A 66,395-nucleotide genomic window follows, 5' to 3' on the forward strand; every position below is an offset into this window, starting at 1 on the left:
AGAAAATGCAGGGGGAAAAAAAAAAAAAAGATGTAATGTGAGGAATTCTAGAAAGAAAACTACTGGCCCCAAAGATCTCCCCCAAAAGCCTGTCCACGTGCCTGAAGTGACCCCATTATAAATCAGGCAATTGTATCCGGTTCTTACAAATGTAAGTCTCCTAGAGGAAGGCCACATTTAGTCTGTCACCTTTTGGCTTGAATATGATTAGCATCCTTTGAAGGTAGGAAAGAAGCCATAAAAAGAGAAGAAGGATGAGTCCCTGCCAGGAAAGTGGGGGACAAAGAAACAGCTCTGGCCAAAAGAAAAAAGCCTCCTGTCCTGAGGCTGCAGAGCCAGGACCAATTCCTTGGCTTCTGCCAGACGTGCAGTAAGCGCGAAGACAGCGCGGTGGAGCCCCAGGCGCCCAGCCCTGAGACGTGCCGAGCCTCAGGCCTCGGGCCACACTGGAGGGGGAACACGTGGGCAGGCGGCTGGCCGCGGGGATCTGCGGTGGCAGTGGATGCATTGCTGTAAAGTCTTTGGAAATGCGAAGGGGCTGCCCAGGCGCTGCAGCTTGGCCTGAAGGAACTGGCATCCACTCGGGATATTGCTCACGGCGGCTCAGGCAAAGGCTTCCGCGTGGGCGGGGCACAGGATGCTGCGCCTGCCCTCCCTGCAGCCGCCCTGTGCTGCAGGTTTCCCAGGTCCACAAAGCCTGCTCGTGGGGAGTTTCAAGTTCATCTCGATTCAAGTTCAAGGATTTAAATGAGATTTAATGATTTAAATGGCAGGTTTTATCAGGAATCAGAGTTCATGGATCTTATTTCTGTATCCAACCCGGTTCTCATCTTCTGTTTCGTTATCCCTCGTGACTCTCGTGCTGCCACCTGCAGGTGAAAAGGGGAATTGAGCGCACTGTAGTTGGGTGGCCAGTGACTGGAAGGCGGCTTTCAGCACAGAGTAGAGTGTAATTCCAGATTACTAGAACTACTGGAATCATTGACATTTAAAGATATACATTCCAAAGAGCACAACAATTGACAAAAAGCTTTATCTAGCCTCCACAGTCCTCTGGAGGTTTCCCTTCCGTTTATTTTTCCACTTTGCAAACTTGGAAAGGGGAGGATGGTATATGTTTGCACAAATGCAATGTAGTGCTGTAAAACAGTGTTCACCACCAAAGCATGTTCACCACCACACCATGGCTCAGAGCTGGTGTGTTACCATTGCCACCTCCATGATGTCACTGGGATTTCCATCACAATTAGTGTGCCCTGCCTATATTGCTTAGGGTGGCCCCTGTGACACACCAGTGGCCATCATCTAGGTCACCCACCAGATTACCTCATGGCCCTTATTCTGTGTCACAGTGACTCTTTCTTTAAGCATTCTAGTACTACGACTTTGGAAGTGAATAAGACTTCCCGTCATGGCTCAGCGGAAATGAATCTGACTGGTATCCATGAGGATGCAGCTTCGATCCCTGGCATCAATCAGTGGGTTAAGGATCTGGCATTGCCGTGGTTGTGGTGTAGGTCGCAGACGCAGCTTGGATCCTGCATTGCTATGGCTGTGGTGTAGGCCAGCAGAAACAGCTCCAATTCAACCCCTAGCCTGGGAAATTCCATATGCCACAGGTGAGGCCCTAAAAAGAGAAAAAAAAAAAAAAGTGAATGCTTATTTTTAAAATAATTTTAAAACAATTCCATTAGAGTGATAGTTAAGAATATAGACCCTAAACATCAAGGTCCTACTGTATAGCACAGGGAACTATATTCAGTATCCTGTGATAAACCATAATAAAAAGAATATATATATATGTATAACTGAGTCCCCTTGCTGTACAGCCAAAATTAACACAATATTATAAGTCAACTATACTACAATAACTTTTTTTAGAAAAAATATTGATCCGGAGGTCAGGCTGCCTAGGTTAAATTCTAACTCAAGTTTTTTAACTTTGTGGCCTTGAGGAAATCACTTGTTCTCCCTATGCCTTACTTTCTTCTATTAAATGGAAGTGACAATACAGTTCTCATAGGACAGTAGTGCATTTTAGGTGTGATAAAGCTCATAAGTGCCTGTAGTACAGTCTACAAGAAGATATGCTCTGAGCTCAAAGCACCCATGGATGGGTTCAGGCTTTGACACTTGCTCGTTTGGGGAATGTGAGGTGAGTTACTTCACTTCTCTGTGCCTTGAGTTTATCACCTATAAAATGGAGGTGATAAGAGTACCTAGCTCGTAGGTTATTGATGAGAATTAAATGAAGTAGGACTGCTATGCCTAGATATAACCAAGTCCTCAAATGTTAGTCTTTGAAACCTGAACTCGATTTTGCTGTATTCAGTGTCCTGCTGCTTGAAAGATTCTGGTTTTTAAACTCCCAGGTAAACAATTTCCCTTATGTGTTCATCATTTTATTATTGTCTTGAGTACAATTGTATGTAATCCTTCCGTTGCCTTGGGAGGTACATGTCCTCATCCCCATTTTATAGATGCATAAACTAAGGCTCAGAGTGGCTTAGTGACTTGCCTTATGTCATGCAGCAAGTAGACCAGAATACATACCCACCTCCTCTCTCCCCCAGACCAGGGCTCTTCTTACTATAGCACTGCTGTTGCTGTTATAATTCTTCTAAATGTTATGAGTACACATTTTATTTTACAGCCTTTTGCCGGATTCTTAGGCAGTGCCTGCAATGTTTCAAGTTTTACCAACTTCCTAAAAGGAGACTTTCAAATTTCAAGGGAGCTAAATACACTGAGAGCCTTTTCCTCTTCGTAACAAAACTTTTCTTCATGACTTAGTAGGAATTGAGCCTGAGCCCCTCACAGTCCCCTTTTCAATTGCTCCCCCACAGAACTGAAATTACTTTCTTCTTCCTCTTTCTTCCCTGACAGGCTGAGAACTCGGTGAAGCTCCACACTGTATCTGACATATCCATTCTGTAGAAGAGAAATGCTGAGAACAAACACTGTTCCCTGAAAGAAGTCAGGGAACAAGATGACCTCTCTTGAAATCCTTGATAAAGGGTCCATCCTAGTTTACAGGGAAAGAGATTAAGGATACATCTGATAATGTAGGGCCAAATCTCTCATTGAAGAGCTCTCTTGATTAGTAATAATAATAATAATAACTTACATTTATCAAACACCAGCCATGAGCAGGCACAAAACTAAGTATGTTACAGGCATGAGCTCCATTCAGGTTCCTCGGTAGCCCTACATACTAGGTATTTTAGTCGTCCTTGTTTTGCTGATAAAGGAGCAGTCTGACATGGAAGCAACCTAAATATCCATCAACAGAGGAATGGATTAAGAAGATATGGTACCTGTATACAATGGCACACCACTCAGCCATAAAAAGAATAAAATAATACCATTGGCAAAAACATGGATGCAAATAGAGATTCTCATGTTAAATGAAGTAAGTCAAGAAGAGAAAGGCAAATACCATATGATATCACTTACATGCAGAATCTAAAGTATGGCACAAATGATCCAATCTACAAAACAGAAACAGACTCACAGATATGGAGAACAGCAGACTTGTGATTACCGAGGGATGGGGCCAGAGAGTGGAATGGACTAGGACTTTGGGTTTGGTGAAAGCAAACATTTAGAATAGATAAGCAATGAGGTCCTACCGTATAGCACAGGGAACTATATCCAGTCCCCTGGGATAGACCATGATGGAAAATAATATTTTAAAAAAGAGAGAGTTACCATCATGGCGCAGCAGAAGTGAATCCAACTAGGAACCATGAGGTTGCAGGTTCGATCCCTGGTCTCACTCAGTGGGTTAAGGATCTGGCGTTGCCATGAGCTGTGGTGTAGGTCACAGACAAAGCTCAGATCTGGTGTTGCTGTGGCTATGGCGTAGGCCAGCAGCAACAACTCCAATTCGACCCCTAGCCTGGGAACCTCCATATGCCGTGGGTGCAGCCCTAAACAACAAAAGACAAAAAAATATTTTTTTTTTTAAAAAAAGAGGAGTTCCTGTTGTGGTTCAGTGGGTTAAGAACCTGACTAGCATTCATGAGGACGCAGGTTCAATCCCTGGCCTCAATCAGTGGGTTAAGGATCTAGTGTTACCTAAAGCTGGAACACGGGTCACAGGAGCAGCTTTGATCCTGAGTTGCTGTGGCTCTGGTGTAGGCCCGCAGCTGCAGCTCCAGTTTGACCCCTAGCCCAGGAACTTCCTCATGCTTCAGGTGTGGCCCTAAAAAAAGCAAACAAAAAAAGAATGTGTGTATGTGTATATATGTATATGACGGAGTTATTTTGCTGTATAATAGAAATTGGCACAACACTGTAAATCAACTATACTTTAATTTTAAAAATTAAAATTAAAAAAAATAAAGCAGTCTGAGAGAGAGCTTGGGTTTGCCAGCCTGGCACAGCTAGTAAGTAAAGTAGCAGAAATGGGACTTGAAGCCAGGTGGGTCTCTGGCAGCGGGAGGAGGCTCTATGCTCTTCTGGGCCTTTCCAGGGAACATGCCTGGAGTGGGGTCACAGATGGGGGTGAGTGAGTGGGAGTGTGCCCACTTCCTACCCCAACCATCTTGATTCCTCCCCTTTGATTTATTTTCCACCCCAGGCGGCCAGGGTTTATACCAGAGTCATCTTCTTTGGCTCCTTCCCGGACTGTGCCTGGCATTCCTGGCCCCGACTCAAGCCCCAGAGCGCTCTCTTGCCTCGTTCCTGGCCCCAGGGCAAGGATGGCTCTCGACTGTCAGAGACCAGCAAAGCCCTTCATGTGACAGACCCTTCCTGTGACAGAGGGCCACTGGCCTTCCCAGTGAACTGCACCCATGCCTCCAGCGAGTGGTTTCGATGACCTCAGCCAGCCGAGACCTTGTCTGTCTCTCATCAAGCCCCAAGTGCCCAGCTCACAGGGAGCAGCTGCTCCTCGCGTGCTCGCCAAACATTCCTACTCGGCTCCCACGGTCCTGAGCCTCCCCGCTCTCTTCCCATGTCCCTGTTTGTCCCTACCCATCAGATCCTTATGACTGATGGCAAAGCTGGTTTGTTTCTGGGGGTTCCTTTCAAAATACTCAAGAGCTCCAGTAATGTCAGCAATAAATGCACAGGTCACCTCAGGCCATTTGTGGCTTCTGTTTCAAAGACGTATTTTTTTTTTAATTTTTTATTTATGTATGTTTTTGCCACATCTGCAGCATGCAGAAGTTCTTGGGGTCAGGAGAGCCACAGCGGTGACAATGCTGGATCCTCAACCCACTGCCCCACCAGGGAACTCCCCCAAGATTTTTTTAAAACTTTTTTCAAAAGTTCTATAGAATGCCAAGCTCGTTTGCCTGTCATATCAGGTTCTAATCATTAAGGCCTGTAACAGATTCTGGAAACTAACTCTCACGTGCTGACCCTCTGTAACGGAAAAGTGAACCACCTCTAAGCCAACGTGGGGCTTGAGGAAAAGCAAGTACAACCAAAGAAGGAGGAAAAGTAGGTGGAGAATCGGCTCTGGTTTGGAGGAGGGGGGGTTGTTTGTTTTCGTCTGGCTTTTTGTTTGTTTTGCTTTGTCTTGTTTTGCTTTGATTTGTTTTTAGCCAAGCCTGCAGCATGTGGAAGTTCCCAGGCCAGGGATCAAATCCAAGCCACAGCAGTGACGGCCACAATGACAATGCCTGATCCTTAACCTGCTGAGCCACAAGAGAACTCCAACAGCTGGAGGTTTTGAAAGGACGGTCTGAGCAACCTCAGACACCATGGGACAAGAGAGTCCCAACTCCCAGATGCAGAGGGACACCGGGACACCCTTTGTTAAAAGGCAGATTCCAGGGCCCCTCTCCCAGACGTTCTGATTCCTCCAGTCTGACATGGGGCCCAGAACTTTCAGGGTAACGGGGCTCTTCCAAGGCAGGAGGTCCAAAGGTCACACTCAGAGAAAGGCTGGCTGAGGGACCTGGGAGACGGAGCCTGTGGGCCCCCAGGGAGGACGACTCAGGGAGCAAGAAGACAGAGGAAGCTTTCCTGAGCAAAGTGTTCAGAGGGAGGACGAGCAGGAGGAAGGAGAGGGAGGGAATGTGCTACAGATGAGAAGGAGGGTCAGAGAACCCAGAGGCCGCATCCTAAAGGGCCCTAAAAGTGAGGTCTTTATTTTTATTTACTTTTTTATTTATTTTAGAACCGCACCTGCAGCATGTGGAGGCTAGGGGTCTACTCGAAGCTGTTGCTGCCGACCTACACCAGAGCCACAGCAATGCCAGATCCGAGCCACATCTGCGACCCACACCACAGCTCACGGCAACACCGGATCCTTAATCCACTGAGTGAGGCCAGGGATCGAACCCACAACCTCATGATTCCTAGTCGGATTCATTTCCAATGCACCACAACAGGAACTCCAAAAGTGAGGTTCTTTACACAACTCATAAATCCCACATTTCCAGAAACCCTCCCTTAAACATGCACAGTATGGGAAATGCAATGGTAGTTCCTCCCACTTTTAATGCTTCTTAGAATTCTTTTTATTCTATTGGATCAAAAATCTATTTCAGTTCTAACTTTTCATTTGGTTCTTTCTTTCTTTCTTTCTTTCTTTCTTTTTTTGAAGGGAGGGAGGCAGCAAAGGACTTTGCATTAAGTGATCACCAGAGAAGTGCTGTAGGGGCAATAATAATTCTCATTACTGCAGTCTTCCTGGTAACCCAACAAATCAGGAGGTAGGTATTAGTAGCTCCAATTTGTTGATGTGGAAAATGGGGTTGGTATGGGGGGGGGACTTTTCTGAGATTTCAAGGGAAGAATGAAGTGACTCCCACCCCCCAGAAAATGACCCTCCAATGGGAGAAAGTGTCAGATTGTTCATTTTTATTTAATTATTTATTAGGGCCGCCCTTGTGGCATATGGAAGTTCCTGGGCCAGGGGTCAAATCGGATCTGCAGCTGCAGGCCTACATCACAGCCATGGCAACACCAGATCTTCATTTCTTTCTTTTTTATATCTTTTGTTTCTTTGCAGAGACATTGTATTTTTCATTTGTCTTAAGCACGTTCATAACTGCTCATCGGAGCATTTTTAGAACAGCTTCTTTAAAATCCATGTCATCGTAGGGCGTTCCCATCGTGCCTCAGTGGTTAACCAAACCAACTAGTATCCATGAGAACTTGGGTTCGATCCCTGGCCTTGCTCAGTGGGTTAAGGATCCAGCATGGCCATGAACTATGGTAGGTGTCAGTCACAGCTCAGATCCCACATTGCCAATGGCTGTGGCCTAGGCTGGCAGCTGCAGATCCCTAGCCTGGGAACCTCCTTGTGCCTCGGGAGTGGCCCTAAAAAGACCAACAAAATAAAAAATTAAAAAATACAATCCATGCCATCTCCATGTTGGCATCCTCAGCTTGTCATTTCTCATTCAAGTTGAGATTTTTCTGGTCTCTTGACATGGTGAGTGATTTTCTATTACATTTTGTACATGTGGGGATTTATAAGACATTAGATCTCATGTAAGCTTTCGGTTTTGGCAGGCCCCTTCTGACACCATGCCACCAGGGAGAGAGTTGTTGCCTCGCTGCTGGGAGGTGGGGAGGAGTCCCTGTTTCCACGTGGCCTCCCCTGACCCTCCAGTGTGGGAGGGGCATCTCATTACCTTCGGGGGTGGGAGTGATGGGAGTTCCAGCTACCTACACCACCCTCACAGCTATCATGAGCCTCCTTATGGGCGACACTCTAGGGAAGGAACTGGGTTCCTCACTGCAGCTAGTTTAGGTTCCCCTGTGTGGCCTTTGCCGACAGGGATGGGGCTACTATAGTGGAAAAGAATATAAAAAGAATGTGTACGAGAACAAAGACATTTTCTTATATACCGCAATGCAATTGATAACAAACACTGATAACAAATTGTTATAAAATATGTACTCTGCATTCAGATTTGGCCAGTCCTTTGGAGCCGTTATTTCGCAATCCAGAACCCAATCTAGGAGAATGAATTGCATGTATCTTTCTTTCTTTTCTTTGGCTGCATCCACAGCATATGGAAGTTCCCAGGTCAGGGACAGAATCCAAGCTGCAACTGCAGCCTATGACACAGCTGTGACAACGCAGGATCCTTAACCCACTGTGCCGGGCAGGGGGGTCAAACCTGAGCCACTGCAGAAACAACACTGGATACTAACCTGATGCACCAGAGTGGGAACTCCAAAAATTGGATTTTCTTTTTTTGGGAGGCACAGGCTGCCTGCACTGGCTTAACCTGCTGCACTGCAAAGGAACTCCTCAAAGACCTTTTTTCTTATTTTTTTGAGGATTGGGTTTTTCTGGTTTGTTAGTTTGTTTTTTACTTTATGACTGTACCTGCAGCATATGGAAGTTCCCAGGCCAGGGATTGATCTGTGCAATGCCAGATCCTTTAACCCACTGCACCACACCAGGGATCAAACCTGCACCTTCCCAGCAACCCGAGCCACTGCAGTCAAATTCTTAACCCACTGCACTATGGCAGAAACTCCAAAAGATGTATTTTAAATGTAATTCAAGCAGAGTTCCCTGGTAGTGTAGCAGGTTACAGATCTGACATTGTCACTGCTGTGGCTCTGGTCGAAGCTGTGGCATGGGTTCTGTCCTTGGCCCAGGGACTTCCACATGCCACAGGCAGCCCCCTCCCCCAATTTTGTTAAAACATTAAAATTAAAAAAGTAATAATAAAATAAAATAAAAATAACTCAAGTGAATTCTTAGTTGATCAAATGCCAAGTAGTAGAAAAGGTAAGATGCCAGCCTGGCCTAGGATTCTGCCCCCATAGTCCAGCCCCTTCCTTAGTTTGTTCAAGTGTGTCCCCAGTCTCTCTCTCTGCCCTCTGCTTCTCTCCTCTCTTTCTCTCTAGTGTTTCCAATCCAGTGTCCTGGCAGCTTCCAGGTGGTGGAAAAGAGGGAGTGATCCACCAGGGACCCTTCCTGGTCACTGCCTCTGGGGACCTCTACCTGGTCCCTGCAGACAGGATGTCTTCCCTCCTCATTTGGCTCTTTGATGAATGTGAAGTAGAAACTCTCAAAGTGCTCAAGACATAAAAGCGAATCAAAAGGAAATGAAGAGATTTCAAACAAATGGACAAACCCAGGAGTGAAAAAGCAATGAGATAAAAGCTGCCCTTCTAGAAAATAAATGAGGTGCAAAGGATCAGCCGTGAAATATGAGTCATCAAACCTCACCCAGGCAACCTTAGACCAGTGCTGCTTGTGTCCGAAGCCTCCCGGTGTCTACTCCAGACCCCCCATCTGCTCCCACCTGCCCCTCCCTGCCTTTGCACCCATATGCCTTGGACTTCTGGAAAAGTACTAACGCCAGTCACTCATTAGTGAAATCTGACAGCAAGTCTGTACCAGATCTCCCTCCCTGATTATGGCAGCCAGAAGGGCTCCCCTCTCTGCATGTGCTCAGCCCTCTGTTGTGTCACTCTTGTGCCACTGAGTTGGTCCGCCTATACCCAAAAGCTTTGGGTATTTGGGTTCTAAATCTCTCCCAAGTTCCTGTGGTGTCAAGGAAAAGTTTTTACTGTGTACATATGACGGTATATGCTCTGTAGTCAGACCTGTTTCAAATTGCATGTGACCTTCGGCTAGTTTCTGATTTTCCTTTTTTCTTTTTTTTTTTCTTTTGCTTTTTAGGGCCGCACCTGCAGCATGTGGAGGTTCCGAGGCTAGGGGTCAAATCGGAGCTACAGCTCTTGGCCTTCGCCACGGCCGCAGCGATGCTGGATCCAAGCCACATCTGCGATCTACACCACAGCTCACAGCAATGCAGGATCCTCAACCCACTGAGTAAAGCCAGGGATCACACCCTCATCCCCGTGGATCCTAGTCAGATTCGTTTCCGCTGCTCCACAATGGGAATTCCCGGTTTCTGATTTTTTACGAACCTCAGTTTCCTTATCCTTAAACTGACATCATAATATTTCATGCAATTATGCTGGAAATTAAATGAGATAGATTATGCAAAGGTCTCCGTCCAGTGCCTGGCACATTTAAGTTTTTCAGCAAATGTGAGTTTCTTCCTCTTACTCACTTTTGAATCTCCAAAGCTTCAAATATGTTGCCAGTGAATTTTATGCAAATTATAATGGTTTATAATTACATGACCCCTGCTGTATAACACAGAGAACTCTACCCAGTATTCTGTGATAATCTATGTGGGAAAAGAATCTGAAAGAGAATGAACGTACATGTATAACTGAATCACTTTGTTGTACAAAAAAATTATCACGTCATAGCAAATCAACTATACTTCAGTAAAAATTAATTACATTACAAATTCACGTTCATTCAGAAAATATAGAACAATCAGAAAATATGAAGGAGCAAAAAGAAAATAGAAAATCCTCAATTTTCAAACCCAAAGATACTGGTGTATTAGAGTGGTATATGTCTTTTGAAATTTTAAATGGATGTAAATAGTCATTATAACACACTATACATGGTGCTTTCTAGTCTGCTTTTTATTTGCTTTTTTTAATTTTATTTTATTTTATTTTTTGCTATTTTAGGGCCCCTTCCGTGGCATATGGAGCTACCCAGGCTAGGGGTCCAAATGGAGCTGTAGCTGCTCACCTACACCACAGCCACAGCATTGCAGGGTCCAAGCCTCATCTCCGACCACAACCACAGCCAGCTCATTAACCCAATGAGCAAGGCCAGGGATTGAACCTGCATCCTCATGGATCCTAGTCGGGTTTGTTAACCACTGAACCATGAAGGAAACTCCTCTAGTCTGCTTTTTATTTTTATTTTTATTTCTATTTTTTTGCTTTTTAGGGCCACACCTGCACATGGAGGTTCCCAGGCTAGGGGTCAAACTGGAGCTGCAGCTGCTGGCCTACGCCACAGCCACAGCAACACCCAATCTGAGCCACGTCTGCAACCTACACCACAGCTCATGGCAATGCTGGATCCCCGACCCACTGATCAAGGCCAAGGATCAAACCTCATGGATGCTAGTTGGATTCGTGTCCACTGCACCACAACGGGAACTCCTCTGGTCTGCTTTTTAATACAATATGGGACAAACATTTGTCATTGCCCATAAATAGATTTACACAACATTATCCATAGTGACTACAGAGTGATGTCTGTGGAGTACAGGGATGCCTCAATTTAGCTAATCCTCTACTCTTGTACATTTAGGTCGGGGTTTTTTTGCATTTTTTTCACTGTATCTAAGCAACTACTGTGATGAACAAACTTGTAAATATTTGTTCTCATTCTCAATTAAATTCCTAAGAGTAGGGAGTTCCCGTCGTGGCACAGTAGTTAACGAATCCGACTAGGAACCATGAGATTTCGGGTTCGATCCCTGGCCTTGCTCAGTGGGTTAAGGATCCGGCGTTGCCATAAGCTGTGGTGTAGGTCGCAGATGCGGCTCAGATCTGGCGTTGCTGTGGCTCTGGAATAGGCCAGTAGCTACAGCTCCCATTAGATCCCTAGCTTGGGAACCTCCACATGCCGTGGAAGTGGCCCTAGGAAAGGCAAAAAGACAAAAAAAAAAGGAAGGAAGGAAGGAAGGAAGAAGAAAGAAAGAAAGAAAGAAAGAAAGAAAGAAAGAAAGAAAGAAAGAAAGAAAGAAAGAAAGAAAGAAAGAAAAGAAAAGAAAGAGTGAAGGCTGCCATTAGATCACAGTTGACATTTATAAAAAAAATAAAATAAAAATAAATAAATAAATAAAATTTCTAAGAGTAGAATTGCTAAGACGAAGAGTGTGTAAAAATGTTAATGCTTCCAATGCACATTGCCAAATTACCCTCCAAGAAAGATTGTATCAAATTATATTCCTCTCCCACTCCAGGTATATGTCATTTTTTCTTGTCTTTACCAAAGAGAAAATGGTATCTGATTGCTGTTTTAATTTCCTTTAAAAATATTGCAGTTAAATGCTGGACTGAATGAACATGTTTCCTTCATTCTGACCCTCGAACCACATTCATCCACCTATTTGCAAACTTTGCTCACCTAGGATGAGTGGTTATGAAGAGAAAATGATCGTCATTTGGATGAAGCTCACTGAAGAACCACAGTATAGAATAAGAAGGACATCTGCAGTGTTGGGGGGAAATGAAGAGAATTGGGGCAAATCATGGACTCCACGGAGGGTGGGAAGGAAGGTCACGATGGTAGGACTGTGTTTGGAGAAGGAGAGAGGATGGCATGGGATGCAGCTGGTGACCATTGTAAAGGCAGCTGAGGTTCTGCTAGTTGGGAGCCTTTTTGGAGATGTCTGGTTAAGTGTGAATCCAGCCCACATTGGTGGACAAGTCACAGTTTTTATTCTCTTACATCTGCTCATCGTACAATATGTGTCCCTTAAAAATCATTTTCCTGGAGTTCCCCCTGTGGCTCAGCTGGTTAAGAATCTGGCTAGTATCCATGAGGATATGGGTTCAACCCATGGTCTCGCTCAGTGGGTTAAGGAACCGGCATTGCCATGAGCTGCAGTTCAGATCCAGCACTATGTTGTGGCGTAGGTCAGCAGCTGCAGGTCCGATTCAATATGCCACAGGTATGGCCCTAAAAAGAAAAAATCATTTTCCTTCATTCTCAACTTGCTAAATAATCATTATTATTATCCCTATTATCATAACTAACATTTGTTGAACATTTTCCACACACCAGGTGCTATACTCTACTTGCATTATCTAATCTGACCCTTACAATGATCTCATGAGGTTGTATTTTCATTGATGCTCATTTTACAGATGAGAAATCTGAGGCTTAGAGAGAGGGAGAGACTTTCTCAAGGCCACACAGCTAGTAATAGAGGGAGCCAGGATGAGAACCCAGGCCTGTCTTTCTTCAAAGCCTAAGTTTTGGGGGGTTTGTTTTTTGTTTTCTTCAGGGCTGCACCTGTGGCACATGGAAGTTCCCAGGCTAGGAACTGAATCAGAGCTACAGCTGCCAGCCTACACCACAGCCACAGCAATACCAGATCCAAGCTGTCTCTGTGACCCACTCCAAAGCTTGCAGCATCACCAGATCCTAAACCCACTGAGTGGGGGCAGGGATTGAACCTGCATCCTCATGGATACTAATTAGGTTCGTTTCTGCTGAGCCACGACAGGAATTCCCCAAAGCCTAAGTTTTTAACCACAACATTTTATAAGAGCCACCTAGCAGATGAGTTGTACTAGATAATAGCTCAAAGTAAGGTCAAACAGCCATGAGAAAGAAAAGGTTAAGACGCCAATGGCAATTCTACACGGAGAAAGGGGAGAAAGAGATCTAGAATCCTCCCTCCCATCCTCAGTCCATTCTGATGACTCATGTAAGGCCCCAATTATCCAAGTGTTCGATTTGCTTTTTTCCCCCTGTCTACTCTGTTAGAGCAACTCAGTGTCTGCCTCACCAAGCAGGGGTGGATTTAATGTACTTGACTCCTTGGAGACTTGACACTCGTTTCAGCCTAGAGAACCAATCCCATGCAAACTCAAAGACAGAAAGAGGTTGCAGAAGGACCCTTCTGCTAGCAGGTCCTGGTGGTTAACTCAGGACCTGTGGCTCCCTTGGGTTTTTAATGCTACAAAGATTTGGAATCAGGAGTTCCCGTCGTGGTGCAGTGGTTAACGAATCCGACTAGGAACCATGAGGTTGCGGGTTCCGTCCCTGCCCATGCTCAATGGGTTAACGATCCAGCGTTGCCGTGAGCTGTGGTGTAGGTTGCAGACACGGCTCGGATCCTGTGTTGCTGTGGCTCTGGCATAGGCTGGCAGCTACAGTTCCGATTCGACCCCTAGCCTGGGAACCTCCTTATGCCTCGGGAGCGGCCCAAGAAATGGCAAAAAGCCAAAAAAAAAAAAAAAGATTTGGAATCATTGGGAGACAGAGGAGTTTGTTTCCTACTGAGTTTAAAGCCTGGCCTTGATATGAAAGCTGTGTTCTCCCTTCAGCCCATTCTGACCAGCCACGTGGAGGACAGCTGAAGCCACGGTGATGGCTTTCTATTCCTGTTACAGTGTCTCCTCATCGGAAAAGGCCAAGATTAGTATTTCATTTCAGCCCATTGCAACACAAGCTGCTTCCCAGTCACTAATGGGAGGGCTGAGAGGGTGAGAGGAAAACTTGCTTCACTATTTCCCAGCTGAATGCCACTTCTTTCATGAGACTTTTCCAGATGGCTCCTGCCAACAAATCCTTGGGCTTCATCCCTGCCCTGCTCTCCAGCTACTCTGACCTTGGAGAACTTTTTGCTTGTCTCTATTAGTCATTTACAGAATGCCTTGTTTATTTCACCATCTATTGACATGTGAATGCCATCTTGTATCCTTAACTAGATTGTGCATTTCTGGAAGGCTTGAACTAAATTTTAAGATATTTTGATATCTTCCCCAGCTCAGAACATGATGTCACATGCCTTTCCTGATCGCCCTATTTAAAACTCCAAAGCTTTCACACACACACCCCCCCCAACCTGTAATATAATGTTTATTTAATATCTGACCCCGGGAGTTCCTGTCGTGGCTCAGAGGTTAACGAACCCGACTAGTATCCATGAGGGTGTGGGTTCGATCCCTGGCCTTGCTCAGTGGGGTAAGGATCCAGCCTTGCCATGAGCTGTGATGAGGTCACAGACGCCACTCGGATCTGGGATTGCTGTGGCTATGGCGTAGGCCGGCAACTGCAGCTCCAATTGGACCCCTAGCCTGGGAACCTCCACATGCCAATGCCAGAGGTGCAGCCCTAAAAAGATATAGGTAGGTAGGTAGGTAGATAGATAGATAGATAGATAGATAGATAGATAGATAGATAGATAGATAGATAGATAAAATCTGACCCCTGTTAGAAGGTTAGCTCCACAAAGACAGGGATTTCTGTTTGCTTTGTTCAATGATTATTTTCCCCTTAGCGTTTACAACAGTGCCTGACACATAGTGATCATTCAATAAATGCATGTTGAATTAATAGATGAAAAAAGGGATGAATAATGCAAAAAATGAAGTGAAGCACCAATACTTATGGGCAGATGGTCTTTTTCCATTTCAGCTCTTCAATGAGTATTTTATGTGTTGCTCTTTATGAATTTCAAGAGAATTTCTTTAGACTCTCCAATAAATTTCATTTCTTTCTAACTCAGGTAATCTTAAGATAAAGGATAACCACCAGGGGAGTTCCCGTTGTGGCTCAGCAGCTTAAGAACCTGATGCTGTCTCTGCGAGGATGAGGACTGGATCCCTGTCCACATTCAGTGGATTAAGGATCCAGCGTTGCCTCAAGCTGCAGCGTAGATTGCAGATGCAGCTCAGATCTCGTGTTGCGTGGTTGTGGTATAGGCTGGCAGCTGCAGTTCCAATTCAGCTCCTAGCCTGGGAACTTCCATATGCCATAGGTATGTCGGTAAAAAGGGGAAAAAAAGAAAAAAGGACTTTCTTTCTTCTCTCTTGAACCTGAAGCCTAGAACCCACTCTCTGCTCCCTCTGCATGACCTGCATCTCCTCAGCAGGAGACAGCCCCCACTCAAAATGCCCCAACTCAGAGTCCTTTCATGGCACAACAGAAATGAATCCAACTAGGAACCATAAGGATGTGGGTTCGATTCCTGGACTCGCTCAGTGGGTTAAGGATCTGGCATTGCCGTGACCTGTGGTGTAGTTTGCAGACGCAGCTCGGATACCCCGTCACTGTGGCTGTGGTGCAGGCCAGCAGCTGTAGCTCTGATTTGACCCCTAGCCTGGGAATCTCCATATGCTCCGGGTGCGGCCCTTAAAAAAAATAATGCCCCAACTAAAACTGAACTCAGGCTTCCATCTGAATCCCAGCCTGGCAGGAGCAGGCAGTAAGAAGGTGATCTCTCACCCACGTGTGCGTCAGTTTCTTCATCTGTTGAGTGGAAATCATACTAACTCCTCACATCCCACAAGTTCACTTCGAGGATAAAATTAGAATTGCCCACCTGATTGCCCAACATCCGAGGCTATTCTGGGCAGAAGCCTCTCAAAGGAAGTGCAGGGAAGAGCTAATCTGGGGCAGGAGACGCTGACACTCAAGACTACATGTTACAAACTAACTGTGCCAAGGTTCCGTGTCTGAGCTGGTTCCCCATGTGGCCCGTCCTGCCTTGGGACTCGTGCCCTGCAATCAATGTCAACCGGCACTTAACTTACTCCAAAGATGAAACAAAATTAGTTCAACCAGAATATAACCTGAGAAGACAGATCTCTAGCAAGGACTGACTCTGGCTGTGGGGTAACAGACACACTTCTGCTTTGCTCTTTGGAATGCAAGATGATACAGGCCCCGTGGAAGGCAATCTGGCCATATCTATCAAAATAGATATAGTATACAGGCAGTGATCCTTTGACCTCATAAACCCAATTCCAGGAGTTTATCTGATGGATTCCTACAAGATGACACATGTACAAGAATATTTATGGGAGCACAGGTTGTGAAAGTAAACGATTACGCATCACCCAAGGGAAAATAAATAGGGACCAGGTAAATAGGCTATGGTACCTCTTTACAGCGCAGTCATCTTAAACAAGGAAGGTGTCTATGCATTGATGTGGTACACGTCTCCTTGATACATTGTGTTAGAAAGTGTGGGAATTAAGAACGCATTTGGATATGTTTATTTGTTTGGTTTGTTTTTGTTTTTTGTTTTTTGTCTTTTTGTCTTTTCTAGGGCTGCTCCTGCGGCATATGGAGGTTCCCAGGCTAGGGGTCTACTCAGAGCTGCCACCGGCCTACGCCACTGCCACAGCAACGTGGGATCCGAGCCGCATCTGGAAACTACACCACAGCTCACAGCAATGCTAGATCCTTAACCCACTGAGCAAGGCCAGGGATCAAACCTGCAACCTCATGGTTCCTAGTCGGATTCATTAACCACTGAGCCATGATGGGAAATTTTTAGATTTGCTCGTATTTTCACGAAGAGACACTAGAAGGATATAGGAGAAATTAATAAAAAGGTGGGAGGGAGGCTTTTCAATGTACATCTTTTTATACTGTTTGTATTTCTAAATCATGCAGATATTTTACCTTTGCAAAACAGAAATTAATAAAGGAAAAGAAAACACCCCCTAGAATGCATTCCAAAAGGACAAAGAGTACTAGACTGAGTAGCAGAAAGTCCGATTTGATTCTGGCTGGGCCTCGGCTGGCCTGAATTTCCTTGGCTGAAAGACGAGAGGGCACGGCCCTGTCTGCTCTCAGTCCTCCCAGCCCCCCTCTTCTATAAATACGATCCTTTCCCGGATGGTGCCCTGTTTTACATGATTGCTACATTCTCGGCCCTTTCGCTGTACAGACAATTGCAAGTTAAATGAGCAGGATTACAATCCAGAGAATTCCCAAACTGACAATCCATATTTGGCTACTTTGCATTCTTGGATTACATTTGTCAGTGGTCCATGCCCCTCTGCTTCTCTACTTTATTCAGGGGGTTTTAAATTTGCCCTCCACCTTGGATTAATCCTTCTAGAAAGCAATTTGGTTACATGAAAGATAAATCATAAAAGTTTAATACAGCCTCCTCTTTCTTGGGTAATTACCCTCTGTATGACCAAGTCCAGTTCGGTTCTGTTTGTTCATTTAGGGTTACTTCTGTTAAGGGTTATGGGAATGAAGGGGCAGGAGCTGGACAGGGAGTGTGCTGTGTCTGGGGGCTTTCAGAGCTGTGTGCAGTACAGAAGCACTGCTGTGAGCTGAGGGCTGTGCTGGGGAGATGCCCTGCATCATGTGGGTGGCACCAGCCCCCAGGCGGACAGAGGAGCAGCGCTCAGTGAATATAAAGCAGTGGCTCACAGGTGGGGTCTGGGCCCAGCTCCCCAGGAGGCAGCACCACTGTCCCATCTGGCCAAGTGCCAAGTGCTGGTGTAGACAGTGCTGATGTAACCAGATAGATCTCAACATTGGGTTGAGATGCCCAGAGATCCCAGCACTACAAAGGTATTCATTCTTGGCAAGACACTTTAAATGTTTAAATTTTAAAAATCCTAATTACCCCCTCCAAACGTAGCTCTTTTCATTTCTCCATGTTTACTTCCAGCCCCTGATCATAAAAACTTACTTTTCCAAAAGTGGAATCGCCGAGTAGGTACATTTCTGCTGTTTTCATTTAACATAATAAGCCTACGGTCTCAAAGTCTTCACAATGATTATTGTAATGACTACATAATATCCTATTGCATAGATATACTAGGGTTTAATTAACAGCTTCTCTACTATGTGGAAGCTCCTTCTACATTCAGGTTCCCCATCCTTAGAAAATTTTCCTTAGAATAAATTCTTAGGAGGAGGAATTAGGTTAAAGGATATGAACATGTGGGACATTTTCACAACTTTCTTGCCTTTTTTTCCTTTTTTTTTTTAAATGATTTTTATTTCTCCGTTATAGTTGGCTTACAGTGTTCTGTCAATTTCTACTGTGCAGCAAAGTGACCCAATCATACACATATATATACATTCTTTTTTTCACATTATCCTCCATCATGTTTCATCATAAGCGACTATAGTTCCCCGTGCTATACAGCAGGACCTCATTGCTTACTCACTCCAAATGCAATAGTTTGCATCTACTAACCCCAGACTCCCAGTCCATCCCACTCCCTCCCCCTCCCCCTTGGCAACCACATGTCTGTTCTCCAGGTCCATGAGTTTATTTTCTGCAGAAAGTTTCATTTGTGGCATATATTATATTCCAGATATGTGATATTTCCAGATGTAAGTGATGTATTTCAGATATAAGCGATATTTTTTCTTTCTTGACTTTATCCTTTCTCTAGCCATGGAGTTTACTATAATACAATAAGCCAGATTATCTGTTTATATTTGTTTCCAGTAATTGAATTTGAGGTATTATTTTCTTAGGTATTTGAATACGTTTTTTAAACCTGTTTTAAAAACTGTAACCATTACTTTTATTTTTAAAAGTAATGATTGTTCATTTTATTTTATTTATTTTTTGTCTTTTTGCCTTTTCTAGGGCCGCTCCAGCAGCATATGGAGGTTCCTAGGCTAGGGGTCTAATTGGAGCTGTAGCTGCCGGCCTACACCAGAGCCACAGCAATGCGGGATCCGAGCTGTGTCTGTGACCTACACCACAGCTCAGGGCAATGCTGGATCCTTAACCCACTGAGCAAGGCCAGGGATCGAACCTGCAACCTCATGGTTCCCAGTCGGATTCGTTAACCACTGCGCCACAATGGGAACTCCTGATTGCTCATTTTAAAACTGTAAGCGTCTTATAAGTTTTTGTATAACCTATCATATCGAGCCACACAATCTTATTGTATTCTTCTCCGCAATAGAAATGAATACTCTCATTTTGCTGGTTTTTCCATGATGTGATTTAGATTTTTAATAAGTTTATAGACCTGGAGTTTACATTGGTGTGTGGTGTGAGGGCCCCAGAAAGGAGCAGAAGCCAGTCTGATTGTATATACTTTGTAACATACACAGTCCCACCCCTGGGAAGTCAGTTTGACAACATCCAGTGGAGTAGTTTTTTGTTTGTTTGTTTGTTTTATGTGTTTTGGGGGCTGCACCTGAGGCGTATGGAGGTTCCCAGTCTAGGGGTCCAATCAGAGCTATAGCCGCCAGCCTACACCACAACCACAGCAACACAGGATCTAAGCCACGTCTGGAACCTACACCACAGCTCATGGCAGTGCCAGATCCTTAACCACTTAGTGAGACCAGGAATCGAACCCACGTCCTCACAGATGCTAGTCAGGTTCGTTAACTGCTGAGCCACAATGGGAATTCCTGGAGTAGTTATTTTTAATGTTGTCAACTAAAACATGACTTTGCAAGACTGGGCTTCAATTTGTCCAGGTATGAGCCTTGATTTACACTTCAATATTTCCTATATCAACTAGCCTCATGCCTTCCACATGGTAGATGGTCATAAGTATTTGTTAATTTGACTTGATTCAACATAAAAATAGAGCTAGCAACACAGAGCTATTATTCAAAAGAATAATCCAGAAGCTGAAGGGTACTGGTTTTTGGTTTTTGTCTTTTTGCCTTTTCTACGGTCGCTCCCACGCCATACGGAGATTCCCAGGCTAGGGGTCTAATCGGAGCTGTAGCCGCTGGCCTACACCAGAGCCACAGCAACGCGGGATCCGAGCCGCACATCTGCAAACTACACCACAGCTCAGGGCAACGCTGGCTCCTCAACCCACTGAGCGAGGCCAGGGATCGAACCCGAAACCTCATGGTTCCTTGTCGGATTCGTTAACCACTGCGCCACGACAGGAACTCCAGAAGGGTACTGTTTTTAACGACTAGGACTTATCCCCACCATCAGTCTTTCTCAGCTCATTGACAGAACGGGATCCTGGCAAAGCGTGGCCATGGAGCAGACACACTTGGCTCCAATCCTGCCTCTGAACAAGCTACAGGCCCTGAACAAACTGAGCTCTGGCCTTTTCATCTGTAAAAAAAGACACAAAAGAGCTCCTGGTGTGGTTGAAAGAAAGGTTAGAAATAAAATCCTCAAAGCACCCAGTACAGTGCCTGGCTCACAGTGCCTTGTTCAATGCATAACAATTACCGTCTTCCTGGCCTCCCTCATATCCTAGAAAATCCAAATGCAGAGGATGTGCTGTGGGAAAGCTTGAGTATCAAGAAGGAAATGGGAGAGGTATCCAGCAACCACTCCCACAACCCCCAAACACCCCCCACACACCGCCACAGTTCTAGCCCCAACTGTCTTTGCTGGGAATGTTTTATCAAATGTAAGAATGAATAGATCATTGCCAACTTAACGAAATTCAAAGAGTTAGCGTTTATTGGTCTTGTTATCTATCACTAAGAGGCTGAATGCCTCCCAATTCATTCTAACACACACAGCAGTCCATGAAAAGAGCCGGGTTTGCACGGGGCTTGAAGCATGCTGCCTTTCCATGAGATCTCCAAGAGCAGCCACTTCCCCTTCCCAGGTTGCAAAATCACTACCACGGGATTCACCCAAAGAAGCCAAGGCAGACTCAGCACCAGGACTTCAGCAGGCTAAAGGAGAAAATCTACACCATCATCTATTTTCTTTTTTTCCAGTTTGCTGGGTTTTTTTTTTTTTTTACTGAAATATAATTGATTTACAACATTGTGTTATTTTCAGGTGTTCAGGTGTACAGATGTACCACAAAGTGATTCAGTTTTATATATATGTATATATATATGCACATACATAATATACATATATAATTATATATTCAGTGATATACATAACTATATAATATATATTCTTATATACATTCTTTTTCAGATTCTTTCTTCATATAGGTTATTATAAGATATTGTGTATACTTCCCTGTGCTATACAGTAGGTCCTTGTTGATTATCTAGTTTAGATATTATGTCTCTGTTAATTCCAAGCTCCCAATTTATCCCTCCCCCGTCTCTTTCCCCCTAGTAACCGTAAGTTTGTTTTCTAGGCCTGTGAGTCTATTTCTGTTTTGTAAACAAGTTCATTTGTATCATTTTTTTTTAGATTCCATATATAAGCATTATCATATGATATTTATCTTTCTCTGGCTGACTTACTTCACTTAGTATGAGAATCTCTATATGCATCCATGTTGCTGCAAATGGCATCATTTCATTCTTTGTATGCCTGAGTGATATTCCCTTGTATCTATACATCACATCTTTGTCATCCATTCCTCTATCATTGGACATTTGGGTTGCTTTCATGTCTTAACTATTGTCAGTAGTGCTGCGATGAACATTGAGGTGCATGTATCTTTTCAAATGATGGTTTTGTCCAGATATATGCCCAGAAGTGGGATTGCTGGTAACTCTATTTTCAGTTTTTTAAGGAACATCCATGCTGTTCTCCACAGTGGCTGTACCAGTTTACATTCCCACCAAGAGTGTAGGAGTGTTCCCTTTTCTCCACACTCCCTCCAGCCTTTATTATTTGTCGACTTTTTAGTGATGGGCATTCTAACTGGTGTGACATGATACCTCATTACAGTTTTGATTTGCATTTCTCTAATGATAGCAATGTTGAGCATCTTTTCATGTGCCTGTTTTCCCTCTGTATATCTCCTCTGGAGATATGTCTATTTAGGTCCTCTGCTCATTTTTTTGATTGGATTTTTTTTTATTACAAGATATTAAATATAGTTCTCTATGCTATGCATTAGTCTTTATTGTTTATCTATTTTTTCCTTTTTAAAATTGAAGTATAGTTGATTTAGGAGGTCCTGTTGTGGCTCAGCGGAAACAAATCTGACTCACACCCATGAGGACACAGGTTCAATCCCTTGCCTCACTCACTCAGTGGGTTAAGAATCCAGCATTGCCATGAGCTGTGGTGTAGGTCACAGACTTGGATCCCACATGGCTGTGGCTATGGTGTAGGCCAGCAGCTACAGCTCCAATTCAGCCCCTAGCCTGAGACCCTCCATATGCTGTGGGTGCAGCCCTAGAAAGACCAAAAATAATAAAATAAAATTATAGTTGATTTACTATGTTGTGCCAATATCTATTTTTTAATGCTCTATTTTATTTAGTTTCTTTCATAGACAACATCCTTTGAAGACTAAATAGAAAGCTTCCCAATGGGTTGTTTGTTTTTCTGATATTGAGCTATACGTGCTGTTGGTATATTTTGGAAATTAGTCCCTTATCGGTCGCATAGTTGGCAAATATTTTCTCCCATTCCATAAGTTGTCTTTTCATTGTGTTTATGGTTTTCTTTGCTATGAAAAAGCATATAAGGAGTTCCCCTCATGGCGCACTGGTTAACGAATCTGACTAGGAACTATGAAGTTGTGGGTTCGATCCCTGGCCTTGCTCAGTGGGTTAAGGATCCAGCATTGCCGTGAGCTGTGGTGTAGGTCACAGACACAGCTCGGATCCCGCGTTGCTGTGGCTGTGGTGTAGTCCAGTGGCTACAGCTCCAATTCGACCCCTAGCCTGGGAAGTTCCATATGCCGCGAGAGCAGCCCTAGAAAAGGCAAAAAGACAAAAACAAACAAACAAACAAAAAAACAAAAACAAAAAAAAAGCATATAAGTTTAATTCTGTCCTATTTGTTTATTTTTGTTTCCATTACTCTAGTACATAGGTGCAAAAAATATTGATCTATCTCAGAGTATTCTGCCTATGTTTTCCTCTAGGAATTTTACTGTATCCAGTCTTAAATTTAGGTCTTTAATCCACTTTGAGTTTTTTTGGGGTTTTTTTTGTGTGTGTGTCTTTTTTTTGCCTTTTCTAGGGCCACTCCCGCAGCATGTGGAGGTTCCCAGGCTAGGGGTCGAATCAGAGCTGTAGCCAATGGCCTACGCCACAGCCACAGCAGCATGGGATCTGAGCCGCGTCTGTGACCTACACTGAGCAATGCCAGATCCTTAACCCACTGAACAAGGCCAGGGATCGAACCTGCAACCTCATGGTTCCTAGTCAGATTCGTTAACCAATGTGCCACAATGGGAACTCCAAAGTTTTTTTTTAATGGTGTTGGAGAATGTTCTGATTTCATATAGCTGTCCAGTTTTCCCAGCACCACTTTTGGAAGAGATTGTCTTTTTCTCCATTGCATATTCTTGCCTCCTTTGTCATAGATTAATTGACTTTAAGTGCATGGTTTATTTCTGAGCTTTCTATCCTGTTCCTCCTGTTCCATTTTACCAGTACCATATGGCTTTTTTTTGCGGGGGGGGGGGGGCACACCTGCAGCATATGGATGTTCTCAGGTTAGGGGTCGATTCAGAGCTGTAGCCACCAGCCTATGCCACAGCAACTCGGGATCCGAGCCATGTCTGCGACCTACACCACAACTCGTGGCAACTCCAGATCCTTAACCCACTGAGCGAGGCCAGGGATGGAACCTGCAACCTCATGGTTACTAGTCAGATTCATTTCCGCTGCACCACAATGGGAACTGCAGTATCACACTGTTTTGATATGCTTTTTAATAGAGTCTGGATCCTTCAGCTCCATTTTTCTTTCTCAAGATTGTTTCAGCTATTCAGAGTCTTTCACATCTTCATACATATTTTTAAAAAATTTTGCTCTAGTTCTATGAAAATTGTCATTGGTAATTTCATAGGGGTTGCACTGAATCTATAGATTGCCTTGGGTAATATGGTCACTTTAACAATATTGATTCTTCCAGTCCAAGAATACAGCATATCTCTCCATCTGTGTGTGTCTTCTTCAATTTCTCTCATCAGTGTCTCTGAGTTTTCAGAGCGCAGGTCTTTTGCTTCCTTAGGTAAGTTTATTCTTTTTGATGTTTGGGAATTGTTTCCTTAATTTTGGTTTCTGCTATTTCATTGTTAGTATGCAGAAATGCAATGAATTTCTGTGTATTAATTTTATATCCTGCCACTTTACCAAATTCATTGATGAGCTCTAGTAGTTTTCTGTGTATCATTATCTTAATAGATGCCAGAAAGGTGTTTGACCGAATTCAACATCCATCCTGATTCTCTTAAAAGAAAATTATAAAACCCTGTAAGTGTGTGAGAAATAGAAGGAGACTCCTTTAATACTATATACGTATTAGAAACCAACAGGAAATATGAAAAGCAATGGTGAAATCTCAATGTCGTTACTATTAAAATCAAGTTCAAGTCAAGAATGAGCTGTATCCGGGCTTGTTCCAGAAGTTCCAGCAAATGTGCTGAAATAAGCAAAAGAAGAAAGAAACAAATTTATCATTATTCTCAGATGATACGATGTTAATCAATAGAGGATTTATTAAAATTAGAAATATAAGGCAAAAGAATCCTATGCAGCTACCAAAGATAATGGTATAGAACTACGTATATTATTGTGGAAGAGTATCCAAGATACAATATCAAGTGGAAGAAACAAGCTACAAAAGAGTATTTTGTAATTTAAATATATATTTTATATATTATATATAATATACACACACAAGATATTTAGATATTTAAAATCACCAAGATATATTTAAAGATTATACTCTGGCCTATGGGGTTCCAGGTGATTTTTTTTTTTTCTTTTTAGGGTCACACCCACAACATATGGAGATTCCCAGGCTAGGGGTCTAATCGGAGCTACATTTGCCAGCCTGTGCCACAGCCGAAGCAACACCAGATCTGAACTGTGTCTGCGACCTACACCATAGCTCACAGCAATGCCCGATCCTTAACCTACTGATCAAGGCCAGGGATCACCCAAAACCTCATGGCTCCTAGTTGGATTTGATTCCGCTGTGCCATGATGGGAACTCCCCAGGTGATTCTTATTTTCTGTACTTTTCCATGTTTTCTGAATGTTTTATAATAAGCATATTTATGTAATTTTTTTTAAAATGAGGGAGCTCTCATTGTGGCTCAGCGGAAATGAACCAGACTAGTATCCTTGAGGATGCGGGTTCGACCCCTGGCCTCACTCAATGGGTTACAGATCCAGTGTTGCCGTTATCTGTGGTGTAGTTTGAGGACTCAGCTAGGATCCCGCATTGCTGTGGCTGTGGCAGCTGCAGCCCCGATTCGATCCCTAGCCTGGGAACCTCCATGTGCTGCATGTGTGGCCCTAAAAGACAAAAAAATACTGGTGTTGATTATCTTGGGACTTTATTTTATTTTTGCCTTTTTGGGGGAGAGGGGGTGGCACCCGTGGCATATGGAAGTTCCCAGGCTAGGCACCTAATTGGAGCTCTAGCTGCCAGCCTACACCACAGCCATATTAGGACTTTAAAAAAGATTGGTGGGGTTCCTGTCATAGCTTAAGGGTAACAAATCCAACTAGAATCTGTGAAGACGCAGGTTCATTCCCCGGCCTTGCTCAGTGGTTTAAGGATTGGGCATTGCTGTGAGCTGTGGTATAGGTCGCAGACTCGACTCAGATCTGGCACTGCTGTGGCTGTGGTGTAGGCCAGCAGCTGCAGCTCCAATTTGACCCTAGCCTGGGAACTTCCATACGCCATGTGTGCAGCCCTAAATGGACAAAAAAAAAAAAAAAATTGGCATAGTCAACCCTGTTCTCTCCAAAACCAGTTCCCTATCACTCTGAACCAGAAGTAACATATAAATACAAGTGCCTTCAAACAGATTTGCTTTGAACCTGGTTAACTTTATACTCATTTCTACCTAACTTGGTTATTTGATTTTTAACTCTATAACGGGAGCAGCTACAAAGCAGGCATCAGGAAATGATAATCCAAGAATGATCACATATAAAGGGTTGGGGAAATGTGAGACCTCAAGGGAAGAAGCAAAAAGCCCTATGCATCTGATAACATCACAGAGCACGGTAACAGATGTTTATAACATAACCCCTAGACATGCAGAAACCTGGATCATAAGCAGCATGCTCTTCAAAGATGCCTCGATGTTTACAAAGAACTCCCGGACTCCAGAAATCTGCCCCCCTTGCCCAAATTGAGAGGGCTCCTCTTTGCTACGCAGCCGCTAGGAATTTTTCACAAACACACTGCACAAGCAGCATGGGTCAGTTCTCATCATTTGGATGACCATTCTCAGAAACAGACCCAAATGTATTTTTACTGTTAATACATTTAAAGCACACTGTTGTTTTGCTCTATATGTGCTAGTTTCTAGAACTAGCCAATGGAGGGGAAAGAAAGCTGGACCAATGAACTGTTAATGCCTTAAGTTTCCTGGTTACTTTCACTTTCTTCATCTATACAATAGAGTATTTATATAAGTACTGCTTGATGTACTTCAAAAGATTATGGTGAAAATAGGATGGCTATGTGTAAATTCTGTCTAAAGAGAGGAATAAGGAGTGTGTTTTACTGTAGTAATTTCTCTTATCAAGATTGAGTAATGGATTAAAATGACTAGAGGAAGAAAAATTATAAGAACATAGTACTCAAGTTTAGCGATTAGGTACATCTGGCAGACAGGTAATTGATTTAGGATTGAGCGTGGCTCCAAGGACCTCATTAGCAATACGCCGTTCTCTGGGTAATAGCGACACCTACCGACTACAGCTGGTACTGCAACGGACCTGGAAAACTGGAAGCCTTCAAACTTCAGCCATGACTTGCGGGTAACTATAGTCAAGCACAAGGAACCACTGCAAATTTTTTTTTAATGGTCATATACTATTTTACCTGGAAAATCATAATTTTATAATTTTCTTCTATTTAAAAGTAACTTTTCATTCGAATGTTAAATGCATATTAATTGTAGAACATTTAAAGGTGAAAATACAGTCCAATAACATCATCACTTCACACACTGAGAGCCACTGCCACCGCCATCCTCATCATTCTCTCTTCATTCTTCTCCTTCTTTCCTTTCGTCTCCCTCTTCCCCTCCACCCCACAAAAAAAATAATAAATCAAAAGTAAAATCCCTCATCAGGGATAACCATTGCCAACAGCTTGGTGTGTTTATTTTGTGATAATGGAAATAGACGTCTATTACGAACAATAAAAGATTGAACTCATTGTCATTGCTCTCCAGCCAAAGACCACCAAGAACACAGCTGTAGTTGCTCTGCAGCAAAGGCAAACACAGAGATTGGGGAACTGTGGGGTGTGCTCAGCAAGAGGCAATTAGAAGGATCTTACAGCACTCATGCTTTTGCTAGGTGGCTTGAAGGAGGCTTTAAGGAAGCCAGCCTTTGCTCTAGATTGGGGGTTGCCAGAAAGCAGAGTAATTCTACACTTGCTTACCTTAAATCTCACTCAGAAAAGAGAGGACGAGTGCCAGGCGAAAGCCAGTGAATAGCCGGTAGAGAAGTAGCAGTCACTTCTATTAGCAGGTGCAGGAGGATGCTTGGTCATTTTTGTGGTGTGGACAGCATTCCAGTTTTGACTGTGCGCAGACGTAATTATGGAGTGAGCTTGTTTTTGTCTCCATCCATCACATCACTGAGTGAACTTTCCTGGTGTTCTAAGAAACTGGAGAAGTCCAAGTCCCCAGTGTGATGCCAGGCCAGCTCCTGGCTGTCAGGGACTGCTCTTTCTTATGGTTTTTCCTTTTCTTTTTCTTTTTTTAGAGCCCCACCCGTGGCATATGGAGGTTCCCAGGCTAGGGGTCGAATCAGAGCTGTTGCTGCCGGCCTACACCGCAGTCACAGCAACGACAGATCCAAGCCGCATCTTCGACCTACACCACAGCTCACGGCAACGCTGGATCCTTAACCCACTGAGCAAGGCCAGAGAGCGAACCTGCAACCTCATGGTTTCTAGTCAGATTCATTTCTGCTGTACCATGATGGGAACTCCTGGTTTTTCTTTTTTTTTTTTTGAAATTCATAATTATTATTTTTTTCTTTTTCTTTTTCTTTTTTCTACAAAATAAAATACATATATTTAAACACAATTACATTCACACAGATTATTATATCATAGGTCTTAAGAAACAGATTAAGTGACTCCCTCTGGAGAAGTGGAATGGAAAATATGCTGAGACAAATAGGAAATTTATTCTATACTTCATCACATTTTGTATGGCTTTCATCTTCACTATTTAGTATTATCTATTACATTTCAATTTTTCTTTAAAAATTAGCATTATATTAAAATTGTGTATATTGTGCAACTAAAATTTATAAAGAAAGCCTTATATACCATTAAATATTTTATATAGCATAATAAAAAGAATAATTTAACTGGTAAGAATAAGAAAAATAATACACCCTCTGAAAATAAGTAAAATATAAACTGCATAAATTGGTGAAAAAACAGTGTAACTATATAAGTATGTCCTCACAATTTGTTACATCCTACTGATTCTTCAATAAAGGCATTACACCATTCTAGGTGATGTGATAAACAAGATATTATATACCTTACATTGTACCATGGAGAGAAATGGTTATTAATAATACAATTGTAGAACTGTATTATTTAATTGTACAGTTGTCTTATTTAATTATAATTATCATAAATTCTTTTATGGAGAGGAAATCAGAATCAGTTCTAAGCCTTCTGCATTCCAAGAACGATGTCAAATGACCCCCTTCATGGTGGATTATGCACTTATTTATGATGAGATATATTTCTTCTTCAGAGATTCCTTGTTTGTGTATCAATTGTAGATTTTTGGTTTGCAGATATTCTGAAGTTTTGATATAAGAGTCTATATGTATATGAGATTGTTTTAAGTTGTTCTCTTAATTGCAAGTTCATCTCCAGTGTCCTGCATTTGTACCCACCTCTTCTCGTGATTTCTGATTTTGGTGGTATAATTGTGCATGGATGATTTCATATCTTTGCTGTATATATATCTTTACTGGTAGGCCTTGTCATTTGTGGAATTTTTGTTTCCTGTTGCTGTCTTTTCTTTTCTGCCTAGAGAAGTTCCTCTAGTATTTGTTGTAAGGCTGGTTTAGTGTTGCTGAATTCTCTCAGCTTTTGCTTATCTGTGAAGGTTTTGATTTCTCCTTCAAATCTGAATGAGAGCTTTGCCGGGTAGAGTAATCTTGGTTGGAGGTTTTTTCCTTTCATCACGTTAAGTATATCATGCCACTCCCTTCTGGCCTGCAGAGTTGCTGCTGAAAAATCTGCAATAACCTTATTGGGGTTCCCTTGTGTGTTACTTGTTTCTTTTCCCTAGCTGCTTTCAAGATTTTCTCTTTGTCTTTAATTTTGGTTAGTTTGATTAATATGTATCTTGGTGTATTCCTCCTTGGGTTTATTTTATATGGTACTCATTGTGCTTCCTGGATTTGAGTGAGTGGTTCCTTTCCCATGTTAGGGAAGTTTTTGGCTATTATCTCTTGGAATATTTTTTCTGTCCCCTTCTGTCTCTCTTCTCCTTCTGGCACCCCTATAATATGGACGTTGTTGCATTTCACATTGTCCCAGAGTTCTCTGAGACTCTCTTCATTTTTTTTCAATCTTTTTTCTCTTTTCTGTTCTGCATCTGTAATTTCCACTAATCTGTCCTCCACCTCACTTATTTGTTCTTCTGCCTCCTGTATTCTGTCGTTAGCTGCTTCCAGTGAATTTTTTATTTCAGTTATTGTATTTTGCATTTCTTGTTTAAGTTTTATATCTTGTACCTCTTTGGTCAGTGTTTCCTGTAAGTTATCCATCTTTGCCTCCAGTTTATTTCCAATGTCTTGCATCATCTTCAGCATCAACAATCTAAAGTCTTTTTCCTGGATGCTGAGAATCTCCTCCTCACTTAGCTGATTTTCTGGGGTTTTTCTTTTCTCCCTCATCTGAGTTATAGTTCTCTGTCTTTTCATTTTTATAGGTTTTTGGTGTGGTGACCTTTTTACAGATAATAGGGTTGTAGCCTCTCTTACTTCTGGTGCCTGCCCCCCTTGTGGCTGAGGTCACTATGGGGGCTTGCTGTAGGCTTCCTGATGGGAGAGGCTGATGCCTGCCCACTGGTAGGTGGACTGATTCTAATCTCTCTGGTGGGTGGGGTTTAGTCTCTGGATGGGATTAGAGGCAGCTGTGTGCCTGAGGGGTCTTTAGGTAGCCTGTTTACTGAGGGATGGGGCTGTGATCCCACCTGGATTGTTGTTTGCCCTGGGGCTTCTCAGCACTGACTGATGGGTGGGGCCATATTTTCCCAAAATGGCCCCCTCCAGAGAAAGGCAAGCTGCTGAATATTCCCGAGAGCTTTGCCTTCAATGTCCCTCCCTCACAACAAGCCACATTCACCCGTTTCCCAGGATGTCCTCCAAGAACTGCAGTCAGGTTTGACCCAGATTCCTATGGAGACCTTGCTCTGCCCTGGGATCCAGTGCACGAGAAACTCCGTGTGTGCCTTTTAAGAATGGGGTCTCCGTTTCCCCCAGTGCTGTGGAGCTCCTGTGCACAAGCCCCATTGGCCTTCAATGCCAGATGCTCCAGGGGCTCTTTCTCCCAGTGCTGTATCCCTGCATGTGAGGGTTTGATGTGGGGCTCATAACTCTCACTCCTGTAGGTGACTCTCTCTCTCTGTGAACCAGTTAGTTTTCAGTCTGTGGAGCTTCCCACCGCGGAGGTATGGGGTTGTTTATATCACAAAATCGCCCCTCCCTACCTCTTGAAGTGGCCTCCTCTTTTTTTCTGGAGTAGGGTATCTTTTTTAAGGTTTCCAGTCAATTTGAGTGGGGATTGCTCAGCTTTTAGTTGTGAATTTTGTTTTTAGGAGAGAAGTTGAGCTCGAGTCCTTCTATTCTGCCATCTTAATCCTCTCCTCTGGTTTTTCTTTTTTAACTTAGCAGTGTTGTGGACATTTTTTCAAGCCAATATTGGGTCTTATTTAGCCAAATTTGTGAAATAACTGGATTTTTCTAATATTTTGGGCTTATAATTAATACTGAAATGAAAACCATTAGGAATACATCTTCGCACACTCATACTGTTACTTCCTAAAAACAAATTTCCAAAAGTGTAATTATTGGGCCAAATGATACATAGACTTTAAAGTTTTTAATAGATATCACCAGAATGCCTTCTGAAGAGTTTGTACTCATTTCACTTCCAACAATAGGATGGAATACCCAATTCCCCCCAACCCTTGTCAGCATGAAGTATTAGCCACCTTTTCTCAATCCTTGCCAGTTTCATAGACAGAAAAACATTTCTTTTTTTAAAGTTTTATTATGTAAATTTGGATACACAGAAAAGACCACATAAGGCATATATATGTCTATACTAGACTGTCTCAGTAGCTTCAGGAGAATCCAATTAGGGGTACAAAGCCTCTTGTTATCTTAAGTCTGTTTCTTGTGCCACTACTTAAGAGTTGGAAAGAGAATGAGGTGTCTACGGGTTGCTTGGGATTTGGGACAGATCTTCAACAATAGCTTTTTTTCAAAGTGTATTGTTAGCTGCTCACTTATCTGCCTCCCCACAGAATTAAGAGCTTCAAGAAGGATGGGACTGTGTCTTAATCACTTTTTTTTTCCATTTTTTACAATTGTGGTAAAGTACACATACAATCTCCCATCTTAACCATTTTTAAGTGTACAATTCAGTGATATTAAATATTCATAATATTATGCAACCATCACCACCATCCCAAACCTCCAGACCTCTTTCCACCTTATGAAACTGACACCCTATATCCAATAACCCCCATTCTTCTCACCCTGTTGGAGCCCCTGGCCACCACCCTCCTACTTGCTGTCTCTGTGATGGGACTACTCAAAGTACCTCCTACGTGGAATCATACAGTATTTTTGTGACTGGCTTCCTGCAGTTATCATAATGTCCTCAAGGTTCATCCATGTTTGTAGCATGTGCCAGAACTTACTTCCTTCCTTAGCAGGGCAAGAAACATGTTGTTTTTAAACCGCTAAGAATAGGGGGTTGCATGTTACCACATCATAACAAAGCCTGGTCCTCAGTGGTACAGCATTAAACACTCAAAAGAAGCAAAGCTCCTAATGGCAGCTTTGTCATAAACCTTAGTAGAGGCAGCATGTGGACACGTTGGTTTGTCAACCAAGACAGCTGCACTCTTGAGTCTGGGGTAAGTGCAAGCCCCATCCCCAGCCCTCCCCACCCTGGCTGCTTTTATGAACAAAGCCAGGCAGGTCTCCGGCCACCAGAATTCTCATAATTCTACCTACAGGAACCCTGTGCCCTTCTTCTGCTCCCTTGCCCTTGGATCCTCTCCCATCCCACACCACACAGCCCAAGGATAATGCAATATTTAGACTGTTACTTTGGGAGCTGGTTTCATATTTCCATGGCATTGCTCACTCTTGGGGCCCAAACTGTGGCTCTCCCCTCTTCATGCCTATTTCCATCCTTCCTCAGTGTTCCTCCAACCAGAGCCACTGTCCAAGGACCAAATGGCCCCAATCCACTGTGACCTGGCCCCCCCTCTTTGGGAAACTCTTCTCCTCCCCTTTTCACAGAGATTCCAGGCTCCTCTGAAGTCTCCCATTTCCTTCCCTCCCCCATAACGAAACCAACCCACAACCTCAAGAGAGAAGAGTGAAGTGAGGGTAAAAACCAAAGCACACGGGGCCTCCCTCCGTTCCCATCTAGAAAGACCGTTAAGGTCACCAAGCTCAGAAAATTATAAAAACCACAGGCCCTGCCTCCCCAAACCTCAACACGGCGGCTAAGATCTGACCAGAGATGCTCCAGGACAGGGCTTCGGTGTGAAGGACTCACCCTCCCCCACCATGTGGGCCTTAAAGTGACCCACGCATCATGGTTATCAGACAGTCAAGCTATAGGATTACGGCATCATAGGCCAGTTTTCACACTAACAACGTCCCCTGGTATAGACAGTGCTTTATTGTTTGGATGTTCTCGCATTTAATCCCTGCAGCAACCTTGAGGTAGGTATTATTATCCCCACTTTACAGATGCGTCAACTGTTGCTCCTAGGTTAGATCACTCTTTGAAGATCAGACACTTACTAGCGGCAAAGCCACTGATCATTCAAAGCCCAAGGGGACTCTTGAGTAGTTCACAGGCTGCTGCCGGTGGAAAGTAGAGCTGAAAACCTCAACTCCAAGAGGCTGGACCATTCACTGGAGCTCAAGGCAGTTCCTCACCAGGGACAAGGGAGGCACATTCACAGGCCAAGACTGGAACGGACCAGGAGAAGCCTAGAGCATGTGGGAGTCGTGAAGCAGGAAGAAGTCTGTATATGTGGTGACAGTCGACAGTGTCTTCAAATATTTGGAGGAACCCACCTTCCAGGGAATGAACCAGAGGCATCTGGCGGCTGCCAGGCCAGGAGCTGGCCACTGAGCAGGTGTGGCCAGGCAGGAAGAGCAGCCACGACGTGGCACCACCTCCGCCTGGGCAACATGTGGTGACCTTGGGGTAGTGGTCCTTTGTTAAGGCTTGAGATTCTAATGAGAGTCACAATCCCCCCGCCCCCCGAGAAAAACACAGACACACATGGACAGACTGCATTTTGCATACGATATCAGGGAGTCCGTGGACCCCCAGTCCATAAACCCCACTTTAAAGCAAGGGTGTCACCCTGAATAAAGTCACTGATAGGAACCTATCTCTGTGCAGCTTGCATCTCCCATCACTGGGCCCCTTTGGCCATCCCCTGATATTTAGAATGTGGTGAAATTTATTTTTAAAAGGAGCCAAGGAAAGGGGTCCAGCCAGAGAAAGACCCGCTGCACATGGCAGTGGTGGTGGCCAGGAGGCTAAAACAAAGAGAAAGATGGGGTCATGTGTACCATTGACTTTCCCACCCAGAAGGTCACTTTGGGAGTTTTTTTCCTACTCAGCAGACAGCTATGGTGAGATGATGGAAACAGGGCAGTGGTTTGTCTCCTTTTAGAAAGGAGAGGCATTCCCTCACTGGCCACAGGGTGTAAAGTTCTACAGCCACTGCACTCGTTCCGATTTGCCCCCCTCAATCCCCATGAACACCCCTGAGCACTGGCCCAGTCATCCATGCACGGTGGCCAGGTCACCTATGAACAGCCATGTATTTACACACGCTCTTTCATGGACAAAGGGGTAGATCTCAGGCAGAGATTCCACGTTGCAGTTGGGGGATCATGCGCTCCCCAGGGAGAATCCGATAAACCGGGAGAACCAGCGAAAGGACTCGGTGCATATTAGCTCCCAGGCACTTCCAGGGCGCCTCCTCCTGGCCAGGGCCCAGCTAGAAGGCAAAGTCACAGCCGTCCCTGACCCAAACTGATGGGCCCAGGAGACTGGGCTGAAGGGGTCATAGAGGTTTCAAGGGCAGGGGCGGAAAAAGTCCTGATCACTGCGGGAGCAGTTCTGATCTTGAGTGGGAGTCGGGTGAAGGCCTGGCCCTGAGCCCATCCAGGCTGAGAGAGGGCACACAGGCAGGTCCAAATGATCACTTGAAGGCCAAAGAGAACCCAGAGGCCATTATGGTCCTCCAGGCTCACCGACCCCCAAAGCCCCAGTGGTCATTCCATTCCAGTGGTCACTCACACACTAGCAGTCACCTCCCCGGGCCTAGATGGACGTTTCATCACATGTGGCTAGAGGAGCCCCCGTCAGCCGAATGTGGGCTGGGCTCGGACAAGGATCGAGCAAGAAGGGTGGAGGGAAGCCACCAAAGCCACTGCCCCTCTTGGCCAGGGCCAGGGGCAGCCGCTCATCTTCGGGAGAGGGAGAGGGAGGGTCCTGGCTGTAGCTTGTGGTCCCGGATGCTGGGACCCCCAGGTCCAAGCCCACCTTGTCTCTAGCCAGAAGCTCCCTCTGTCGCTGCCGCTGCTGATGCCGACCAATCAGGAGAAGAGTCAGGGATGCTGCAAGAACCCCCAGGAAGAAGCCTGCCAGTCCAGCCCCCACTGTGTGAGCCCGGCTTGGGGGCCCCCGCTGGCTGCCCCAAACCAAGCTGTAAGCAGCCACCACGCGGGCCGTCCCACCCTCCTGACATTCACAGGCATAAGCACCCATGGCCCCTGGGGACAGCGCCACCTCTAGCCCATTCTGCCGGGGGGTGAGCGCAGTCACTCCACTGGGCTGGTGCCACACACAGGACGCCCAGGCTGAGCTCGGGGAACACGGCAAGACCACGTGTGCAGCTGCAGCCACAGGAACTTCAAACACCACTGGGTGTTCTGCAGAGACAGCAAAGGCACACAAGGTGGTGAGCCTGCAGGCTGGGGGTGTGATGGAGACAAATGCGGGGTGATCTCAGATATAAGAAGGGGCCATGGAGGACGGGGCTGAAAAGGGGGTTCTCAAAGAGGGTAAGGCCCTGGGTCCCTAGCTGCCATATCTTCCAGGATCCAAGTTTGAAAGCAGATCCATAAAGGACAACTTTCTAGGCCCTTTCCATCCCCTCTCCCCACATTTCTCTAAATCATACAGACCTCCAGGCTCTTTAGGACACAAAGAAGAGACATCTGCAGACTCTATGTCTTGAACCAGCCTGTAAAAAAGAGAATGCGTGATAAAGCCAGTGTCACCACCCCGCTCCCACTGAATGTTCACTCACCCATTCCATCTCCCAGCATCTCATAAATGGCCTCTAGATTATCATCAACACTCTCTTCATCCTTAAATTTTCCCCCCAAACCTCTTATACTCATGACATGGGCCATGTCAAATTCTACAAATATTTCTAACAGACTACAGAGCATTAAATTTACACTCGGTCTGTCAAAAAAAGACGTGTGGGGCGCTTTAAAAGAAACACAGGAACCTTGCAAGAAATGTAGCTGGGTGTCCACAACTGCTCAATTTCTTTGGAAATGTTCTCTGTTATAAGATTTCTCTGTTGAGAAAGAGAAAACTTCTTTTCTATAAAAACTGATCAAAATTCCACAAAGGTCAGAGAGTTCCCATTGTGGCGCAGCGGTCACAAATTTGACTAGTATCTATGAGGTCTTGGGTTCGATCCCTGGCCTCACCTTAGTGGGTTAAGGATCCAGCGTGGCCATGAGCTGTGCTGTGGGTCACAAACATGGCTCGGATCCCGCGTTGCTGTGGCTGTGGCATAGGCCGGCGGCTGTCGCTCCAATTCAACCCCTGGCCTGGGAACTTCCACATGCTGCAGGGGTGGCCTTAAAAAGCAAAAAGCAAAAAATAAAAAAAAAATTCAGCAAAGATCAGTGAGATGACTTTCTGTTTCATAAAAGCAGCTTCGTCGAAGAGACCTCTGTGGCTGTCACCAGCACTCAGCTGGCTCTGAACACAATGGGAATGAAATCACCCAGAGAGCAGGAGAAGGACTGAACCCTGAGCAACATCGACAACCAGACACTGGGTGGAAAACCAACCAGCAAGGGAGACAGAAAGGAAAGCCAGGAGAATGCAGTCGCAGAAGGCAAAGGATAGAGTGTTTCAAGGAAGGAAGGAGGGAGCTGTCAACTGTGAAAACACTTCCAAGAGCACCTAGAAATGAAAGCCAAGAAGTGGCTGGCAACATGCAAGTCAACCATGGTCAGGGCAGGTCCTGCAGAGAGGCAGGGACACTGAGGAAGCAGCACCAGATGGACAGACTGGCAGACGGACACACAAGTAACACTGAGAAACACACATACAGAGACAGGGCAGCATGAACAGATAAGAAACACACAGACACATGCACGGGCCAGAGCCTGGGGACATCAGGCGAGTAACAGTGCAGCCACCCTCACCCTCCACGCTCTCCCTCATGGGCCACACACGCAGCTAGCCGACCGCTCCAGGCGCAGACAGGGTCTCGGGCCAGGATGCACTCTGAGCAGCTCTGCAGACGGCCACAGTTGGTTGTGTTCACTTGTGTGACCTCAGTACCAGAGCCGAGCAGGAGCCAGTTCTACAGAAAGGGAGGGGGGGAAGAGGAATTCACTGGCTCTCCCAGACCCCAGGTCACGAACCGGCTTTGGACTCAGGAGTGTCTCCACCCAATTCGCCAAAATCTATAACTCACTTGATACAATTTCATATTCTCAACTGGCTGTGGCTCTGGGAATAAGGCCAGATCCTCCAGGACGCTGAGCTGGGCTCCAATCCGCACAGCTCGGTGGAGGTGTCCATCCTCTAGGAAGCAGGCAAGGGGCAAGATGCGGTAACACAACTGTGCCCGTGCCTAGGGCCCTGGCACCTGTGTGTCTGCGACCCTCTCTGCGGCAACAGGTTGTGTGCATGGGATGGGCCACCTGCGTGGCTATTAAACATACCTGTCCCCAGATAGAGCACATCATACTCTTTGCCTGAGAGGCTGGGCACCCTGTGCGCCACAACTCGGACATAGGCTGTATCTGTAGTGACCAGCAAGGGGTGGCCGTCAGCCGGAAACACTGGCCTGTCCATGAGCGGGTGGTCCCGGATGAAGGTGAGCACGCGGTCAGGCAGGAAGAGCGACGAACCAAACTGCTGGAACTTCATGTTGTTGGCGATGCACTAGAGGAAACACAGGAGGAGTGACAAAGCTTCCCAGGGGCCAGGAAGTATGCGTGATGCTTCACTAGGCTCTTGTTATAATGGAGCGATTCAGGTATAAGGGCGAAAAACCGCCCCATGCCCCACCCCGCACCTCTCCAGGTCTGGGCTGGGGTACATCATTGTCCATGACAGGCAGTCCCCTGTTGCAGTCATGTTTCAGCTCTCTGAAGGGACCATTCAGCACTGTCCGGATGTCTTGTGGTCGGAAGGAACAGACAGCAGAGATGGCAGCCCCTTCCCTGGAAAAGTCACATGGTGGAGCCAGATATTTGGAGAGAATTAGGGAGGCAACTCAACCCCCAGCAAATGACATGAAACACACAGGGAGGCCTGCTCCAGGGCAAGTCCACCCCTCTGGAGGGGACAGCACAGACACGGCCCCAGCCCCAGGCATCTCCCACCCTGTGAACTCTCCACATCAGGACCCCCTCACCACTGGGAGGAAAAGATGCCATAAAAGATGGGGGTCCCCGCTCCAGGCTCAGGTCGAAGAATGGCCATGTCCTGCAGGACACTGGAGGCCCGGCCATGCTCAGGCCCAGGACACAGCAGGTCAGCCTTCAGAAACGTCGTCCACCTCTGCTGGAGGGTCTTCCGGCCCCCAAGGTCCCCCTGGGATGACAAGCACATGGGACGTTCCCTTTAGGCAACCAACATGGAGGAAGGACTGTGGAGACCAACAAGGGTTTTTCCCAGACACAGACAGATAGGGGGACGGATGCACAGAAATGCAAGGACAGAGATACAGACGAGTAACTGAGGAGGACAGTACGACATGGGGGCAGGCAGGGTCACGACAACAATGATGACTAAGCTTACTGTGCACTTATAAAGTATCGTACTATGTGCTTTTCATAAGTTACCTCATTTCATCTTCAAAACAACCCTGAGAGCAGGTGGCCATTCATACCCTCTGCTGTAAGGATGACAGAGGACCTCCCAGAGTCACAGAGGCTGTAAGCAGTGTAGCATGGACTTGAACCAGGGCTGTCAATCGTTCCTGCCTTTAACCTCTAGACTATGTCTTGGGGACATCATCACACTGGGTAATAATTGGATGAAAGAGACCACAGCCCTTTCCCCACAGTCCTCAAGCTTCCAGAAAAGTAATCAAGACCAGCAACAAGGAGTTCCCATCATGGCTCAGTGGTTAACCAAGCTGACTAGGAACCATGAGGTTTCAGGTTCAACCCCTGGCCTCACTCAGTGGGTTAAGGATCCAGCATTGCCGTGAGCTGTGGTGTAGGCCGCAGATGCAGCTTGGATCCCGCATTGCTGTGGCTCTGGTGTAGGCTGGCAGCTACAGCTCCGATTCAACCCCTAGCCTGGGAACCTCCATATGCCACTGGAACGGCCCTAGAAAACACACACACACACACAAAAGACCAGCAACAAATGAGACAGGGGAGAGATGCAAAGACAGAGACCAGAGAGGAAAAGACAGAGGACAGGCAGAGCAGCAAACAAGACAGACAGTCCTGGGACCAGAGGCTTACCGCGCACACACGGGCCACCCTCGGGACCTTAACGCGTTCGTACGAATCAAACGCTCGGGAAATCTCCGTAAAGAAGAAGTAGACCTCGTCATCTCCGTCGTCATCCCCCCACTCAGCTGGGCTCAAGGCCGTGGCGGCGACAAAGGCTGGGGCTGGGGAGACCAGCGGCCTCAGATCTCACAGACCTGCCTGGGGCCACCCAGCCTCCACCCACTCTGTCCCCAGAGCACCCCTGCAGCCCCCTGCCCTCTCCCCACCGTTAAGCCAAGACGGCAAGGTCTCTGTCCGAATCCAGTCCTCAGCACGACCCACAGCCCGGGAGATAATTGGCTCCGTCCCCAGGTAGTTTTTCACAGTGGCAGCATAGAGGACACCCCCTGCAGGGCGACAGGGAGGGGGTGGACTCTCAGACTCAATGGGGAAGCAGAGTGGGTCTCAGGCAGAGTAGGGAGTAAAGCAGGGGCTGAGTGCCTATTAAGTGTCAGGCAATGAGAAGCACAACAGGCATCACCTCACTGACACGGAAACAGCGTCCCAGGGCAGTAAAGGGAACCAGTGCTAAGGGAAAACTGCTGAAATGTGCATGTACATGAAGGGAGAATAAAGCTGTCCCTGTGGAAATCAAAAAAATTTTAAGTGATTTTTTCTTTTCTTTTTTTTTTTTTTTTGTCTTTTTAGGGATGCACCTGCGGCATACAGAAGTTCCTGGACAAGGGTCGAATCGGAGCTACAGCTGCCAGCCTACACCACAGCCATAGCAACACAGGGCCTGAGCTATGTCTGCAACCTATGCCGCAGCTTGCAGCAATGCAGGATCCTTAACTTACTGAGCAAGGCCAGGGATTGAACCCGCATGCTCGTGGATACTAGTTGGGTTCTTAACCTACTGAGCCACAACAGGAACTCTAAGATTTTTTTTGTTAGCTTGTTTCTTGTTGTTTTTAAGGACTTTTTTTACCCTATAATATGCTAAGTACATGGTAACTTTCCAGGAAGGGGTTTGCTTTATTTGCAGCACGTCCCCATCGGTACTTAAGTCCTCCCACTACAGTAAATGTCCAAGGGAACTAGTGTTCTTTCTGAGCATCAGTGGGTGTACATTGCCCTGGAACAAGTCACAGCTTTAGGGTTTACTGGCATCACTTAGCGAATTCATCACAAGGCAGACTGCTGGGCCTTGGGCCCCCAGCATCTCTCACTCAGTAGAGTTGGGGGGTAGCCCAAGACCTACATTTCAAAGAAGCAGGGTTACTCTAATGTGGGTAATTCAAGACCTCACTTTGTGAAACACCAACCTAGGGGATCCATCTGGAATGTTCCCCAGCCAGCCACGGGAAGCAAGGAGGAAGCACCTGTGACTTCCCAGTTCAGCGCTGCGGCAGAGGTGCTTTAGGAATGGTGGGGACAGGAGAAGAGAGAAGTCAGAGCCACTCTGAGCAGCATGGCCAAGGGCTTGGACATAGGCAGAGAAAAATGACTCAGGGGGTGAGAGAAAGTCACAACCCCCTGGTGGAGCGTGGAGCATTGTAGGGGCTCTGGAGAGAACAGAGATCCATTCCTTCACCACCTCCTACGTAAGAGGCATGTGCTAGGTGCTAAGCACAACACTGCCTGCCCCCCAAGAATTCCCATTTGAGTCCCGAAGACAAACACGTCCTCAGATGACAAGGGGCAGGAACTCACTGGTATGTGGAGGAGCACAGAGGGCCAGCCACACTGAAGTGGAGAAGCAGCATCCCAGAGCTAACGTCTGAGCTGGAACTGAAGAATGAGCAATTGGCCAAGTAGAAGCACTGGGGGGTCGGGGCAGGGCAGGGGGAGGTGGGCCAGTGCGGAAGAAGGGAGCTGTGCTCAGGGATGCGGGGCACGCCCCATGGCAGATGCTCCAGGGGGGGCCAGGGAGCAGAGATGAGCTGCAGGTGTAGAGACAGGCACCCAATCCTCAGGCGTCTGTTCTGCCACACTAGAAAAATGAGGACTTCATCCTAAAGATGAGGGTGAAACTGCAGAGATTTTCTCGAGGTGGAGTGACATATTCAGGAAGACAATGCTAGTTAAAAGGGCCTTCACACATTCCAGGCCAGAACAGAGGGGAACTAAGCAGAGGGAAGAAAGGGGCCGGAATGGGGAGATTTTTCTGAGGCAGAGCCCATTAACAAGATGTGAAAATCAACTGAGCATGAGATGTGAAAGAATAGAGTAAAATAATGTCTCTAAGGTTTCAGATTATAAGATGGATAGTAGGACACGGACATATGACCCCAGGGAAGAGGTGCTGGAAGGCTCCCGAAGGAGGTGCTCAAGAAGAGGTGAGTTCCGCCACTCAGCGCTAAGCTTGAAGCACCTTCAGGACAGCTGGTTAGAGATACTGGAAGGCATTCACATAGATGGGTCTGGGCAGAAGCACCAGAGTCAGGCAACCTGGGAGACTTGAACGCAAAAGCCAAGGAGACAAGGGAAGCCAGAAGAGATCCAGAGGCCCCGTCATCTGAAGACAATTCAGAAGAGCCCATCAGGAAGCAAGATGTGATGCTGGAAGCCAGCACAAAGCAACCCCCACAGGGGCCGAAGGGCTCAGGCAGCTGAAGGCGGCAGTGGGGGTGGGCAGGGGGGCAGGGCCACTCTGAAGGAAGTGCTATTGTTCGGGAGTCACAGATGCTCATGTGAAGGTGCATGTCTCAGGCACTGGAAAAAACCCATTAACACTTAGTGTTGAGCAAAAAAGGCTCAGAAGCCCTCTGAAGGCAATGTGGAGGACTAGAAACCACCTGGGGGGGGGGGGGGAGGAAGTCTGTACCATCACTTGAGTCTGTGAAAAGCACCCAGATATTCTGGAGTCAGGAAGGCTTGGGTTTGAACTCTGAATACTCAGTAGTAGTATGATCTCAGGTGAATTAACCTTCCTAAGCCTCAGGTTCCTCAACTGTAGAATGGGGATAATACCACCTTCCACTCAGAGCGGTGCTGAGGGCCAAGTGGGAATAAATCCAGAGCTCCAGGTAGGACCTGGAGCATGGCTGGCATTCAGCAGGTGTCGCCTGCAGCTCCTCAGGAACCTCAAGGGGCCATATGCTCGATTTGCTGCCATAAGGGGAGGGGTGACAACTATAAAATGGCAGCCCTTTCCCTTCCAGGAAATTCCATGAAGGAGAAAATCAGGTTTGAGGCATAGGTTCTGGCTGTTAATGGAGCAGCAACTAAGCCAGTCCTCGGTACCTTGGGGGTGAAGGGGAAGTTGACATAGAAGCCAGAACTGGATTGAAATGTTTCCCTAAAAGACACAAGACACTCTAAAACCAAAACTCTGATAGAAGCTGGGTCATGGATACCCTGAGGATGGGTGACGGGGGGATGTGGTAGAGGAGAGAGTTATGAATATTTTGGAAGCATGACTTGGTGTGTTTGGAGGGGAACAGTCATAAGTATTCTGGAAACGAACCACAGACAACCATGCGAGGACCCAGTAGTGGATGGAGGTAAAGTCTCCAAATTTTCTAAGGGATCAATGGGGGCAGTCAGCCACTCTGCAGCCTAGAATTGCCCCAGAGCACTCCCTGGCACTAAGGGACTGCAGCAGGGATCAGACACTTTGAGGGGGAAGCAGTAGGGCTTCAGGTGTTCCAGAAGTACCAAGGGGTTTACAATCTTCACACAGAGAGAAGAGAGAGAAAGAGGAAAAGGAAGAGCAGCCATCACAGTCAGGACATAGGATCACCAGATGCCCTGGACTTTCCAGGACAGTCGATTCCAAATAGTCTGTTGCACTGTTCACATAACAAAAATATCTCTGGAGTTCCCGTCGTGGCTCAGTGGTTAACAAATCTGACGAGGAACCATGAGGTTGCAGGTTCGATCCCTGACCCTGCTCAGTGGGTTAAGGATCCAGCGTTGCCATGAGCTGTGGTGTGGGTCTCAGGCGCAGCTCGGATCCCGAGTTGCTGTGGCTGTGGTGTAGGCTGGTGACTACAGCTCCGATTACACCCCTAGCCTGGGAACCTCCATGTGCCATGGGAGTGGCCCTAGAAAAGGCAAAAAGACAAAAAAAAAATGTGTATATGTCTGTAGACAGAGGAAAGATTGAAGGAGCTACAACTCTACAGTGTTACTCAGGTTTGTTTCCAATGAAACTACAAAATAATTTTTCCTTTCTCCTTCATACTTTTTTGTATGCACTGTATGATTTTTGTAGTTATCTTTCACTTTTATAGCCCCTCCCAAAAAAAAAGCAAAAAAACTAAGATACTGTCATTCTGGAAAGAAGAGGGGAAAAAAAGACAAAAAGGCACACAGATGAAGAATCACAGCCAAAGAAACATGACAATTACGTGCAGAAATAGATCTCTACTTGCTCAGATGTAAAGCCTGTGAACAGAGACCTCCCAGATACGTGACCCCACACCAACAAGCCAGGATACAAGCCATGAGGCATGTCAGGGAATATGTCACTATACTCTGTGGGGCTCAAATTTTCACTCTGGTATCAAAATGCTCACTTTTAAAGGTTTACAATAGGAATTATCACTCATTAGCTTTAAAAAGGTTTTAAACATGCCCTGGCCTGCCTTCCTCCACTCTCTTTTCTGATGGTCAGAGCTTTGCAGGATAAATAGCTCCTAAAAAAAAAAAAAGGATAAATAGCTCCTGCCCTAATATTCTCCATCTCCTTATCTAAGGATTACATCAGCTGGATACCATTGTTGTTGTTGTTGTTGTTATTATTATTATTATTAGTAAACAGCCTTTTATCAAGACATAATTATAGATAATTGGAAATGTAATGTTTACTCTACCTTTTCCTTTACTGGCCAGACAGGACACATAACTGCCTTGTTTCAATGTGTGAATGCTAGTCTCATTTTTTAACAGCATTTTTTTTATTGCTCAATTACATTTATAGTTGTACAACGATCATTACAACCAATGTGAATGCTAGTCTTGAGGTACACACTCAAGGGTCTGAGATAAGGCTGACCCCAAAATGCTGGCAGCATCCAGTGTATCTGGAACATGTACAGTGCTCCTTGGCAGATGCAGTAATGACAAGATGCAATGAGACAAAAAGGAGACAAGAAAAACACGAGGTGGTTCTCAAAGAGAAAGAGCCAAAACTCCCTTCCGCTCTTCTTGATGAAAGCGCTCTTTCTTATTCAATATGAGAGGGAAGATAAAGACGCCTGATCACTGTCTAGCTTGGGCGCCAGGGTGGGTAATGGCACTATGCACTCAGAGGGGACACTGGTGGAAGAGAAGGTATGGGGGAGGGGAGTGAAGATGATGAGCTCAGTCTGGGACATGCTGATCTAAGGGAAGATGTCTGGAAGGCAGCTGGACATGTGGTCTGTGGCTCCAGATAATGTAGAGGAGGCATCAGAATGCAGTGGAAACAGAATTCATAGGGCTAGTATTAGGAAATATGGAAAGTGTCGGGTTTGGGAGGCACCAGAGGCAGTGGAAAGAGAATCCATGGGACAGGCTGAGATCAAGGTTACAGAGAATGCAAGAGAAGAGGATCCCAGGTAGAAGAGGATCCCAACATCTAAAGGAAGACAAAGACCCTACAAAGAAGACTCAGAAGGAATTGCCAATGTTCTTAGGCAATGTGGACATTATTGTCAACATATTTGCATTTTCCCCAATTGGAACAGTTCCAATAGAGACACAGATCATTTTTGTTATTTATATCTAAGTGTAGTACAGATAAATGTCATATTTGAAGACAAGATTTCTGAGGCTTTTTCCTAAAGAAATGCAAGTACCAATAAACACATGAAAAGCTATTCAATCTAATAGAAATGCAAATCAAAAACATCAAATTGGACTCTGGAGGAAGTCACTGTTGTATGTTTTTTAACTCTATTTCGGGGGCTGACTGGGTGTGATGAGAGAGGCCCTCTCATCACTGCTGGTAGGACTAACTGGAGAGCAATTTGGCTAAATCCATCAAGCACTATAAAGAGCTTTTACATCCTTGGGTGCAGCAATCCTACTTTTCGGATAGACTCATGCAATTAATTAGATTCATGTAAAGGATTTACATAAACATTTAAGTAAAAGGAGTCCCTCTGCAGCATTATCTGTAAAAGCAAGAGTTTATTTTAAAATCTGAATATATAAAATTCATTAAGTAATTAAAAATAAATAAATAAATAAAATCTGAATATAAATATATGGGAATCATTGAATTATGGTGCTCTATTCATAGGATGAAAGAGTACACCATCACTAAAAACCAAGTTTCGAATAATGAAACAAATTCTACAATGAGAAAATATTCAATATACAATACTAAGTGAAATATGCAAAATAATCCTGATTTATTATAAACACACACACATACACACACATGTGCACGCACACACACAGTATAAGAAAATACTCCAAAATAATAATAGTGGTTAACTGGTGATGACTGAATTACGATAAACTTTTCACTTTCTTCTTTATACATTTCTACATTTTCTTAATTTTCTACTAATGTACATTGCAATTTTTAAAATTTAAAATAAGAAATGCTCCTATTATATTCTAATAATATTTTCATTGCTAAAATCTTTTTTTTTTTAATTTCAAAATACCTCTGTTATCCATAAGGACAGCCATATGGCTCCTGAGAATTTGGTTCTAATTCTTATGTAATGTTGCCACTATCTTCAATTTTCAAAACAGGGGGGGCAACAGGACACAATGGATCAACACTGAAAGTTCCAACTAAATATTGGCATTATGTCCAACCAAGAAAAAGCTTAAACTTAGGGCTAAAATCTTTAGCCCTATTAAAAAAAAAACTTTAGAGAAAAACGTGAAACATGGATATTGACTGTGATTTGGATCTGAGACAGAAAGAGCCATGACGGTTCTATGTTAACGGTCTTAAGCTAGCCATTCTAAACTGTTAAAAAGTGATTTCTGATCTCCTCCATCAGTTATCAGCTGAAAAGCAACACTGAATTTCATTACTGGGGGAGGGAGACTTGAAACCTGTCTGAAAATGTTCTTTGTTATGCAATCATCTTATTTATGAAATTTGTACTCAAACCACATGCTAATGCAATTCCACCTGCTGAGTGGAACACAGAGAAATTACACATAGACCATTGAATAAATACACTTAAAGATACTGTTTGAAACAAAAGAAGTATGTTATATTTTACAGAGAGGCAACTGAGAAGTCATTTTTTTTTTTGATAAACAATTGTGTGGAATCAGGAGACATATACAACTACTAAAACTGAGAAATCTTTTTTTTTTTTTTTTTGGCTTTTTAGGGCTGCATATGCCACATTCACAGCATATGGAAGTTCCCAGTCTAGGGGCTGAATCGGAGCTGCAGCTGCCAACCTACATCACAGCCACAGCAACGCAGGATCTCAGCCATCTCTGTGACCTACACCACAGCTCTTGGCAATGCCAGATCCTTAGCCCACTGAGCGATGCCAGGATCAAACCCACATCCTCATGGATACCAGTTAGGTGCTCTGCTGAGCCACAATGGGAACTCCCGAGAAATCTTTCTTAATGATGCTAATGACTGGTTCAGAGATTTGCCAAAGATGCTTGACAAAAAGCCACTAAACTTTTATTCAAACATGTATGACTATAAACAAGGTTTCACTGATTTCAACTGCAGATGAATTGATAAAAATGACAATTCAAATACTGTATTTACTAGATATACACTTTATGTTCATTTTCAAAAACTTTTATTATGTTATTTATTATATTTCAGACAAGATAAATCATTAACTAAATGACTGAAGTGATTTAACCTATATAGCTTTTAAGGCTTTTCCTAACAAAGTTATGCATAAGAAAAGTTTCAATGTTAGATTATATCTTAACTTTTGTTTTTCATAAAACATTGTCCAATATTTAAATTAAAATTTAAACTGTCCAATATTGTATGATAATGTTCAACTTTAGTGAAGAAAGAAAAAAACAGTATGATGAATGATGTTAAATCAATGATTAGCTAGTTGGGAAAAATCAATTTTGATTCCCTTCTCATGCCTTTTGTCAAAATAAGTTCCAAAGAGATCGAAGAGTTAAAATGTTTGGAGAAAAAAGTTTAAGAAGAAAATTTTATCTGCCCTCTAACTAAAGAAAGATTTAGCTTTAAAAAATATAATCACAAAGGAAAAGATACAGATTGGAATACTAATACCCTACTTGATAACTGACGTAAAAACATGAGCTGAGGACTGACCAAAGAAGAAATAAAAGTACTAAAACATGAAAAAAATGTTCCACTTCACTAATATTCAAAGAAATACAAATGAAAACAAGGTGCCCTTTTTAGCCTCGAATTAGCAAGGAAATATTTTAATGACAATAATATAGTGCAGTGAAATTTATGTGTGAAAAAAACTTGCTGCTGATTTAGGGTGTGAATTGGTATACCCTTACCGAGAACTCAATTAGCAACAGATAATGAACTGTAAAATATTCACACCCTTTAATATAGTAATCCATTTCCAGGAGTCTTAAGGAGACAATCTAAAATGAGGATAAAAATTTACATGCAGGAGTTCCCTAGTGACTCAATAGGTTAAGGATCCAGTGCTGTTGCTGCTGTGGCACGGTTTCGACACCTGGCCTGGGAACTTTCACATGCCGCAGGTGGGGCCGAAAAAAAATTATATACAAAAATGTTCTCTACGGTGTTATAGACAATAGCAAAAACTTCAAAGTGAATTAAATAAACTTGAAAATAAATGTATGTAAGTGATTTGGAATTGTTTAATTAAATTATGGTATTTCACAGGTTGAGTAGCATGATCCCATTAAAAATTTTCTTTACAAGGAATTTTTAAATTATATAGCAATGCCTAGGATATAAAGTTACAGGATAATATTCAAAATTATATCTATGTAGCATAACATTTAAATGTTTCACAATATACACTCTCATAAAATTTCTATTAATTTGCTTGTTTTATACCATCAGGAGAAAAATGGCTGGATTCCCACTGAATATATGTGGTCTGACCTAAAATACAGGCTATGGACACTGTATGTATACAGTTCACTTTGCGGCTACCAAGGAATTAGGCAATCATTCTGCAGAAAAGGTTTAGGAATAATTGATGACAGAACCATTCAACACTTGCGCGAACGTATATGGATCTGCTCAAAGAAAGTAACAGCAGGAATTTACTTAAGTCATCACTGATTCCTCTGAGCAACAAAGGATTGGGCCAGCAAAATACATGTGCATGAGTATATATGCATGTGGACACACACATTAAAGAAGCTAGAAGGAGCTATCCTAAAACTCTTAGCAGTGGTTTTCAGAGTAGGGATACTCTGTGCTAATATGGTAGCCACTAGGCATGAACAGCTGTTTATATGTGAAAAAAAATACTTAAAATGTAATATTCTTTCCTTCAGTCACACTAGTGAGATTTCAAAGGCTCAACATGTAACTAAGTGGCTGCCATATCAGACAGTGAAGATACAGAACAATTCCCCTGTCACACAAAGTTCTTTTGGACAGTGCCGTTCTAAAAGATTTCTTATGTTCTTTACACTTCTTGCAAATGTATTGCAACATGTATTGTAGCAGTTCCCCTTAGAAACAGGAAAAAATGACCAGAAGAAATGAGGTTAACAGAGGAAATGTTCACATTAGAGGAGGAGATGACATATTCTCCAGAGAAAAGCGAGGGAAACGACACTCTGCAGGGAAAAGCAGGTCACAAGCATTCTGGGAAGAAGAGGCAAGGCTAGAAAGAGATGTGGGAATAGTAGACATTCCAAGGAAAGGAAAGGAAAGGACACAGAACTTCCAATAGCAGGGTGGGGAAGGAGGCAATTACAGCAAGAAGTCACAGGTTCTCATCTCTCCCCACTCACCAGCCATCACAGCTGCTGACCGCTGAGCTGGCTCAAAAGGACATTTCCCCCGGCCACTCTCAAGGCTTTCAACCTGCTGGAAACTGGACACATCCTACAGACCAGAAGGGGGTAATTGGTTTAGAGGTCATGGGGAGGTTCATGGTGAGAATTACAAAGACGGTCCGATGAAGGAAAAAAACCCAGTTCCCACTGACTTCCCATGCTCCCGCTACCAGCCCTGTATTCCCAGCCTGCTCTCCCTGATTCTGCCACCCCTTCTTGCACTTCCCATCTCCGCCATACCTCTTTTCATCACTTGATTCCTCTTCCCTCAATTCCTCTAGTACCCAACACCCACAAACTCTGAGGAAGGAACACGTAGGATGGCCCTAGAAGCCTCTGAGAGGCTGAAAGGCAGCTCCTTCCTCTGAGACACTGCCGAGCTGTCAGGTTTGCAACGGGCTGGAGAGTGTCCTACAGGACAAGGAGGACCAGGAAGAAACCTGGCCTCCTGAGGGCTGGAGCGCTTAGGAAGAGCAAAGAAAAGTACAGGTTGATGTAGAACCATCTCAAGCCCAGAAGTCTAGAGAAAAGAACCATCCTTCCCCTTCTCCCACCCCACGAATACAAGCTGGAACCAGAGTCAAGGATACAGAGAAAGAGGGAAGGGACTCTGCCAGTGAAGACCCGAAACTCAGGTCAGAATCTGAGGATCTGCTAAGTGCCTTCCTCATCCAGGGACTCCAGAGGGGCTGATCTGGCAGGAAGGCGGGTGGTGGAGAGGGGAAGGGAGAACGAGAGGCATAAGAGTTCCACCAGAGCCCCCCAGATGTCACCTTAGCTGAGCATCCAGGACTAAGAGAGGCTTCAAGAACGCATCTGAAATTGAAAATCGGGGATGATTTCAACCAGGACTGACAGGGAAGTTAACTGTGACCAAAGTTACAGCATGGCAGTGCCAGGCACCAGACATGTTATCTCCAGTTCACAAACGAGGGTGGACATATGGTGTTGCTGGAGCCTAATTACTTTGATGGTAGTTGAGGACCAATGCAATCTATGTCCCTTGACATAAGTATACTACTGGCCCATCTGACTGCTCAGTTATTTGCTGTTTTATTTTACTGAGAGAGCCTTGAAAAAGGCCTGTTAAAATTAGAAGTGATCTGATGCCCCACCCCCCCAAGAGGGATACAGGCTCAAGAATCTTCTGGAATGGAAGACCCCCACAGAAGCACAATCACCTCCCAGTGTGGTGGTGGGAGCACCCCAGCCTGGGGAGAAAGATGACAGTTCAGTGAGAGATTACCAAGAGGTCTGGGCACACTGAACATGGGGTTACAACCTACTGAAATGGTCCGTCGAGTCTCTCACCTAAACTACGGCAGTACCTCCTTCTCCCCTCACTCCTAGCCTTGGCCCCAATTTCCTCGATATCCACCCCAGATTCATAATCCTAGACTATCAGTCCCTGACCTGACAAATCTTTGAGTCAGAGAATGACAAAAATGACTCAGCATTGCCTCTTTATCCCAAACTTCTTCTAACCAAACCTCGATCACCTGTTATTCCTAGAAAATAAATTATGCTTGAAACTACTCCCTTACCTTTCACTGAGGACTTAAAAAAGATGAGCCGGAGTTCCCATCGTGGCGCAGTGGTTAACGAATCCGACTAAGAACCATGAGATTGCGGGTTCGGTCCCTGCCCTTGCTCAGTGGGTTAACGATCCGGCGTTGCCGTGAGCTGTGGTGTAGGTTACAGACGCAACTCGGATCCTGCGTTGCTGTGGCTCTGGCGTAGGCCGGTGGCTACAGCTCCGATTTGACCCCTAGCCTGGGAACCTCCATATGCCGCAGGAGCGGCCCAAAGAAATAGCAAAAAGACAAAAAAAAAAAAAAGATGAGCCTTTTCTCAGTTCTCATTCTCTTTAATCACACACCATTGGATACTTCTGATGCACTCCCCTGCTTAAAATATTCTATTTCTTAACTCTCTTAACACTCTGCTCTCCTGGAGTCCCCTCCTCCCATCTGTAGTTTCTCTTTTCCTTTTTTGCCCCTAACCATGCATCCTGAGTCCTTTTTACATACTTTGAATATCTCATTCATTTTGACATTTCCGGCCAGACTTTCTCCACAAATCATTCCCCAAACTCGAGTCCATGTCTGCACTTGACCCCTGGACTTCCCCACAGAGATGATCTATCGGTCCCTTAAAACTAAACAGGTCAAAGAGTTCTCATGTGGCACAGTAGGTTAAGGATCTGGTGTTGTCACTGCTGTGGCTTGGGTCACTGCTGTGGCACAGGTTCAATCCCTGGTAGGGGGAACTTCCACATGCCACGGGCACCGCCAAAAAGAAAAAAACAACTCAACATGTCAAAACTCATCCTCTTCCAGTTTCCCCAAATGGCATCATCATGTTATCTAGGTTAACAGCCTTTGAGCAAATAGCCTATTACTACATACATTATTGTATGGTCAAGGTGACATTTAATTAGGGTCTAAATGGGTAAGACCAAGCCACCACATTGCCTGAATGTTGAGATTCTTGACTATATCATCATTGTGTCAGCACTATCCTATCAGCATCAGTTGTAGTGAAGGCAAGTCCCTCGATTTGATAGCCAGAGCTATGGAGGAAGGCTCTTACTGAGCTGTGGGGCTGGCACCCGTTCTTTGACTTTGGCCAAGAAGAATGCAAGGCATATTAAGGACCCTTCATAAGGTTTGGGGAGGGAGGAGAGAATGGTCCCTGTTACATGAAACAAATCAAATGTCACAAGAAATTGAAGCCAGCTAAAGTCTTCTTCTAGGCTACAGGCTAGACTAGAAGGACAGGGTAGTGGAGCAGAGCCAGACAAACCTGAGTTTGAATCTTGCCTCTGCTTCTGCCTCTGCCTGCTGTATATCTCAGACTTTTAACTAACTTTTCAGAACTTGTTTCATTCATGTAAAATGGAAATAAATACCATCATGCTGTATCATCTCTATCAAAATAAATAAATATCATGATGTGGTGATAAGAATTACACTCAACTGTGAAGGTAAAGCATCCAGGACCAAGCTCGCGACAGAGCAGCCACTCAATGAATGGCAAGTCTTGTCATCGTTATTGTTGCTGTTGTTGGAAGTCTAACGTTTTTCTCTGTCAACTATTGGAGCTCCCTCAACAAAACAGATTAAAGTATTTTCCTCCACTGTCTGATGTTCTCTCACTGAAGGGAGGCACTCCACATTGTCAGAGCTGGTAGGTCTTACGCTTCAACTTCTTTTTGAGAACCTTCATTTCTCTAAGCAATCAGCTCAGCAAGTTGCTGTGTCTGGATCAGCTAGCCAAAGCTCTCAGGTAACAATTATCCACAGTCTCAAAATCATCGATCTGGCACATGAGAAGCTCTGCACTAAGGATAAGGCAAACACTTGCTCAAGCAGATGGGGATTGCCAGGCTGTACGATCAGACAGTTAAAGGCAGAAGAGAGCATTCAGTAAGTCTAGAGAGCGGTCTCAGATGCTTGAAGGGTTAATGCAGTTGTGAGCTGTGCCCTATATTCTCCTACAAACAAGGTTTGATCTAAGGACAGCCCTTCATTTTATAAACCTGTTAGACAGGAGGCTTCAGCAAAAGAGTGGAAAGTCAGAGGAGTGCAGGTCATAGACCCCTGGCTTCATTCACTCAAAAACAGATAGATAGGGGCCCAGGTCATATCAATCCTGAAAGGCATGTCCAGAACATATTCCACCTAAATCCTTATCTAACAACCATTAGGGTCTCATCTCAGAGAGCCAAAGAAGAACAGAAGGCCCTGGGGAACTAACCTGATATAAGCGCATTGTCTATAAACTGTATGGTGCTGGTATTCACGCCCAAGGGTTCTCTGATGGTGCACATACTAGAAAAGGACAGATACAGCAATGGCAGTTTCAACACTACTTTGTGAGGCCTGTAGGGAAACCATGCCCTCGACATTACCCGAGAGATTTTTCAACACCATCTGGAACTGGGAAAACTTCCCAGGAGGAGGGTGCCATGCCCACCCTTATAAGGGGCCTATCACCAGCAAATAACTCAACATCAGCCCAACTAATTCCAAGGAGAGCCCAGAGGGATGGACTCAGGCAATCGACATACACAATTATAGCATCCTAGGCCAGAAATATAAGACAATGTTAACAAAGAAAGGTTTGGAGGTACCCACTGATTAGATCCATGTGGCAAGGATTACTGCAGACTACAGAAGGGTCAAGTTAAGATCTACTCTTAAGGAGCAGGGTCAGGAAAGGAAGCTATTGCTCTCCCTCCTACCCCCAGCAGAAGGGACAAAAAAAGTGTCCAGTGACACAAAGGACATGTGAGGCTTTTGACTCATTCCAGGGCCTGGTCACAAATAGGTGCTGCCAGAGGAACAGTAACTGATACTGGATAACTGATGGGAAAAGCTGAGGAGTCAAAAGCATGAACATTCTTCCTGGGATATCAGCCATCCCGGGGACTTCTGAGGCCATGACTCACCTCGGTGTAACTGGGAGTCTCCATGCCCCACGTCTTCCTGGGTGTGAGGTTAAAGATGCCCAGGGCTTTAGCAGCAATGGACAGGACCAAGAAGAAAACATGGCTGCCGCAGTGCCCACTTTGAAGGCAAGGACCGAAGTACGGGGCCCGCAGATACTACGTCAGTGGGCAGTGACCTCAGAAGCCGTGAGAGGAAAGGGTCCCAGCCCGCAGAGAAGGAGGTTGACAGTGAAGGTGGGAGAAGGTGGAGAAAGACAGTCACATGCCATGGGAGGAAGAGGCATAAACTGTACTGCTTAAGACATGGACCTGGGCTGCCTGGACAAAGCACACAGGGCAAGGAAAACAGGAGTTACTGGGCTTCTGATGTTTCTCCTGGATCTATCCTCCTCACAGCCCAGTCAGCATCCTAACTCCCTCCACTGTCCCATTCTGTCTCTTTATACTCTTAGACCTCTCCTTCTACAGACAATCCCCCCACCTCCCTCTCATCCCCTCCCTCAGCAGAATGAGGCTCTACCCTATGAGGACATCCCTCACCCCCAATGCTTATCATGCACAAGGGTAGCCTTAGGGCTGACCCCGTCACAGTCACTCACAGGAGACCCCTCCCATCCACCCACCCCTGTCACTCACAATAACCCCGCACTTCGGATCAAAGGCGAAGGTGCCACAAGTGAGGAGGTGAGAAGCATTGGCAATGGCGAGAATCTGGACAAAATTGTGACATTCGTCCTGGGGGTCAGAGATGGTTAGAGAGAATCAGAAGCAGCAGGTACAAGGAAGGGTAGTATTAGGACAGTTATACGCAGCTGGGGCATAGTGTTAGAGTCCCTGCCTGTTGGGATGGGACACCATAGGGGACTGACGGCGTCAGGGCTGGGCCAAGGCCTCAAGTGATACTCAGGACAGGGCCCGGGTTTATACCTACCTCCTTCTTGCCTTTCTTCCTGCAGTTCTGTCTGTGGGCCTCAGGCACCATCCAGTCAATCTAAGAAAGAAGGAGGGATCATTTTCCCCCAGATTTTCCCCAAAATTCCTCCCAAGTCAGGGTAGGTGACACAGTTCCACAACTTCCATCAAGTTGGGAACCTTCAGAGACACCACCCCTGCTCCCCCACCCCGAACCGCAGAGCACTGTTCTTCAAACTGGAGGTCTCCACCCATTAATAAGTAATGCAATCAATTTTGAAATCTCCATCAACATTCTTTTTAATGAAACAGAATACATCAGAATGTATCACATATAGGAGAACAGATATTGTTTCAAGAAAGTTTTCTTTCAGTACACACTTTGTATACTGGGTCAAAATGTACTATTTTCTTACTAAGGGGTGGTCCAAAAAGTTTGGGAGCTATTGCCCTAGAGTCATGATTCTAACGATTCCTCTGCCCACTGCCACCTGAAACCTGGTCGTTGTGGTGTCCTCCCCATCATCAAGAAGGTCCTTCACAGCCTCCCAGCCACCACGACCCCCTCATCACTCGGCTGAGACAGTGAGGTTGCTGATCTATCCTCACTCATTTTCACCAACACCTCCCCTCCTAACACAACACCTCCCACACACACAACAGCCCATAAAACCATGGATCTAATCACATGCCCTGGGATCTGAGGTCCGCCCCACTCTCGTCTCTCACCCTTCGGGGTCTCTCCCCTGAAAACGGCAGGGATAAAGCGAAGATGGTGTCCCGGGCGCCGACATAAAGTGTATGGGAAGCAGGATCCACAAGGAGAACAGAGTAATTGTATGTCTGAGGGATGGTGAACCGGGTGAGATAGGAGTCAGCCTCTGGCAGGAAGAGAGGGTGAGAGTGAAGAGTGATATCAGCCATCGCTTCATAAGGGTTTGGTGCACAAGGGTAAAGCCAGAGGGGCCATTTTTTGTTTTCTCCCCAGTACCATGTACTTAGCAGCCTTAAGAGCAAAAACAAAGTCCTGACAGGTCAACTGTCTAACTTCCCCAGAGAGAGCTAAATGATGAGGCCAGTGTATTTAGCACACAGTTAAGTATACTTTTTCTATGCAAAATAGGACACCTTATTAAAATGATGGCATAAATATTAAACCTGTAATTTATATTCAGAGCAACTAATACATAATTTGAAAATACTTATAGAAGATAGATACAAGTCACTTCCTCTCTAAATTTCTTTTCTTTTTTCTTTTTTTTTTTTTTTTGTCTTTTTGCCATTTCTTGAGCTGCTCCCATGGCATACGGAGGCTAGGGGTCAAATCGGAGCTGTAGCTGCTGGCCTACACCACAGCCACAGCCACAGCAACTGGGGATCCGAGCCGCATCTGCAACCTACACCACAGCTCACGGCAACACCGGATCCTTAACCCACTGAGCAAGGCCAGGGATCAAACCTGCAACCTCATGGTTCCTAGTCAGATTCGTTAACTACTGAGCCACGACAGGAACTCCTAAATTTCCTTCTTCAAAAAGCACTACTTAATAGCAACTTCTTTTTACTTAGAAGGGAACTGTCTCACTCTCTTTACCAACACATTAGGAAACCATCTCCTCTCTCCCCCACCACCCTTTATCTCACACCCCAACCCTTGATCTCACCCAGATTCCACCCAAAGAGGAAGAGAGGCGAGAGTATATGCTTTGGACACAGATCAGCCTAAGTTCAAATGTGGCTCTTTCACTTCCCAGAGGTATGATCGTGAGTAAATTACTTGCCCTCTCCGAGCACCACTTTTCTCATCTGTAAACACCGCCATCCAGGCTTGTTGAGAAGTAAATGTGATAACACATGTGGAAGCATCTGACACATACTACATAGTTTACAAATGGTGCCTTTCTTCCTTCCTTAAGTATGTGCTCCGTTTGGGCCAAATCTAAACCCATATCAGCATTCAAAATTGACCTATTTAATAATAACAAATCAGTTAAGATGAATTTACCATCTTAGCGCCACCTCTGGCTCTGGGGACCTGAATTACTACAGCTCTGCTCTATCTGCTTCATCTGCTCGGCTACCCTCAAGGCTGGCAGGATGGCCATGCACCCTTAGATGTGCTGGTGTATACAGCCCAACCCACCTCACCCTCTCACACCCATACTCATGTCTGTGCTGTATTCCACCTAACCATCCCATGCTTACATAGGCCCTGGATCACCCACTGCCTTTCATATCCCCAACTCTGCCTCATCTTGTCATATGGACCTCTCTGGATCCCCAGATCATCAACCCGGCCTGGCAACCTCAACTCCATGTTGTGGCTATTGCTCCAGCACAAACTGAAACCCAGGTTCTGACCACAACCTTGTCTTCTGGATTCATACTATCCCTCTGTGTCACTGGTCCAAAGGGACACAAATAATTTAGAAGACTCTGAATTACTATTATCCAGTTGTGAGTTTTTCCCAACAGGTCGTACTCTTGGCTTCACTGGCTCTGTCTGCCCAAGGTGCTAACACTCAGTGCCCACTGAGAAAAACACAAGGCCCATGGCCACACTCATCCCCACCTCAGCAAGAACCTTTAAAGTGTGAACCACTCCAATGACCACTTTTAACCTGCGGTATCCCCTGGCTTCTTTGACAACTTTTGGAAGGATATCTCCCTCCTTTTTTCTTTCTGAAGACTTAAAAATAAACAGGTTTTTTTCTTTTCTTTTCTTTCTTTTTTTTTTTTTTTTGGCCACACTTGCGGCATATGGAAGTTCCCAGGCTAGGTGTGGACCGAATTGGAGCTGGGGCCAGAGCAACGCAGGATAGGAGCCCCATCTGCGTCCTACACCACGGCTCACTGCAACGCAGGATCCTTAATACACTGAGGGAGGCCAGGGATCGAACCCGCGTCCTCGCGGATTCTAGTTGGGTTTGCTACTAGTCCAGTTACCACTGGTCCACAAGGGGAACTCCTAAACATAATTTTAAATCAACTCATTGAATCATTTCTCAACACCCAATGTAGGGAACAGGTAGAGGGAGCTGGGAACATTGAGGAAGTTAGAGGTTGTGGCCAATAGGTGAATGGGAGTTGGTGTCAAAGATGAGAGGACTGGGAAATGGGTTATGGAGATTAGAGCTGTGAGCTGGGCAAAAGGATCGGAGGAGGTTAGAACTGATGATAAGGGATTGAATTTGAGAAGAGGGCAGATGAAAATGCTAAACTGGTAAAAAGATGGGTGTTTGGGGTAGAATGAATGATCGATGGATTTGATAGCAGAATAGGCATCAGGCATGAGAGGGAAGACTGGATTAAGTGGGAGGAAACTTCTAAATAGACTGTCTCTGGCAACCCCCACCCCCTTCCTGGGCCTCAGTGCCCACGTCTGCAGGGGCGGTGGAGCCGCCTTGGGCGTGTCGTGGGAGCCGAATCGCCCAGCCTGGTGGTGCAGCACCACGTGGGCGTCCCGCCTGCATCCGGCGGGGCGTGGGCGGCGCGGTGGGGGGGGGGGGAGGGCAGGTGGGTTCGGGTACCTGCAGGCGGGGTCTGGTCGCTGCGCGAAGGGCTAAGGGCGAGGGCGTCGGCGCCTTACCGGAGATAGGAAGTGAGGTCCTCGGCACCGAATGGGGGACGCGGCCGGACACCGGGCTGTTCAGCACCGCCATCAGCAGCAGCAAAGGGAAGGGCAAGACCCTCGGCAGTCCGAGGCCCGGGCGGGGCCGCGCGACAGAAGCCATCATCTTTGTCACCGCCCAGCCGCCGAGGTGTGACGCGCCCCACAACCTCCTCTCAGATCCCTAGGGCCACCAGCCTCGGCCCAACTCGGCTCTCCTCGGTGGGATTCGGCCTCCGGCTGCCCGACAGAACGCAGCCCGGCTCCGCCCCTTCAATAATGGAGCAATGATCGGGCTGATTTTCTCCTCCAGCCTTGGGCGTTGTGTGGAGGCGGGACTAAGGAGAGACGAAGCCCAACCCACCCACGTAAGGTGGGAGCTAGACCCAGGAGTAGGTGGGAGTTTACCGCAAAACTGGAAAAGGCTTGTCACCCCAGGACCCAGAGTGGCAAATTGGCAAAGGCCGCTCCAAAAACTCCAGTTTCCATGTTTTGGCTATTGTAAGCAGTGCTGCTGTGAACTTTGGGGTGAACTATCTTTTTGAATTAGTTTCCATCTTTTGTGGATATAAGCCGAGACGTGGGATTGATGGATAACGTGGTAACTCCAGATTTTTTTTTTGTGGGTTTTCCGTTGTTGTTGTTGGGGGGGGGGGCGTCCTTTTTGCTTTTTTTTTTTTTTTTTTTTTTTTTTGGTTTTCAGGGCCTCACCTGCAGCATATGGAAGTTCCCAGGCTAGGAATGAATTGGAGCTGCAGCTGCCAGCCTACACACCACAGCAACGCCAGATCCAAGCCAAGGCTGCAACTCATGCTGCACCTGTGACAGCACCTGATCCTTAACCCACTGAGGGAGGCCAGGGTTCCAACCGCATCTTCATGGATACTAGTCAGGTTCCTAACCCATCGAGCCACACAGGGAACTCCCAGTCGAGTTTTTTTAAATGACACCCACACTATTCTCCACAGTGGCTACACCAATTTATATTCCCACCAACAGTGTAGGAGGGTTCCCTTTTCTCTACACCCTCTCCATCATTTATTATTTGTAGATTATTTTGGTAATGGCCGTCACCACTGGTGTGAGGTGATACCTCATTGTAGTTTTGATTTGCATTTCTCTAATAATTAACGATATTGAGCATCTTTTCGTGTGCCTGTTGGACACCTGTATGCCTTCTTTGGAGAAATGTGTATTTAGGTCTTCTGCCCCTTTTTAAATTAATTTTTATTTTTATTGAAGTATAGTTGATTTACAATGTTGTGTTAGTTTTGGCTGTACAGCAAAGTGATTCTGTTATACATATACATATATCCATTCTTTTTTGGATTCTTTTCCCATATAAGTTATTATGCTATGTTAATAGAGTTCCCTTTGCTATACAGTAGATCCTTGTGGATTCATCTATTTTATACATAGTAGTGTGTATATATTAATCCCAAACTCCTAATTTATCCCTCCCCCTCCACCTTTCCCCTTTGGTAACAATAAATTTGTTTTCAAAGTCTGTTTCTGTTTTGTAAATAAGTTCATTTGTATCATTTTTTTAGGTTCCACATATAAGTGATATTATATGATATTTGTCTTTGTCTGACTGGTGATAATAGGTAATCTCTAGGTTCATGTATGCTGCTGCAAATGGCATTATTTTATTCTTTTTTATGGCTGGGTTATATTCCACTGTGTATATGTAGTACATCCTCTTTACCCATTCCTCTGTCGATAGATATTTAGGTTGCTTCCATGTCTTGGCTGTTGTAATTTGTGCTGCAGTGAACATTAGGGTGCATGTATCTTTTCAAATGATGGTTTTCTCTGGATATGTGCCCAGGAGTGGGATCACTGGATCATATGGTTACTCTATTTTTAGTTCTTTAAGGAACCTTCTCACAGTTCTCCACAGTGGTTGTACCAATTTACATTCCCACCAACAGTGTAGAAAGGTTCCTTTTTGTTCACACCCTCTCCAGCATTTATTATTTGTAGAGTTTTTGATGATGGTCATTCTGACTTGTGTGAGGTAATACCTAATTTGTAGTTTTGATGTGCATTTCTCTAATAGTTAGCGATGCTGAGAATCTTTTCATGTGCTTTGTGGCTATTCGTATGTCTTCTGTGGAGAAATGTCTATTTAGACCTTGTGCCCATTTTTGGATTGGGGTTTTTTTTATATTGAGCTGTATGATTATATATTTTGGAATGTAATCACTCATCAGTCACATCATTTGCAAATAGTTTCTCCCATTCCATAGGTTGTCTTTTCATTTTGTTTATAGTTTCCTTTGCTGTGCAAAAGCTTGTAAGTTTGATTAGGTCCCATTTGGTTTTTTTGTTTGTTTGTTTGTTTGTTTGTTTTCTTTTTGCCTTTTCTAGGGCTGCTCCCACGGCATATGGAAGTTCCCAGGCTAGGGGTCGAATCGGAGCTGTAGCCACCAGCCTACGCCAGAGCCACAGCAACGCGGGATCCTTAACTCACTGAGCAAGGCCAGGGATCGAACCCGAAACCCCATGGTTCCTAGTCGGATTCATTAACCACTGCGCCACAATGGGAACTCCCCATTTGTTTATTTTTGCTTTTGTTTATTTTGCCTTGGAAGACTGATCTGACAAAGTATTGCTATTAGTTTAGGTCAGAGAATATTTTGCCTGTGTTCTCTTCCAGGAGTTTTATGGTGTGATGTCTTATATTTAAGTCTTCAAGCCATTTTGAGCTTATTTTTATGTATGGGTGAGGGAGCGGTCTAACTTCATTGATTTACATGCAGCTGTCCAGCTTTCTCAACACTGCTTGTTGAAGAGACTGTCTCTTCTCCACTATATATTCTTGCCTCCTTCATCAGATTAATTGACCATAGGTGTGTGGGTTTATTTCTGGGCTTTCTGTTCTGTTCCATTGATCCATGTGTTTGTTTTTGTGCCAATATCATACTATTTTGAGTGTCCACAGACAGATAAATGGATAAAGAAGATGTGGTATATATATGCAATGGAATATTACTAGCCATTAAAAGAATGAATAATGCCATTTGCAGCAATATGGTTGGACCTAGAGATTATCATACTCTATGATAATCTGAAGTAAATTAGAAAGAAAAAGACAAATACCATATGATATCACTTATATGTGGAATCCAAAAAAAAAAAGATACAAATGAACTTATTCACAAAGCAGAAACAGACTCACAGACATAGAAAACAAATTTGTGGTTGCCAAAGGGGCCAAATTAGGGGGTTGAGATTAACAGATACATACTACTATACATAAAATAGATAAACAACAAGGACCTACTGTATAGCATAGGGAACTATATTCAATATCTTGTAATAACCTATAATGGAAAAGAATCTGAAAAATAATATATATTTATATGTGCATAACTGAATCACTTTGCCATACATCTGAAATTAATACAACATTGTAAATCTACTATACTTCAATTGAAATATATGTATTAGAATCTCCTAAGAGAATGAAAATAAATAATCAATTAAAAATTACATTGCCACTCCTTAAAAAGCAAAAACTCCAATTTTCACATCCGTTGTAATAGGGAAAATATGTGAGGAATGGGTACACACACCAAGTTTCTCAAAATTACTACTTTTTTGTAAGCATTGTGCCAGGCACGATGCAAAACACACTCACGTGTGCACACACACACACACACACACACACGCACAAAGATACAGTAATACAAGAAATACAAAAAATGATGGTCCTTGGCCTTAGGGATCTCACAGTGTAATAAGGCAGGTATGCAAGCAAATACTGCAAATAGATGGTTGCAATACAAAGTGATTCATGTTTAACATGATAATATGCAATAAGTGCTCAGAAGGATATGTTTTACCTGGGAAAAATCAAGTTTTCACAGTAGTAAAAAGGCCAAGTAGGCCATTGAGGGCGAGGGTCAAAAACTGCCTAGCAACATGTCCACTTGGATATCCTACCATCAAAACAAACAAAGAGCCTGAGTATAACTCTGTCTCCCATCCCAACCCCTGCTCCTTCTTCAAGCATTTAATCCTCCAGTTTAGAGTCTTGGAGATAATCTTTGCTTTCTCCTCTTTCATCCTGACATATTAGTTATCTAGGCTGCATAACAAAAAAAAAAAATTGTTACCTCAGAATTTAGTGGCTTAAAACAACAATAGACATTTACTAACTCACAGTTTCCTTGTATTAGAAATTCAGTAGTTTCGCTAGGTGGTCTGGCTCCCGGTCTGTCTTGAGGATACAGTCAAGATATCAGATGTGGCTGCAGCCATCTGAAGTCTTGACCATGGTTGGAGGATCCACTTCAGGAATGACAGTTTTCCATAACGGGCAAATTGATCCTGGCTGTTGGCAGTAAATCTTTATTCCTGTCCACACCGACCTCTCCATGAGGCTGCTTAAATATCTAAAAAGGAAAATTATAAGCCAATATCACTGATGAACATTGATGTAAAAATCCTCAAAAAATATTATAAAATTGAATTTAAAAGTACATTAAGGAGTTCCCATCATGGCGCAGTGGTTAACAAATCCTACTAGGAACCATGAGGTTTCAGGTTCGGTCCCTGCCCTTGCTCAGTGGGTTAAGGATTCGGCATTGCCATGAGCTGTGGTGTAGGTTGCAGATGCGGCTCGGATCCCACATTGCTGTGACTGTGGTGTAAGCTGGCGGCTACAGCTCTGATTAGACCCCTAGCCTGGGAACCTCCATATGCCGTGGGAGCGGCCCGAAGAAATAGCAAAAAAAAGACAAAAAAAAAGTACATTAAAAGGCTCATACTCCATGATCAGGTGGAACACAGGTTAGATCCCCAGCCCAGTACAGTGGGTTAAGGATCCAGCATTGCTGCAGCAGCATAGGTCACAGCTGCAGTTCGGATCTGATCCCTGGCCCAGGAAATCCATATGCCACAGGGCAACCAAAAAAGGAAGAAAAAAGACAGTCACATAGATCAATAGAACAGAATATAAAGCCCAGAAATGAAGTCACACTTATACGAGCAATTAATCTATGACAAAGGGGCAAAGAATATACAATGAGGAAAAGATAGCCTCTTCAACAAATGGTGCTGAGAAAACTAAGATATTAATACCCCAAATATGCAAAGATCCCTACAATTCAACAACAGAAAAACAACCCAGTTAAAAAATGGGCAGAGGACTTAAATACACATTTTTCCAAAAACATACAGATGACAACAAACACATGAAAAGATGTTCAAGATTATTAATTATCAAGGAAATGCAAATCGAAATCAAAATGAAGTCACCTCATACCTGTTACTATGGCTAGTACCAAAAAGACAACAAATAATAAATGTTGGTAAGGATAAGGAGAAAATGCACTGTTGGTGGCAATGTAAATTGGGGCAGCCTCTATGCAAAGCAGTATGGAGATTGCTCAACAAATTATTTGTTTGTTGTTAGGCCATGCCTGTGGCATGTGGGAGATCCCAGGCTAAGGATCGAATCCTTGCCATAGCAGTGACCCAAGCCACAGTAATGACAATACCAGATCCTTAATCACTAGCCTACCAAGGAATTCTCAACAAATTAAAAATAGAACTACTATATGATCCAGCAATTCCACTCCTGATTATTTGTCCAAAGAAAATGAAAACACTCATTAGAAATGATACATGCACCTCTATATTCATTGCAACGTTATTTAGAATAGCCAAGATATGGAAGCAACCCAAGAGCCCATCAACAGATGAATGGATAAAGATGCAATATAAATATATACATATTTACAACAGAATATTACCCAGTGGTAAAAAAGAGTGAAATCTTGCCACCTGCAACAACATGAATGCACCTAAGCAGTATTAGGCCAAGTGAAATAAGTCAGAAAGAGAATTGCAAATATTTTATGATTTCACTTATATGTGGAACCTAAAAAGCAAATGAACAACCAACCATAACAAAACAAAAGCAATGTTATGGATACAGAAAACAAACAAGTGTTTGCCAGAAGTGAGGGAATGGGGTGGGATGGAAAGACATCAGTGAGGAAGTGTAAGAGGTACAAACCTCCAGCTGCAAAACAAATTAATGTCAGCTATTAAATGTACAGTGTGAGGATTACAGACGGTATATATAATATCCTTTGTGTTGTGACAGATGGTAACTAAACATATTGTGTTGTTCAGTTTGAAATGTATAGAAATACCAAAGCACTATGTTGTATAGCAGGAACTAAATAGTGTTGTAAGTCAGCTATACTTCAAAAACAAACAAGCGAATTCATAGAAGAGAAATCAGATTTGTGGTTAACAGAGCCAGAGGGGGGTGGAGGGAGGGGAGTGGATGAAGGCAGTCTAAAGGTACAAACTTCCAGGTATAAAATAAATAAGGGCACCCCTGCGAACGTGGCGCTGCGGGCGGCTCGGAGTCTGCGGGCTGAGGTCTCCAACCTACGCGCCGTCTCTGCGCCCTCAGTGCCCTGTCTGCCGAGGGCCTTGGGGGCGGCGGGCGGGCGCCGTCCGGTTGCTGCGCACCGGCCCTGCTCTGCTCTAGGTGCGAAAATTCACAAACATGAATGGATAACAGCAGAAAATGGCATTGGAACAGTGGGAGTCAGCGATTTTGCACAGGAAGTTTTGGGAGATATTTACTGTAGTCTGCCTGAAGTTGGGACAAAATTGAACAAACAAGAAGAGTTCGGTGCTTTGGTAAGTGTGAAAGCTGCTAGTGAACTCTATTCTCCTCTATCAGGAGAAGTAACTGCAATTAATGAAGCTCTAGCAGAAAATCCAGGACTTGTCAACAAATCTTGTTATGAAGATGGTTGGCTGGTCAAGATGACACTCAGTAACCTTCAGAACTGGATGAACTAATGGGTGAAGAAGCATATGAGAAATACATAAAATCGATTGAGGAGTGAAAGTGGAACCCCTAAATAAACTAGTTTGAAACAACTTAAATAAAATAAAATAAAATAAGTATTAGGGATATAATTTACAATATGAGTAACACTGCTCTATGTTATACATGAAACTTGACATGAAAGTCATCACAAGAAAAAAAAGTTTTTTATTTCTTTAACTTTGTATATACATGAGATGACATGTGTTCAGTAAACATATCATGGTAATGATGTATGTAGGTCAAATCATTTATGCTGGACACCTTAAACACATACAATGCTATATGTCAGTTATATCTCTAACAGTGAAGAGGAAAAAAGTGACTGAGTGGAGTACCCCGTGGCATAGGGGGTTAAGTATCCAGCAGTTGTCACTGCAGTGGCGTGGGTCCCTGCTGTGGTGCGAGAGTTGTAGCTCTTGCCCCTGAACTTCCACATGCCAGTGGTGCAGCCAAACTTTAAAGAAATTTAAAGCCAGGATCAGGGCAGGACCCGGGAATGTTGCACGGGGGAAGATTAACTTGAGGAAGTGTCAGGTTTAGCATAACATTCCCAGCAGAAATCCAAAACTCTACCTAAGGACCAAAGAAGAGTTATTCCCCTGCCACCCCCCCCCCCCAAGACACAGGTCCTGAGGTGCAGCCTGAGGCGGACCCGGAGGTGCTGTCTGCAGTGAGCCGCCCGGCCTGGTGGGGGCGCCCTGTCCCACAGCTCCGGCGCCAGCAGGGAGCCGGAAGTGCCAAGTAACTGGGTCTTTGCCTTCATGACTGTGGTCCTCTGCGCTTCTCCAGGCGTCGGGGTAGGAGGAGGGTCAAGGGTGTCGCCTGGTGGGAAGGGCTTGGCCGAGCTGGACGGGTGGGGCGCCTGCCCTGAGGCAGAGGTGGGAGAGGCAAGTGCTGGGCGGCCTGACGCCTAGAGCCCGGGTCCCACCGTGGGCCGGAGCTCACCGTCCGCACGCGGGTGTGAGGCCAGGACAGACCGAGCCCAGTCTTTTCGCTGCTTCTCCCAGGCCTGGGGACTGGGCAGCCATTCTGTCCGGCGGGGTAGGCACCGTGCCAAGGGCCTTTGAGATTAAATGCATTAACTTCTTTCGAAGTCAGAAGAAAACTGAACCCTTAGGGTGGAAGAGAAGGTTTTTCGTTTTAGTTCTTTTTCCTTGCGTGGGGGTGGGGGGATGATGAAGTTTGAGGGCCCACGAAAATCTTTTTTTTTTTTTTTTTAAATAAGGAAGCAAAAATGCTTGAGATACACGAGTTTTGGGGGGAGGTTGGGGGGTTGGTTTTTTGTTTTTTGTCTTTTGTCTTTTTATGGCTCAACCCACAGCACATGGAAGTTCCCAGGCTAGGGGTGGAATCTGAGCTGCAGATGCCAGCCTATGCCACAGCAACGCCAGATCCTTAACCCACTGAGCTAGACCAGGGATCAAACCCACGTCCTCATGGGTACTAGTGAGGTTCCTTACCCCAGAGTCAT

General features: G+C 44.8%; 1 protein-coding gene and 1 pseudogene across 6 annotated transcripts; one reads left to right on the top strand and one right to left on the bottom strand.

Annotated features, from left to right (window-relative positions):
* Positions 1 to 33,069: 33,069 nt before the first annotated feature.
* On the bottom strand, positions 33,070 to 58,330 carry SEMA4F (ssemaphorin 4F). 6 transcript variants are annotated; one of them, XM_047781674.1, is made up of 15 exons: positions 58,036 to 58,330; positions 55,176 to 55,327; positions 54,466 to 54,525; positions 54,171 to 54,269; positions 49,037 to 49,130; positions 39,442 to 39,561; positions 39,185 to 39,336; positions 38,122 to 38,300; positions 37,780 to 37,927; positions 37,424 to 37,646; positions 37,174 to 37,283; positions 36,899 to 37,059; positions 35,630 to 35,688; positions 34,986 to 35,374; positions 33,070 to 34,437 (listed from the first exon to the last, which is right to left on the bottom strand). In XM_047781674.1, the coding sequence occupies exons 1-15, from the start codon at positions 58,181 to 58,183 to the stop codon at positions 34,297 to 34,299; spliced, it is 2,235 nt and encodes a 744-aa protein (XP_047637630.1). In that variant the 5' UTR covers positions 58,184 to 58,330; the 3' UTR covers positions 33,070 to 34,296. The 6 variants fall into 6 exon arrangements, with proteins under 6 accessions (XP_047637630.1, XP_047637629.1, XP_047637631.1 ...); XM_047781673.1 differs by having other exon boundaries at positions 33,070 to 35,374; XM_047781675.1 differs by lacking the exon at positions 54,171 to 54,269 and having other exon boundaries at positions 34,245 to 35,374.
* A 4,009-nt stretch (positions 58,331 to 62,339) lies between these two features.
* On the top strand, positions 62,340 to 64,940 carry LOC125128452 (glycine cleavage system H protein, mitochondrial-like; annotated as a pseudogene).
* The last annotated feature ends 1,455 nt before the right edge of the window (positions 64,941 to 66,395 follow it).

The sequence above is a fragment of the Phacochoerus africanus genome, chromosome 5, assembly GCF_016906955.1.
Source record: "Phacochoerus africanus isolate WHEZ1 chromosome 5, ROS_Pafr_v1, whole genome shotgun sequence".
In the NCBI taxonomy this organism is placed as follows: Eukaryota; Metazoa; Chordata; class Mammalia; order Artiodactyla; family Suidae; genus Phacochoerus; species Phacochoerus africanus.

What these genes read in the sequence shown, in the direction of transcription:
- SEMA4F (XM_047781673.1), bottom strand. Translation starts at nt 58,183, where the DNA reads ATGATGGCTTCTGTCGCGCGGCCCCGCCCGGGCCTCGGACTGCCGAGG. An exon ending in ATCCGAAGTGCGGGGTTATT is followed by an intron (nt 49,131 to 54,170) that starts GTGAGTGACAGG and finishes TCTGGTCTGTAG; the next exon opens with GATGTGTCCAGTTTCCAGCA. An exon ending in CCCAGCCCAGACCTGGAGAG is followed by an intron (nt 37,647 to 37,779) that starts GTGCGGGGTGGG and finishes TGTTTCCTCTAG; the next exon opens with TGCATCGCCAACAACATGAA.